Source organism: Triticum aestivum, chromosome 4A (assembly GCF_018294505.1).
Source record: "Triticum aestivum cultivar Chinese Spring chromosome 4A, IWGSC CS RefSeq v2.1, whole genome shotgun sequence".
Taxonomy (NCBI): domain Eukaryota; kingdom Viridiplantae; phylum Streptophyta; class Magnoliopsida; order Poales; family Poaceae; genus Triticum; species Triticum aestivum.
The window spans coordinates 362,144,780-362,216,868 of record NC_057803.1 but is presented as its reverse complement, the minus strand read 5'-3'; the positions used below and the strand labels follow the sequence as shown (position 1 = coordinate 362,216,868).

Sequence of the window (72,089 nt, the reverse complement as noted above, 5' to 3'; positions counted from 1 at the left end):
TTGATGATCGTTGGGCAGCATTACGCGCTTACAGGAAATCCAAGGGGCTTTGTTTCATTTGTGGTGAACGTTGGGCTCGGGAACATAAGTGCAAATAGGAAGTGCAATTGCATGTCGTGCAAGAAATGATGGATTATGTTCGGACTATGCCGTCTGGGTTCAGTGATACTGAAGAGGAAATCGATGGTGAAGCTAATGCTATCTGTTTGTCAGCTGCAGCAATGGGAGACACATCAGTTCCTGCAACTTCTACGATGAAATTGAAAGTTAAGATGCAGGGCCTGTCTTTGGTTTTCTTAGTTGACTCTGGAAGTACTCACTCTTTCGTTGACTGTACTGTTGCTTCCAAACTCCAAGGAATTTCTCAAATCCCAGTTCGTATGGTTAAGGTGGCTAATGGTGGTTTGATTCCTTGTACACAACAGTTACAACAAGGCTGTTGGAGCTATGCTGAACACACTTTCATGACCAATTTTAAGGTTTTTCCTTTGGGATCTTATGATGGCATTTTAGGACTTGATTGGTTAGCTGCTCACAATCCTATGCAAGTTGATTGGGCAGAACATTGGATATCTTTCCAGTTGAATGATACTTTGGTCATCTTGTTGGGACAGGATGCTGCTTCTCCATATTGTGCTATCATAGAAGTCTCTGCATTATCAATTTCTGAAAATCACAGAACAGCCTGACCTTCCTGTTGAGATTAAAGACTTATTGATTCAGTTTGCTCCTGTCTTTGAAGCTCCAAAAGGATTGCCCCCAAGAAGGAAATATGACCACACCATACCTCTCATTCCTGGTGCTCAACCAGTATCCTTTCGTCCATACAGACTTGCACCAGCTTTGAAGGACGAAATGGAGAAACAAGTATCTGAAATGTTGCAGTCTGGTATTATAAGACACAGCAATAGTGCCTTTTCCTCGCCCATGCTTTTAGTTCAGAAGAAAGATAAAACATGGAGACCAGTATTTGATTACAGGCACTTGAATGCAATCACTGTTAAAAGAAAGTTCCCTATCCCAGTTATTGATGAACTTTTGGATGAACTTGCAGGTTCTGGGTGGTTTTCTAAACTTGATTTGAGATCAGGATATCATCAGATTAGGTTAGCCCCTGGAGAAGAACATAAAACTGCATTCCAGACTCATTTTGGGCACTTTGAGTTTCCGGTCCTTTCCCAAGGATTGACTGGTGGACGTAACACTTTCATGTTTGCTATGAATGATACCTTATCACCCTGTTTGAGGAAAAATGCAATTGTTTTCTTTGATGACATCTTGGTCTTCAGTGCATCTTATGCTTTGCATCTGCAACACTTCGCAGAAGTGTTGAAACTATTAATGCAACACGAATGGCATGTCAAATTGTCTAAATGCTCTTTTGCTCAGACACAAATTTCTTACTTGGGACACATCATTAGTAAGCAAGGGGTTTCTACTGATCCAGCAAAAAATTTTGCTATCCAGGATTGGCCTGGTCCTGAAACTGCTAAAGAAGTTAGAGGTTTTCTGGGTTTGGCTGGCTACTATAGGAAATTTATTCGTCACTATGGCATTGTGAGCAAACCTTTAACCAATCTGTTGAAAAAAGGGGTGCCATTTCATTGGACAACAAATGAACAACAGGCTTTTCTAGTGCTTAAGTAGGCTTTAGTGTCAGCTCCTGTTTTGGCCCTACCTGACTTTTCATCCACCTTTGTGATCGAGACAGATGCGCTTACGCGCACACATGCAGTTTTAATTAATTAAATGAGCAGGCAACAAAGGCAATTACAAATCTTGGGGCAGGAGGTAGTGAGAGCAACTCAAATATACACTACTAGAGGGATCGTCAAGATGTAGGGGATGGAGGTGTCTCACTTGGTTTCAAAATAAGATGCACACAAGACAACCACATAAATATAGCAGTGCATAGTACTAACGAAATAGGGACATCTTTTTGCCAACATGTATAATTCGGAGTAGCAATAGCGAGCAAAGGAAGATGAGAGGGAGATGGAGAAGCTTAGTGATAGCTTCTCATACGGAGCAAACCCAGCGACCTCCCTGATCAAGTTCCCGATGAAATGCACCCTCTTGGTACCTTTTTGCAAACCAAAATGGTAACCAGTCAGAACGATGAGAATGAAAAACTTAAACAGGAGTAAACATCACAATAATATGAATTCTTACTACCACAAAGGATCTATTGCACTTGAGAATGAAGGAATTGTCACATATTCAACAAATTCAGAATCTAAACTGAATTTCATCTACCAAATAAACTAGAATGCCTCAAATCCAGTCTGCTAAGAGTATTTATTTATCTACACTACATAGTCAAAGAAATTTCAAAAGAAAGCCCATGTTGTGAAATCCAGGCAGCTATATGAAATATGCTGTTGGCACACAAGATTGACAATATCTACTTCAGAGTTCTGCAGAAACTCTGAAGCCGACATACTCAAGTCGAAAATAGTCTGGAAGTGCAGACAGAGATGTCAAATGTGAATCAAATCAAATCAGCCTTCCATACAGTAAAACAAACAAACAGCTATGTATTGTGATCTACTAGTATTAACAAACAGTGAAAATCTCACATCAATGATCTTAGAGGTGTATGTGATACAGTAAAACAAACAAAAAAACAACTTTGTGTTGTGATGTACTACTAGAAATATACTTGAAGCAAATAAAACTGACTTGTAACTAAGGATATTCCATGGATAGGAGAGATGCACCGAGTTAACATGATGGGAATGTAGTGAAATTTTGGACAAGAATGACAGTAGGTCAAAAGTGATATAGCGGAAATGTTTATGGATGGATATATTTTTCTCAGATCCGTATTGAGCAAGTGTAGGAGGTAGGAATTAAGCCAATGTACATAGATTGACACAATTTGCCAACATCTAGCATTATAAGAACATCAACATATTTTGGAGCATGACCATTATTCTTTTTGAGGATTACTGCAGCATTATAGAAACGGGATTACCTGGTGATAGATGGCATTGTTGCCAGAAGTAGAGCACATGCATAAATTATTGGAATTAAAGTCCTAGGTTTGTTCTTCCTCAGCCACATCAAGGATCCTAATGCAGCAAGGGAGAGGGTCATCACCTGCAGAAGTACAAAAGTAAGTCTTCTAAAATTAGGATAATATAAACAAGGAACCTGACATTATATTTTTCACACTATATAGTAGCATTACAAGATTGGCATTTGCTTCAAGTCCTTGGAATATGTACTCCCAAGTAAATTCAAGCCCTCGTGCCCCGATCGAGAGAGGTGTTAGCCGGTGCAGGACTGAATCAGCAAAAGCCCAGCCTGAAACCCCAAACATGTCCAATAGATCAATGGTAGTCAATATAAGGTTAAATTGCAGCTGGAAATAAATCAAAGTATTGCATCCGTGACAAGAATAACAAACAGGCTAAGCTGACAATATCAGGATGACAAGCTTCAACTTGTACTGTGATTTTTGGACAAACAGAACTGCATAACAGGGAAGATAACTAGTACAAACCATGAAAATTTGAGATGCCATTTACAACCTTTTAATAACTCATGGAATTTCGAAGATAAAAAAATCCTGCTGAATGGCATACAACCCTCGGCAACCAGTTTGCTCTCAAAACTGGTACATGGATTTTAGATAAAGTAAAAAGACTAGTTGAGTGGTCACTCCAAAGAACATATGAATTGTATAAGTCAAGTAGTTGGCAAGAGCACATTGATCAAACAACTAAAAAGTTTCTCAAGCAATGACAGACCAATAAATGGTGGATTGTTTGGGCATGTCAATCATGGTGCTAATAATCCACGACTAGTTACTCACCTTTACAAGTGCTGCTCCCAGATGAACAACAGCTGCTTTTACACTAGTGCCAATCGTGTCATACTCTGACCTGCAAAAGGTAGTATGGGAAACTTATTACTGCTTGTACACCAATGTTTAATGCAGCAGATCAATACCTCATTTATGGTTCTTATTTCGACGTGTCGCACATGATAGTATGTGAAAGTTATTAGTGGACTACACCCCTTAAACATTGGTACTTATCTTTTAACAATCACACACTAACAGCTTTCAGTTCTCTAATCTTGTGTGCTGTGAAATTTTCTTCCAATGTGCATCAGTGATATCAATTTTGATAAGTCGTGAACCAAACAGTTCAGAATCCTTTGACGAACATGGACTACATTGTGAGATTTTGTTGCAATGTGCATCGGTTGAAGATCAAACCTGGACGTCTCCAAGGCTGGTGCCGACGGCGAGGTAGGAGCCCTCGCGTGTCCAGTGCACGGCACAGACGTTGTCCCTCGGCCCCAGATCGCACAACTTGGTGACCTGGACGACGGTGCCATTAGCAATCTGACCTGAGTGTGATCCATGGATGCAACAAGAAGATGCAGGAAAGAAAGAAACGCACCTTGCTGCTGGATGCGGACCAGAGGTAGACGTAGGTGCCGAGGCCGACGGCGAGCATGTTCTGCGAGGACCAGTCGACGAGGTTCAGGTAGAAGTCGTCCTGCAGGGACGGCGCGTCCAGCACCTGCATGACGGCGACGACCACACACCAGTTAGTAGTAGATCGGAGATCGGAGAATTCGGTGCGCGCGAGGTGTTTGAGGGAATGGGCGGGCGGGCGGATCGAACCATGTGGGGCATCTTGGGGACCTTGCAGGGCGCCTTCTTGGGGGTGGGGGAGCCGGCACCGCCGGCGCAGTCCAGCTTCTCGACGAAGGGGGAGAAGGGCGCGGAGGAGCGATCCGTCTTGAAGCGGAAGAGGTTGTTGGAGCCTGCCTGTCGCCGCCGGGGGAGGCGTCGCCCCCGAAGAGCTCCGCGTGGAGGAGGCGTGAGTAGGCACTGCCGTCGTCCCTGGAGCCAGAGCCAGGGGAGGGGCGGTCGGCGAGCGCGAAGTTCATGGAAGCTTTGTGAAGGTAGGGTTTGGGGAAAGGGCAATGAGGATTGGTGCGACCGCGCTCTGGAAGGTAGGAGGTGGCAGCTGCGATCTGGAAGGGACGAGCGCGGATCCGACCGCGGCCGTGGGAGAGAAGGGGAGGGGAGGGGTTGTCGGCGATCGGGGTTGGGGGAGAGGTCGAAGGACGGCGGCGGCTGGGTGGTTGGGGTTCGAAAGATTGAGACAGAGGAGGAGCGAGGGTGGCGGCTGTGGGACGAGAGAGGGAGAGTGGATCAGGGAAGTTAGGGTTTGGGTGAGAGGGTGACGGGGTGAGGGCTGCCATTGGATCAAGAAGCATCCGACGGTGGTTGATGCATGACCCGCATGATATGCCTATGGACCAATCAGAGTGCACCAAATAATTTGAAGATTTTTTTACCATATAAATTGGTCATGACTGATTACATACAAATTTTTCATTTTATTTTTCAATGCTCAAAATGTGTTCTTTTGTGAAAGAACTATCAAATATTTGTTCAAATGATGTCATATTTTGCACAATTTTACATCTTAGATTATCAAACAACATTGACAAAGGGAGTTTTTATTTCTTTTGCATGAAAAAACAATTTTTCATTTTTTGGGTGCCCAAAATAAGTTTTTTTTGTGAAGGACTTGCCATATATATGTTGCAAAAGTGTACCAAATCAATTTTCTAAAATACTAGGCCATATATAATGCACAATTGACCAAATGGTTAGGTGTCAAAAGTTTCGATGCACCTCTCATGAAAAAGACAAATTTCCGCTGATTCAGCTAGAAACGGGTCAAATTTGAACTGCAGCTACCTCATAGTTTGCTATTTATTTTTTCCAAAAATCATTTCTAGGTACATAAGTATCTACTTAATCAGAGAAACACCAAAAAAATTCCAAGATTCAACCACTCGCTAAGAACCGCCGTTTTGACCGCATTTTGAAACGGGCATAAAAAATTCAAAAAAATCAAAAAATTGGGAAACCTTCGCATTGTGTCATTATATGTGGCCAAGTTCCTAGGAAAAATAACAAACTTGTAATACAGCAATTATTTTTAAAAAGTGTTCTCAGAAACGAGCTATCACGTGCGGAGATCAATGGCTTTAAAACCAAATGATCAATCTTATGGCCACATTCATGGCATAGTTTGTTCAAATGATCTCATATTGTGCACAAGGGTGCATATTGGAATGGCAAACAATGTTGCCTAAGGAAGTTTTCATTTTCTTTGGACGAAAAAACCATTTTCCATTTTCCGAGTGCCCAAAAGGAGGTTTTTTTGTGAAGGACCTCCCAAATAATTGTTGCAAAATTGGACCAAATCAATTTTTTAAAATACTAGGACATATTTAATGCACAATTGACAAAATGGTTGGGTGTAAAAAGTTTTGATCCACCTCTCGTGAAAAAGACAAATTTCCGCCGGTTTAGGTGGAAGCGGGTCAAATTTGAACTGCAACTGCCTCATAGTTTGCTATTTATTTTTTCCAAAAATCATTTCCAGGTACATAAGTATCTATTTAATCAGAGAAACACCAAAAAATTCCAAGATTCAACCACTAGCTAAGAACGGTCATTCCCGCCGTTTTGACCGCATTTTGAAACGGGCATAAAATATTAAAAAAAATCAAAAAATTGGGAAACCTTCGCATTTGTGTCATTATATGTGGCCAAGTTCCCAGGAAAAATAACAAACTTGTAATACGATAATTATTTTAAAAAAGTGTTCTCAGAAACGAGCTATCACGTGTGGAGATCAATGGCTTTCAAGCCAAATGATCAATCTTATGGCCACATTCATGGCATAGTTTGTTCAAATGATCTCATATTGTGCACAAGGGTGCATATTGGAATGGCAAACAATGTTGCCTAAGGAAGTTTTCATTTCCTTTGGATGAAAAATTAATTTTCCATTTTCCGAGTGCCCAAAAGGAGGTTTTTTTGTGAAGGACCTCCCAAATAATTGTTGCAAAATTGGAACAAATCAATTTCCTAAAATACTAGGCTATATATAATGCACAATTGACAAAATGGTTGGGTGTAAAAAGTTTTGATCTACCTCTCGTGAAAAAGACAAATTTCCGCCGATTCAGTTGGAAGCGGGTCAAATTTGAACTGCAGCTGCCTCATAGTTTGCTATTTATTTTTTCCAAAAATCATTTCTAGGTACATAAGTATCTATTTAATCAGAGAAACACCAAAAAAAATTCCAAGATTCAACCACTAGCTAGGAACGGTCATTCCCGTCATTTTGACGCATTTTGAAACGTGCATAAAAATTCAAAAAAAATCAAAAAATTGGGAAACCTTCGCATTGTGTCATTATATGTGGCCAAGTTCCCAGGAAAAATAACAAACTTGTAATACGGCAATTATTTTTAAAAAGTGTTCTCAGAAACGAGCTATCACGTGTGTAGATCAATGGCTTTCAAGCCAAATGATCAATCTTATGGCCACATTCATGGCATAGTTTGTTCAAATGATCTCATATTGTGCACAAGGGTGCATATTGGAATGGCAAACAATGTTGCCTAAGGAAGTTTTCATTTTCTTTGGACAAAAAATCCATTTTCCATTTTCCGAGTGCCCAAAATGAGGTTTTTTGTGAAGGACCTCCCAAATAATTGTTGCAAAATTGGACCAAATCAATTTTCTTAAATACTAGGACATATTTAATGCACAATTGACAAAATGGTTGGGTGTAAAAAGTTTTGATCCACCTCTCATGAAAAAGACAAATTTCCGCCGATTCAGGTGGAAGCGGGTCAAATTTGAACTGCAGCTGCCTCATAGTTTGCTATTTATTTTTTCCAAAAATCATTTCTAGTTACATAAGTACCTATTTAATCATAAATACATGGTTTGGTGGCAGTACGTCGAGGTTCGGACGGTGGCCGAGGGCCCCAACTCTAGAGCGCGTAAACTCGCATGCCCGCCGCGTGGTCACTGCGTGACCATGGCGTTGCCATGTGTTCTGGGCGGCCTAGGCATGTCTAGTGGGTTGGGCACTCCCCAGGTAGGTGCTTGGAAGAAAATTACAACATAAGATTCTCACGAGGAGACCGATCGAAGCTCAAACATGAATTAGCAGCCAAGTGTTTGATTAGCGATAAGGGAAATGTACATGGCTAATGGGCGTGAGTTTTGGCTGAAGATGATCAGTTACTAAGAAGACCGTCTTCACAAATTTTCAGCTCAAAAGGAGGAGCCTAGGTGGTACTTGCTTTGCAAAGTACCACACTGGACATAAATACGAATGTTGAAGCTGGGCTCAAAATAATGAATGGATTGAGCTGGCATTCGGTGGAGGATGGTTATTTGGGCATAGGAAAGCACTGTAGAAAATGGATACTATTTGGACATGCCAAAGTGGTACTTCCTTCACAAAGTGCTGCTCTGAACAAAATAGGAAAATGAATATTGTTGAATTATTTTTGAACTAGGCAAGGAAGGTTTTTGACATATTTGATGAAGATATGATCCAAACAATTTATGAGAATTTGTTGGGAATTTTTGGAATAACAGAAATATAGGTTGCTTCACAACCTAGGGCAAAAATTGACACATGGACATGACACATAGGCAAAACTGATGAGATGGCGCCTAGTCATCGCAACCCACCACAATTTACAAGGCAATGACCATCTATAATGGTCGTTAACAACTGGAAATAAGGCAGCGCACTAGCGCTGTTTGCTTTATGACCATTTCGTGTAAGGAAATTACGACCTTTCTGACCAAAATGGTCGCAATGGTTTAGGGTTTGGAGCCCCCCAAACAGCTTTTGACCAATTGGTCTCAAATGGTCATAGATCTATGACCAATTCTTCCAGGGTCACTGACAGAAGGTCACTAGTTGACATATTTCTTGTAGTGTCATCCGGACCTCATGGAGGACTTCGTGGAAAACCAAAACCCCTCCAGAATAAATCGGCCTTGTATGAAGGAGGATTGGTTCGGGTGGGTAATCGCGTCAGCAAGCAGGGTCACCCTATTGGCGTACCCTTTGGCCAGAATCCGGAATATCACATTAATCACTATGATTGGCCAAAACTGGCGGATGTCGGAGGCGCCCGAGACCTTGGGGATGAGGGTCATAATGCCATGGTTGAGACGCTGAAGATCCATAGCGCCCGAGTAGAATTCCTCAAACAGGGCCATGACCTCCGACTTGATGGTCGTCCAGAACGTCTTAAAGAACGTTACGGGCAAACCATCCGGTCCCGGAGCCGAGGAGGGGTTCATCCCTTTAACAGTCGCGAGAACCTCGTCCTCAGCAAAGGGGGCCACTAAAGCAGCATTGGCCGCATCAGAGACCAATTGAGCACCCGACCAAATGTCGGGGGCGAGACTAGCCCCACCCCGAGGGGTGGGGTAAATAGGGCTTTATAGAAGCCATCTACATGGGCACGGATGGCCGAGGGGCGAACGAGAGGCGTATCTCCATCCCAAAGGCAGTTGATGGAGTTTCGGCGCCGGCGGCCGTTCGCCACCGCCTGGAAATAGGCGGTGTTGGCATCACCCGAAGTACCCACCGCTGGGTACCACGCAAACGCCAGTAGGCCTCTTCATCAGTGTAGATGGTTGAGAGCTGGTCTTCAAGGTCATATCGCAACATCCACTCATCCGGGGAGATTCCGGACGTGTCAGCACAGGCGTCCAGAGCTTGGATAGCCAGCAGGAGGGCCTTTTTTCGCTCTCGGAGATCCCGGCCAAGGTTGGCACCCCAACCCTTCATGAATTGGCGGGCGATCTTGGCACAGAAGTGCCATGAGTCAACCGCAGACATGGCGCGATGAGGGGAAGAGCGGGCAGAGATCCAGCGAGCTGCGAACGCCACCCAGAAGCCGTCCTGGTTGAGCCAGAAGAGCTCAAACCGAAAACGCGGCGGGGTGGGGGGGCGCTCTTCGACGGTGGAGAGGAGGAGGGGGACATGGTCAGACCCGATCCGGGTAATCGCCCGAAGCGCGGCCAGGGGGCAACATAATTCCCATTCCGGGGAAACTAGGACGCGATCCAAGACGGGTCATGTCAGGTCAGCCTGACGGTTTGTCCAAGTGAACCTGGCACCCGTACGATCCAGCTCACAGAGACCTAGCTCCGCGATCCAGTCATTGAATAACTGCATTCGGGGGAGGTTAATCCGGTCATTATTCTTCTCATCCGGGGATCGGATGAGGTTAAAGTCTCCGCCCACAACAACTGGGAGGAGGGAGTTAGAGATCTTCAGATGAAGCTCCTCCAGGAAGGCCGGGGAGCGGCGATGGTCCGCTGGACCGTAGACAATCACGACCTGCCATTTGAAGTTGAGAGCCTGCTCGAAGATCTCCATACTAACGAAGAGTTCACCCCGGTCCATGCCACCAACCTCAAAGGTGGCATCCTTTACCCCTAACAGGATGCCGCCGGAGTGGCTGTGGTCCCACTAGAAGGGAGCCAATGCCAAGTGAAGAGGTGAGAACTAAGACACTCGAGCTCGTGGAGGGAGAACTCAGTGCGCATGGTTTCCTGGATGGCAATGATGTCGATGTGTTCGTCTCGCATGTATTTGAAGAGTTGGCGGTGGCGGCCATCATGGCCGAAGCCATGGATGTTCCAGAAAAGGGCCCGCATCTAAGCCCCCATAGGGGGGCTGCTTGATCCCAGGACACGGGAGGCGCTTTGAACGCGGAGAGCAGCAGTGCGAGAGCGGATGCGGCCCCGGATCACTCTATCGGCCACCGGAGGGACCAGACCCGCGGGGGTCGCGGTCGAATCCTCGGTAGGCCAGAGCAAGCGCGCCCGAGTCTCAGCCAGCTTGCCATCTAAGATCTCGCGAGCCCTAATGGCCACGATCTGTTCGAAGGGGGGACCAACCTCCCCTCTGAAAATGATGGCCGAGTCAGTGGCCACCTTGGCGAGGTGGCCAAGAGGGACGGCCTCAAGCGCGGAAAAGGAACAACTGGAAGAACTGGGGGGACAGGATCCACACCTGACTCGAGGTTCCGGACCGCCGCCCGAAGCTCCGCACGCTCAGCGATGGACAGAGCCGGGGAGTCAGCCGGATGGGTCGCATCGAGGCGGGCACTGCAGCAGGACGCCGTCACCGGCGTCGATGTGGAGCGGGGCCACCTGGCGTACGCCACCGTCGGTGGAGGGTGGGCGGAGGTCGGAGTGGTCACGACCACGGCCACTGTCGCGGTCGGGGAGGTAGGCGGAGCGATGTGAGCGTCGGGGGCCACCGGCAACGGGAGCGGGGCGACGAGCTCCAGGATGTCGCCAGCCGCAACGCCTGTGGGTGGGAGGGACGGAGCCGGCGCGCCGACGGGGGCGCACCCGCCGCCACCCGTGGGGACCGGGGAGGTCGAACCAGGGGGGCCGGGGGGTCTGGGACCGACGGCGAGGTGCAAAGGGCGGAGTCGGTGGAGGGGGAGCGCGGCGACGAAGGCGGCATGACGAGCAGGCCCACACTGGAGATGTCACTGGCCGACGCGGACGGAGGCGAAGGGGGCGTGACCGGCATGGAGGCCAGGTGGAGCGCCACCGCGAGGTCAGCGGCCGACACGTGGGTGCGCCCCGCCCCTAAGCCGCCACGGCCTGAAGGTGGGTTGACGGGCTCGCGGGATGGGGAGCGGGAGTGCTCAAACAAGTCCTCGTCATCCTCAGGGTCCTCGAGGTGTGAGTGGCGGGACCGGCGGTGGCGGGAGTCGTCGGCGTCGGCTGGGCCGCCCCCAAGTGGTTGTCGTCGATGAAGCGGGGGCGGCCGATGTGGTTCGGAGGCTCGGGGCAGATCTTGAGGTCGTAGTCGTCGTCGTTGAAGAAGACCCGAATCGTAGCGTGGAGCTTGGAGGAGTCCAGGCACTTCACCTTGACCCGGACCTCCTCCTCCTTGCGAATAGAGAGCTCATCGACCAGCACCACCTTGCCCAGGATCTTGGACATGCTACGAATGATTCGCTCAGACCGGGCCACGTCCGGCAGGCCGGCGATGAGGAGCCAAGCCGTGTCGAGGACAGCCACGGCCTTGGGATCCCACTTCGGCTCTGAGATGTTCACCACAATCCCGTTGAGGGCCAAGGTGATGTTGTCGCTGCGGGTACAGAAGCCCATGCTCACAGCGTCGGGGAAGATCACCGTGAAGGTGTTGGCAGCAGTGGAGGTCACTTGCCAATCCCACGTGCATCTGCACAAGTGGTTGAGCTCGGCCTCAATCAGCTCCGGGGTGGTGACGGCCTCGCCAACGACAGTCACGAGAGCCAGGAGCGAGGGGGAGGGAGGGGGAATCTCCGGGACCTCGATGTGGAAGAAGCCCATGTCCTCGATGACATGCCCGTACATCATGATCTCCTCCGTCACCGGGCGGTCCGTGTAGAGAATCACGGGGTGTCCGGCGTCCTTGCAGAGGTAGCACATCGAGGGTTGGGGCAGGCCACCTAGAAGTGCCCGGACAGGCCGCAGTTAAAGCACAACGGACCGTTCGAGGCAGGAGTGGAGCCCGGAGTTGGGGCTGCCGCGTCGGCAGAGGGAGCGGCTGCCGGGGTGGTCCCTTCTTCTTCTTCTTGGCGCCCCCAGTTCCCGTTTCCCCCATTGGGCGGCGGGTGGCCGGGGCGGCGGTGACGGCGGAGAGGGACTGTTGCCGGGGAGATGGAGACCGGTCCCGACGGCGAGACGGGGAGGGAGACCGCCGCCGGGAGGATTGCCGGGACCCCCTAGCCGGAGATCGGCCGCGCTCCCGCGAGTCAGCCCGAGGGGGCGAGCGGCGCGCCGGGGACCGGGAGTGGCGGTCGTCCCGGGCAGGGGACCGACGGGCGGAGCGGGGGGGGGGGGGAGCGGCGGGCGTCACGTGCCAGAGAGCGACGAGCTGGGCGGGAGTCAAGCTCCTGACGGAGGTCGGCCTCCCTCCGGAGAGCATCCTGCGATGGACGAGGAGGCGCACGGCGCTTGGGGTGGCCCGCCCCGTCACCCCACTCACAGGTCATGGTCGGTGAGGTAGGAGGGGAGGGCGAGTGGGAGCCGGCAGGGCCGACGAGCCGGGGGTGGCGGCGGGCAGGGCAGCGGCGGGAGGAACGGGGGGCGACGCGGGCGAGATTGGCTGGCGAGGAAACCCTAGAGGTGGCCAAATGGACCGTCTCATCGGGTCGAGGCCCACCCGGGGCGCGAGGCTGGGCCGCGGGGGGGGGGGAGAGGAGGCCCAGAGGCCCGGGCCAGCACAAGTCCAGCGGCTTGCGAGACCCGCGGCGGCCCAGTAGCCGAAGCCCGTGGGGAAGCGCTGGGCAGGCGGCCCACAGGGCGTCCCACCACGAGCGCGGCCCGGTAGGACCAGCCAGGGGAAACCAAGCGAGGGCGAGGGTTTCCCCAGGCGCCGTCGCGGAGGTCGCCGGCGGGGCATGGCGGGGGCGGCGGGGCCAGGACGGGGCGGGCAGGGCGCCGGGACGCAGAGGCACGGCGGCACCGAAGGCCGAGATGAACGGGCGAAAAGGAGACCACCTGTAGACCACCGACAAGAGCGCCATCGAGGGCGTCGCCGGGGCGCCGGCCGGAGCAGGGGAGGACGGAGCCGACACTAAGGATCTCCAGGAAGCGCGCGAGAGGCCGCGGTCAGCCCGATCGGCGACGCCCCACCCACCAGAGCGGCGACCCCGAGGGCGAGAGCCCGAGCCCAAGGACGCGCCTTTCGCACTCGCCACCCGTAGGCTGGCGCCGGCGCCAGGCGTCCCCGCGGGCAGCCGGACTCCCACCCCTGGGAGTCGAGCCACCGGCAGGAACAGACCGAGGCGGCCGAGCCGGAGCCTTGGGGGGGAGGGACGTGGTCGCGGCAGACGACGGGGCGCCCCACGGCAAGGTCGACCCAGACCACGCACGACGAGGCGGCGGGGGGAGTCGGCGGCGGAGCGGCCAGGGAGGGCGCCGGCGGGCGGATTGGGGCCGAGGAAGGGAATGGGAGCTGAGCCCGCGGCGGAGCCGCCGGGTCGCCCAGCGTGTCGCCAGAGCTTGAGGGATCCATCCCTAGGAGAGATTCGTCCTTAAGGCTGGTAAAGCACTAAGAGTGCACTGTTAAATAGCCATTGATGGAGATGTGTATGGTGTGTGATGCACACTGATATTTCCCTCGCCTACCTTCTTGTTCTGACGCACCTACCTTTCGTCTTCTCACCGACAGACTGAATCTGGTGCATCTCGACGCGACATTTTTGAGCTCCAAATCTTGTATCTCCTTGTGTGGAGTGTCACAAGAACGTGAGTAACCAGAACAAAACGTCATCTGAATATTGGACCAGTCATCCATCGTTGTGAATCACAGTAAATGTGGGTGGGCTAGTTGTGGGCCACTAGATCATAGAAAAACAGGGAAATGTGCAAGATGAAATACAAAATCACAATTAAGGGGTATTATTTGCAAAGGTCAGCCCCCACCTTTAGTGATGACCAACGCCACACTACATATACGACACTTGTCACATGATGAGATTTCTCCCCATATGGGTGAATTTGTGCTTTTTTCGTAAATTCATCTTTGGCACCAAATTACAAAAACAACAAGGAGAGAAATATGCTGATAAAATACAAAATCACAATTAAGGAGTGACATTTGCATCACCCCCACATCCTTTAGTGGTGACAAGTGATTCACTACCTATACGACAGTTGTCACATGGTTGGATTTATCCCCACATGGGTGGTTTGTGCTTTTTTTTCAGACAAAAATATCTCTTAAACTGAAAGTCAAAATTACAAATTGTTGTGTTCCTCATATTGAGATCTACGGAACTACTTCCTCTGTCCCATAATATAAGATCTTATTACATCCAACATATTGGACGTAATAAGATTTATATTATGGGATAAAGAGAGTAAATAGGAGGTTAATAGGTTCGAAAACTGTTTTTGCAAGCAAATTTGTGCTTCTAGCTAGTAGCACTTGTGCTTGTGTAAACTATGCTCCCGATACATACTAAAACAGAAAAAGACAAATTGTAGGACTCCCCCCCCCAGGTCGTCCGCTCGGGCGACTCGGGGGTCCTAGCGCCGCCTCCAACCTCCTGTCCTCTCGCCCCCTGCCGGATTTGGCCCGCGCGGTGGTAGGCGGCGGCAGGGCTTCCCTGCGCGCCATCTGCTGGCTTCACCCCGTCACCCCAGCCCCAAGGTCGCAGCTTCCGGTTCTTCCCCGACCCCTTCCTAGCAGCGACACCCTCCCCTGTTGCTCGCCCGCCGCGGTGCCTACCATGGCCGTCGGAGCTGACCTGGGCCTGTCTGCTCCGCAACTGGCTGCTACTACTGCTCCACCCGCCAGATCTGGTGTTGGTGGAGGCCCCGGTGGCGGCGGGTTGTTCGATCCAGCCACCTCGCGTCGGGACAGGGATGTGACCCTGCTCCCGCTCACGTCGTAGCATCTGCCCCTGTGTCGCCAGATCCCTGGCGGGTGCTGGCCAATTTTCCGGCCGAATCTGCATTGGGAGGCGATTGAGGCGCCTCCTCTTTCTCCGTGGTGCTTGATGGTGGCTGCAGAAGTGCTCCTGGTGGTGGTGGCGGCGGTGGGTGTGGTGCCTAGCTATGGATGGGATGTGCGTGGTGGGTGGATGTCGGGGCAGCGGCCCGAGACTTGGTGGACGGCGTCGACTTTGCGTCCAGCGGCGTCGGAGGGTGGTGTACTGTGACCTTGGCCACGCGGGCGGCGACGTTGTAGTGTTCGTGCGTCGTGGTGTGCTTGGCTCCCCACGGCCCTGTGAACCGATGCGTCAATGACCGCTGTCCTTTCTCAGTTCTGTGCCCTTCTCGTCAAATCCGGTCCCGTCGACCTCTTCGGCTTGAGAGTCGGGCGTTGCAGAGGGCGACCAAGGGAAACCCTTGGCTTGCGGCGGAGGGCACGATGTTGGCGACGCCTTTGGCGTCAGTTCCCTCCTTTGAGGCCTGGTCAAGGTCCCCTCCTACCTCCTACCCTCACACTCTGCTTTGGGTCAAAACTTTGTTCCCGTTGTGGACGACGACGTCGTTGCTCGTCGCTACCCTTCTTGGAGGCGTCATCTTGGGGGACACAGGTGTGAGGTGGGCACTCTGCTACTGGGATTGGGACAGCTGATGGCGTTTCATGCTCTTCTTCGTCTTCGCTGGCTATACGATCTTCTACGTCGGTCTTCGCCATACAGTGTCACGTTTCTGCTTACGCTTGTGTGACCTGCAACGCTTCGATCCCCTTCTCGTGCCAACTCAGTCATCGTCGTTCATCCAAGCTCATGGTGAGCGCTTTGCCTTCCGACGGTCCGACGCCCTTCGAGCCAGGGCGAGAGGGTAGTGGCCCTCTTCGGAGGCAGACAGATGGCATGGCGACCGTGCTTTGGTCCTATGTAGTGGGCTTTGAGGCTGCCCTCCGATGTTGGTGACTCCTTCAATTTTCTTGTGTTGCTTGCTTTACTGTCTGGTTGTACCGAAAAAGGGTTTCCCCCCGCTTTATATTATAAAGCACCCACCGAGTCACAAGTTCAACGATACAAAAGAAAGGAAGAAAAACCCATAAACGGCAAAGATACAAGATACTAAAGGAGCCACTAACAAGACTCGAATGCACCAAGCACAAGCTTGAACATCAAAGCCCTCGGCAAACAGGAGCCAACACACGCCGCAACTAAGCCGAGGTAGATCCCGCTGCAGGAGGATTGTTACGCTCCGTCATCCCCCTTGAGCCAAGCCATCCGGTCCGCCATCCGTCTCTACCTCCGAAGAGAGCCCCCTTCCCTCCAGTCCTGGATCGGAGGACACTACGCCGTCAACAGACAGAGTCACTCACCCCTAAGCTCGCATGACCAGGACCAACAGGTTGCCGGGAGGGGGCGACAAGCACGACTACTGCACCAAGCAGCCGCACCACCAAGCATCGCCAACGCCGCGCGCCGGCGCCAACTTCAACTGCAAGTGGCCGAGCACGGACACCACTGGCGATATCCGGCAGCCACCTCCCGTGCCGAAGCCTCGACCACCACTCCGCCGCTCCAAGGTGGTGTCTTCAAGAAGAAAAACGACGCCGGAGCGCCGTCACCACCCAATCCAAAGATTTGGGGCTTTCACCCGGGACAAGGAAGGGAGGGCGAGGGGGTATTGCGAAGCCGCCTTCAAGAAGGGGAACGACGCCGGAGCGCCGCCGGCATTATGGCCGCAGCGAACAGCCAAGGGGTTTCCCCCAATCCATCCCCCCGAGAGGAAGCACCATCGCCAGATCTGCACCAAGGGCAAACGGGGAAGCCCCAGGAGCCAGCCACACTCGCCGCCGATCCGCCGCCCACGCGGCCAGGAGCCGCGCTCCTCGCATTTGCATCAGCCACCCACCGAAGGGGGCCGACGCGCTCCACCGGTGGTCGCCGCCACCACGCCAGCACAACCGCGTGGAACAGAACACCACCGAGCCCATCTCACCGCCGCCAGGCACCGGCCCCGCCACCGCCGCCCGCCGCCGCGCCGTCACGCCCTCGGCCAGCGCCACGCCGCCGCCCGCTAACCCCGACCCGCGTCGGCCCTAGCGAGCAGGGGAAGGAAGGCCCCACGGCCGCCGAGGCTGACCGGGCTTTGCCCGTCAGCGCGAGCCAGCGGCGGCGAGGGAGGAGTCGAGGAGGAGGGGGGCCTGCAGCCGGCAGGGCTCAGCCTCCTGCCGGCTGCTATTGGTGCTTCTTGATCAGTTCACTTCCTGTCTGGTTGTAAGCTGCTCCAACACCATGTATCTTGCGCCGTTTTATTTTTTCTTAACTGCCCTTGTTAATTCAAAGTAAGACTAGGTTCGGGTCTACATACTACTAAACAGTGCTTCACAAACTACTCCCCGCGCGGTGGAGCACTAATTTGCTTTCACGGAATCACTAATGCACTTACGTGGAAGCACCAATTCACGCAGAAGCACACATGCGCTTCACGTGGAAGCACTACCGTTTTTCAAGCCGTGCTTCATGCTCCTGACAGACCAAAAACCAAAGAAACAGCCCCGCAAAAAAAACATTTGTCAACAAGACTAATGATTCTGGTTAAGTAATGGAAGGTTTCGATTTGCCAAAAAAAGAAACAGAAAAAAATAAAAAATAAAACATAAACCCATAAAACCATGGGAAAAACCTTCAGGTGCAGAAAGCGCCCAACGTGGGACATGTCGCCAAGAAAGTACATGACGCAAATCTCAATGGATCTGGTCGGTTCAGATTCCAGGTGCAGGTAAGCTCGGCAGCCAAATTGAGTTTCCGCCAAGAAAACCACTTGCTATACCACGAGCAAGCATGGGGAATTCCAAGCATGGTAGTTCCGAAGTTACCACACAATGAAGAGTATGACAAGATTATACAGACCTGAAGAAATAAACGCAAGCACGCCTGCATACTGATCCTGTGAAAATTTTGTTGCTGAGCTATTGTTTCTAAATTGCCTGCAAAATTGATTATTGCTTGACAAATGGAACTCCCATATCAGCCATTCTACTCCCAGAGAAGATGCATCCCCAGTTGGCTAAGAGAACACATGAACATGCAACAATAACAAAACTGAACAATGCAATTTGGGCAACTACTATTTCGAAGCTGGTTCTGTCAGCTGGCTCCCGTGTAACCGGAATAGCAAAGACGATTTTGACATCTGATGCTCTCTCTCAAGTGCCGCAACCACATCCTTCACCATGATGCTACGCGCCACTTTCATGTGTGCTGACCTTCTAACGCCACCTAATGAAAAAACACAACATACTCAGGGTTAAACAAGTGTACATGGCAGATACTCTCAGTTAGGCCTAGTCATGGAATATTTATTTCCTTTATTCAACTCCCAGAGGGTTGCTTCCCTTTGAAAGAGATTGGCATTGCTCTTCTATTTCTTTTACAGAGAAAATCACCACAAATGATCAACTAATCAATCCCAGAAGAAACAGATAAAACTCTTCCTAATTTAACAAGAATGAATTTTCTAATGAGAACAGCTAGGATAAAATAGGCATCGTTTTTATTTACAAGAAACAGACAACCAACGAGTTGAATATATACTCAAACGTAGGTTGTAGCAGTCTAAACCCACATCCCAACTGAACTAAAAGTACGATTCCTCAACAAAACCATACCCTTCACAATTAGGAGTACTACTCATACATTCTTTGGTTTATGGTCCTGGTCCTTGCATTGCAGCTCATCATTGGTTTGTGCTTTGGTGGCAGCTCGTGGTATTAGGTGCCTCTTCGTATGCCCACGCCATACTCATGGGAAAATGCAGGTCCTGCGGATACCACAATTCAACATCGATGTGATCTACCAATCCTGCCATGAACAGCTGTGCTTGTTGCAACAATGTGAGCTTCCCTGCACGACAAAGCAGTGCCAAGATTTTTTTTTTGGTGACTGTCCACGTCATGCTTAGAGTAATGAGCTCTCCCAGGTGGTTGCTGCACATTGGAGAGGCGAAAACAAGATGCAGGCACTCCTTGCAATACGGCCATGTCAGCACACCTCTTATCACGTTCCAGCCAGTAGTAGGTCGACAGTAGTCTGTTGCAGTTTGGGCCCCAGCTGACCGATCCTTCCACTCCCCTCCACTCGTTCCATGGCAAACGAACCTGCTGCCTCGGCCCAACATGCCATAGAGAAAGGAATTCTGGCCAATAAGTATAGTCCACAGCATCTCGAAGTTAGTTGCTTAGGAGTTGTCCCTCTGCCTCGCCCTGGTTTTGCCTGCCATCGTGTCGACCAATGAATGTGCTTCTACCAAATGGGGATCAATCCAGGACAACTTCATGTTGGTTCAAATGACGACCAAATCAATTCATGCTGCGAATCAACCAGTGGTGCTCCTAGAGTTGAAAGTTGGAAGTTGCCCATGCTTTTGTCTCGGTTTCCTTTTTTTCTTTTTCTTTTTTTTTTGCTTCAGCTATGTGTTGTGCTTTGCAGTGCGCTGGTGCAATATGATATGGACTCTTGTCTCCACGGCAAGCACTTGGGTGTTGGTGAATACCGTGCCGGGCGAACCCATCTCTCATCGCCACATGCTGCGGCAGGGCAGGGGTACCCCTTGTCCCCCATGTTGTCCGTCACGGCCATGGAGGTGCCCCCCCCCCTCCCGCCTTTCTATGTGGACGATGCCATTGTCTTCCTCAAGCCTGACAGTCCAGTAGTGCGAGAGCACCCCCATGGACACCACCCAGACGCACATGTGCCATTGAAACCAAGGTGAACTCGCTCCTCTTGAACTTCCTATGCATTGATATGAGACATGGCTACTACCTCAAACGGGGACCCTACGCATACCCAGGTACCAAGAATCGACCATGGAGAAGTGAGGAAAGAAGGCCAAGTCCTGGAGGAGGAGAAGCAAGAAGAACATGCCTGGAGCCCAGACTTCCGACCCCTAGAGGACGTGTCATGCCTGAAGAACATGCTAGCCGAAACCACGCCTGCGACAGCCGTCAGATGTCCGGCTAACAACCCGGACAGTCCGGCCTGAGCCTGGACGTCCAGACACCAACATGGACATCCGGCTTGCGTGCAGTTTGGCCAAAAGCCATGTATCCCTACCTCCCACCTACTCTATTTCGTCCCTAGACTATATAAACCAGCGCCCTCTCACTTTCTAGGGTTAGTAAAGCATATTAGAATTACTTGAGAGCTTTGCTCATCTACCCCTTCTCTTTGGAGATCAAGGCCTCCATTAGGAGAAGAATCTCAAGAGATAACCAAGACCTCCAAATCCATAGGATTGGGGAAGATCTATCTCTCAAGACCTCATTTCTCCTTAGAGATTTGGGAAAAACTTTACCTAGCTACTTGTTCTTTTTGTTGATTGTGGATCTAGTAGTGTCTCTTTGCTTGGATGCTTGGATAGCACATGTGTGATGTGAATCTAATTCATATAGTGATTTCCTCTCGTGTTTCGTGAGTTATTTGAGTTCTTCCTCTTGCTCTTCTCCAAATTGTGAAGAACGGGCACAAATTGGGACTTGGTCCTGCATCGTTTGGTATCATGAGCTTTGGTTGGACAATTTGGAGCCTCTCCCCTCACCCTTCTAGCCTAATTTTGTTTTGTTCTTACCGAATTTGAGAATCCCCACAAAAAAAGCCTCTTCAATTTCTTGCAATTTATCGGTTCTTGTGAGATTTTGTTGGTTTTGGTCCATGGATTTGATGTGCTACTAGTAGTTCTAGCCTCCCTTCGCATTGCCTTAGCCAATTTCCCTGATGTCCCCCCAAAAAATTCCGTTCATCCTCCCCAATTCAAGATCCAATTCCGCCTGAAGAACACCCGAGTTGACCTGCGCGGTCATCTAGCCACCAACCCAGACATCCGACCAAAGCCCGGAATCTGGCTAGCTACTCGGACGTCCGACCTCCCTTTGAAAACTGTTGAATTTTTCCTGGTTTTGACTTGTGCGATTTGAGTTGTTCTTTCGTTTCGTTCTCGTTACCAAGGTGATTTGGCTGCTCTAGGGACTATTTCACCATCTAAATCAACCATCATCTCCGCCGGCAACAATTGCGTAAATGACAACCACTACCCCCTTTGACAACACAACCGAAAGCAAGGTTGGTTCCCCTCCGACCTCGGGAAAGGTATCCATTCCGTCAACCATTATCTTCCCCTGCCATTGACTTGATAGCCCCACCAAATCTTTGTGACTACCTCATTACCTATCGAGACTAGCTATTTGTGCAAAACTTGTCTTGCATATTTTGTCAAGGCTCAGGGAAATTGGTAAAAGAAGATATATGTCATGCCCAATATGTGATTCCATCCGAGAGGAACTCGAAGGTCCCACCAAGGATAGAATCGCATATTGGGCGTGACAAGTTCTTATCAGAGCCTCGACCGACCATAGGAGCCCCCTTGATTGATCATAGTTTGGCCGTTGTCGAGTCTAGACGAAAAACTATTTTCAAAGTCTAGTTATACCGGAGAGTAGGGATTCTTTTTACTTCTTATCCCCTTCGTCGCTCTGGTGAGGATTTGTGACATAGGTGTTTTAATTTTAGTCCTCTTCCCCTTCAAAATTTTCTTTAGGATCACGCAGGTATTTTCGCGATCGTTGCGTTGTCAATCCTTCTCAACCGGTGCACTTCTCTTCAAGTTATTCCATCCTCTTCATCTTTTGCAAGATCAATTCTCAGCTTTCTCTCCGACATCTTTTCCCCGTCCCATGTTGTTTTTCTTTTCCCACCCGCCCGCCCTTTTCTTCACAGAGTCTGAAGTCTCATATGGAGCATCCATTTTATTCGTGATAAGCCTCTTCATTCTTTTCTCAATTGTATCAACCGATGAATTCTCGTCTAGTTCATCATTGTTTGCCTTGCTTTCTTTTCCAGTGGATTCAATTCAAGGTTCGATGTTGATCATATCCCTTTCACTTGTTAAACGCTTTATCATGTTGGAAGTTTTTATCCAAGGCTCTCTTATTATTCACCTCCCTCTATTTCTTCTCCGGGGTGCTTAAGATATCTCAGAAGATTCGTGTTTCCATCCTTAAGCCATTTAAATCTTCCCGGTGCATAATCTCTTTCGAAGCATTCGTTCCAACGGTAGTTCTTTTGAGTGGGCCCAAACCCACAGGTTTTTTCCCAGGATCTTACTTGACTTCTAATTCTCCTGGTGTTATTCTCAAATTCTTTTCAGTCAGATGCCTTCTCCAAGATCGCTTTCAAATTATTTTCATCTTTGGCTCAACCTTTATATTCTTCATTCTTCCGGAGTATATCAAAATTCTTCAAGGTGTTTCTCATCGTCATTCTAAGCTTTGAAGACCGAAGAAAATTTTCTCCTAAATCTTGGTATGTTCTCCTAAAAAATCATAGTTCAAGCTTGATGCTATCCCCTCAAATTGTTCCAACCGTGCGGAATTCTTTTCATATCCATCCGAAGCATTTCAGGAGTGCTTTCGTTTTGACTCTAGAGGCCATCATTTCATTCTTCATTCATCTCTAAATTCTTCCAGTGCATTATTTTGATGCATTAGTCAGCTCGTGATCTCTTCGTTATCTTGTATTTAAATTCCCTCAAGTATTTTCATTCGGTTTCTAATTCTTACCGGTGATTCGTTCTCGTTTCTTCAATCGTTTTCAAATCTTACGATGGTTCGTCCAAGATTCCTCTTCCTTTGTTATCCTATCAATTCATTTCGTTCTTCCCAAAATCCTACCGGTGGCTCGTTGAAGACTCTCCCAAGTTGCGCTATATCTCTCTTAATCCATTCTACGAGAATAAGTGGTATGCCAAAATCCACTATTAGTCATCAATTTAAGTTGATGAAGGATAAGCATGACATAATTCTTATTCTTGTTTCATGGAGGTGATCCAATTCCTTATTCCGGACTTTGTTCATGATATCAATTTCTCGGTTCTAAGTTGTTCGTCTTTTCTTTTCCAGAGTTCCAACTTTTCTCGGTTATCACGTCACGAAGCCCAATATAATCATCGCAAGGTTTCATCTTGTTTTTTTCAACCTTCACTTCCTTCCTACCATTTCTTTTCTAACCGGAGATCTTCATGGAGGTCCTACATGGTGGTTCATCAAAGATTTATTTCATTCTTGAAGTGTTGTTGGAGGAGCTCAAGTATTCTTCTTGCATTTCTAAGTGCAATTAATTCTCCATTGTCTTTGGAGGTGTTGTTTTGCATCTTTTACATCCTCTCAAGCAATCAAATTGTTTCTGTTAGTGGCCGGTTGTCACCTCATAATTTTGAGGTGTCTTCCATAAGCCCAGAACAAGCTTATTCTTTTCATTGTTGATTTTCCAACGAGTCCGTTCAAGCCTTCTTCGTAAGGATGCTTTCAAATCCACTTGTGGTAGAAGATGTTGGTTCTTCTCCGTTCATTCATTCCAGAGGCATCGTGTTGTTACACTTTTCCATGTTCTTTCCATCTCATCAAGTTTTGCTTCTCTTTTCAACCGGAGTGGTGTTTGAATTTGTTTTCTCTCGTTCCTTGTTTATCTCATTTCAACTGGAGTGATTGCATGTTCTTTCTTGTCCATTTGTAACCCCTTTCATATGCCTTCGCAACCGTCAAGGTTCTCATGGTGTTCCTTGTTCCTCTTTACTACCGGAGTGCTCTCAACTTCGTTCATCTCCGTTTTATTCTTTCTTTCAAGTTGTTCAACCTCTCAAAGTTCGTGGTTTCACTCGTTTGTCGAAGAAGCAACTTCGTTTACCTTTGCATCATCCTCTCTCTTCCATTTCGTTCCTAAGATCTCGGGACGAGATCTTCTGTTAGTGGGGGAGTGTTGTGACGCCCCGAGACCGATGCTCCAGTTGCCTTCCATTTATTTTCGTTGTCGCCGTGTGTTTCAATTGTTTGTTGCATTCATCATCGCATCATTCGCATTGCATCGACACTTCGTGTCGTCATTCTTTTAAAAACTTGCATCCGCTCATAGTTCCCGGCTCTCCCCGTTCTCTCCGTTGACCATTCTGAGACCAACCACACTCGCACGCGCCCGCGGCACATCTGGAATATTATTTTATAAGTGGGATAAAAATGTTCTCGGAATGGGGTGAAAGTTGGCGTGCGGTCTTGTTATATTGTAGGTAGACCGCCTGCCAAATTTCATCGCATTCGAAGTCTGTTTGATACCCCAACGGATAACTATAGCAGCACTATAGCTGGATAAAACGTCGAACGATTTTGGTGTTCCGAAATTCGTGCCAGGCTATCCTTCTTCACATCTCAGCACAAACCCTCTCTTTACCACAGTCATAACCCACCTAAAGCTCATCTTACCCCTTCCACCGGAACCGTCCGATCGTCATCGAAGAGTCCAAAAACCCCCTCTAACCCCAAAACCTAGCCTTCCCTTAAATGGAACCCTACTCATCTGCCTCGAAATCTATGCCCCTCCAACCACTAGCCGCCACCCACAGCCTCTCTCCCTCCACCACGCCAAGCAAATCGAGGCCGCCTGAGCCCATCCGGGCCCGGGTCACCACCGCTGCTCCCCGCGCATGGCGCCTGAGCTCCTCCGCCACCTCGCCGCGCGGCCACGCGCCTTGCCTGCCCCCACAGCTCCCTGTCACCGCGACCTCGCCACCGCTCGCCTGACCCCGCCACCACTGCCTCAACTCCGCCAGCGCCTGCCTCCGCCGCGCTGCTCCCCGCCGCCCAGACATTAAGCCTCTGCCTGCGCCCGAGCTCGCATCGCCGCCTCACCTCGGCGCCACCGCCGGCTAGATCCGGCACCAGGAGGCCGGATACGCCTCCCCAGCCTCCCTGCGCACCGCCTCGTCGCCGAGATCACGCGGCCGCCGGTGCCCCTGCATCGGTCACCTACTGCCCCTGGACCCGCCTGCCACCGCCGAGGACCGCCCAGTCTGCCCCGAGCCGGCCTGTCCACGCTGACCCGCCCGGCTCACTCCGGTCCGCCCCGAGCCACGTATAACTGCCCCGTTTTTTCTCTGTTCCACCCCGAGCTGGCCCACGGGCCGCAAGGTGAGCACCTCGCCTAAATCACGCCTAGTGCGCGATTTAGCTATCCCGCGCTCGCAGTAGAAACGCCCAAGTCCCTGGTTTTTTTTTCAACATCATATATGCATTTTGTGATGACCATAACGTTGTGCGTGTTTGTCCGATTGAAATGATTTATATATGCAAGTTGTTCTACTCTTCATGCTCTACATGTTAAGGTTCATGTTCATGTCATAATATTCGTTGCAAAACTGCATCCTGATGTTAACTGCTGAAAACTGTTAAAACATTCAAACTTGCCATGATGGTTGCCACTAATCCCTTGCTCATATGCATGTGATTCCTTCATGTGATTTGGTCTATGTTATGTGTACTTTGATGCCATGCCCTTGGTTGCCGTGTAGGGTTGTTGTAGTATGTCTCTTTCTTGCTCTAAAGTTGCCATCATGATAAAACTATCAATCTGTTGACAGAATGTTCCATTTCGTAAAAATCATAGTAATTAATCTATGCATCATATGAATTTGTGCCTATGGAGTAATTTGTAGAATGCCATGTCTACTACATGCCCATGTCTTTTTCATATATTAAAATTGCTATGCTTGCTGTTATGTGCTTCCCAAGACAGCATCATAATGTTACTGTTTTGCATTCCCAGTTTTTCACTAAGTCCCAATATGTAACAGAACATTGCATTTTGCATGGAGCATTGTAAATTAACCATGATGCTTATGAACCTGAATCTTAAAGATGAATTCAAGTATCTTATCTCTACTTTAAGTGCATATCAAGTTTGTGGCCATCTTTTCCTGTAGCATCATATTCTGTTGCTTGCAATATGCCTGGTTGCTGTTTTGGCAGATTGTTGTTATAACTTGCCTTGTGTATATGTGTTGAACTGTTGCTCCGTTTTAATCATGTCCTATATGGAACTTGCTTAGAATCGCATGTAGTTTCATCATGTCATGTCGCAATCTTGATTTGAGTGTTTGTGGTTGATGTTTGCATGCATTTTTTGCATCAATGCCATGTTAACTTGTTTAGCTCATATCTTCTACTCCGTAGCTCCGAATTAAATGATCCACATATGTAACTTGACTAGAAAAACGTGTGTATCATCATGGTGCACTTTAACTTGTTGTTTAACAACTTTAACATTGTGTTTAATTCAGATCAGTAGCAAATTTAAAATTTGCATATGGGGATTTTCCGGAATTGTTATGTGTTGTTTCCGGCCTCATTTAAACTTGATTTGATGTGGAGTTCTTTTATGCATCTGCCATGAGTAACAACATTTAACCTTGACATGCATCATACTTGGTTGTGCATCGTGCCATATTTATGCTTGTGTGTTTACCTTGTTGCTTGCTTCTTTCCGGTTGTGTTTCTTCTCGATAGTTCCCGGTTTCGTTACGATTGTGAGGATGCGTTCGACCATGTTGGCTCGTCTACTTCGTGGACTCAATCTTCTTCCGAGCGGCATTTCAGGCAAGATGACCATTACATTGGGTATCACTTTTATCTTTGCTTTGCTAGTTGTCTTGATGCTATCGCTATGTCGCGCTACCTAGCACTTCTTTGTCAAGCCTCCCAAATTGCCATGATAAGCCTCTAACCTTTCCTCCATCACAGCAAACCGTTGTTTGGCTATGTTACCGCTTTGCTCAGCCCCTCTTATAGTGTTGCTAGTTGCAGGTGCAGTGCAGGTTGTTCCATGTTGGGACAAGGATATCATGGGACATCACAATATCTCTTATTTACTTAATGCATCTATATACTTGGTAAAGGGTGGAAGGCTCGGCCTTTTGCCTGGTGTTTTGTTCCACTCTTGCAGCCCTAGTTTCCGTCATACCAGTGTTATGTTCCTTGATGAGTGCTCCTAACACATGTGGGTATATGGGGACCCCCTGACCAATCGCTTAGGAAAGAACTCTTCCAGCAAGGCCCAACATTGGTTTTAAAATTTGCCAACATAATAATACTGAATTAATTAATTAACTCATAGGGCGTCATGAACTCGAGGATTCTTTGTTCCACATAATACAGGGGGGCAGTGCTGATGGTGCTTGTCCAAACTGAGCGATGTATGCCGCCCCCTGGGCAACCAGGATCTCAGCCAACCCAGCGTCTTGCCCGTCCGGTGTGCCCTGAGAACCCTAAGAACGAGATACGCGCGGCTCCTATCCGAATTTGTCGGTACACCGGGAGGTCTTGCTGGTTTAGTTTTACCTTTGATGAGAGGCATGTCCACCGCAATTCCTTATCATAAGCATCGTGTTCTCCATGGTGCGAGGATGTTCCATCGAATGCGCGTGGGAATTTATAATGGACCACTTGGAGCACCCCTGCAAGGTTAAATCTTTTCGAAAGCTGTGCCCACAGTTATGTGGCGACTTGGAAATTTATAATATCCGGTTGTAGAGAACTTGACACTAAACCCGAAATAAAATACACCAACCGCGTGTGTAACCGTGAACGTCTCTTTTCGAGGGAGTTCAGAAGAGAACACGGTGGGGTTATGATTGACTCATAAGTAGTTCAGAATCACTTATTGATCATTACTAGTTTGCGACCGTTATGCATAGTTACTCTTCTTACTCTTGTACTCGTAAGTTAGCCACCATACAATGCTTAGTGCTTGCTGCAACCTCACCACTTAATCATTCCATACCCTTTAAGCTTTGCTAGTCTTGATATCCATGATAATGAGATTGCCGAGTCCTCGTGGCTCACAGATTACTACAACAACAGTTGCAGGTACAGGTAATGCGATGATCTAACGTGAGAGTGATGCTTGCTTGTTTTGGAGTTCTTCTTCTGCTTCTTCTTTGTCGATCTAGGGATAGGTCCTGGTCGGCAACCTGGGCTAGCAGGGTGCCATTCGTGTCTTTTTCATTTGTTTTCATCTGTAGTCGGATGTTGCTCTTTTGTATGGTGTTTGCTATGATGTATCCATGTGGCAAGTGTATGTCTTGTATGATCCCCATTTGTGTTGTACATGGTACGATGTAATGATATCCACCTTGCAAAGCGTCTTCGATGTGCGCATTTATCCTTGGTGGGACCTTCGAGTTCCTCTTGCATATTTCGTCAAGGCTCAGGGAAATTGGTAAAAGAAGATATAGCAAAAAAAGAGTGAAAGAAAAAGATACAAGCTTATAATCAAAGAGTTGAGCATCATACATATTTGTGACAAGCATACTTGGGATAGGAAAAAGATACGCTTGATCTTGTAGTTTGGTGCACAAGTGCGAATCTAGCCCACGAGAGCAATCAAACTAGCGCCTCTCCAAGTGTTGCGCAACACGAGCTTAGTCATTGCTAGGCAAAACTTGAATGCTCATTCCTTGTTTGCACAAGACCTTGCTCTATCTATCCTCTTTGATCTACTTGTATCATATTTGCATTTTGGATCTTGCTCAACATTTTCAACATCTTGATTCACTATTGCATGATATTGTGTCACCATTGCACCTTCGGAGTCTCATTGGTGCAGTGCACCCAATGGTCATCCCCATGGATTCTACACCAACACGCACCAAGTGGACCGATGACAAGAGCCCGTGCACGTGCCATTGAAGATAAGGTTAAGTCACTCCTTGAACTACCATTTCCTACATGTGAGGCATGGCTACTACCTAAAAGGAAGTCCTATGCCTACTCGGGTACCAAGGAAACAATCATGAAGAAGCTCAGAGCAAAGGCCAAGCTAGACAGAATCAGAGCAGAAGAAGTACCAAGTGGAGCTGCTGAGAAACTACAGTGACCGGACATCCGATGAATCCACCAGACATCCGTACCACACAAAGAGGGTCGGCGAGGAGCATCCAAGGTCAGGACGTGCTCCAGCGACCGAACATCCTGTGCATAACGGAAATCCGGCGAAGGAGCTATGGAAGCTGGGCCAGCCTGACTGGACATCCGGTGCTACCTCGAGTGACCGGACATCAGGTAGCTGCCTACATGCAAAACGAGCCAAGTGGCCTTGTATCTCTCTCTCCCACCTACCCTATCTCACCTAGCACTATATATATTTATATCCTAACTCCTAGTTAGGGTTAGCAAAGCATAATAGACTAAATCAAGAGAGCTTTGCTCATTTACCCCCTCCCCATTGAAGAACAAGGCCTTCTTTGGAGAAGAATCCCAAATGATTATAAAGACCTCCCATCCTCTTGTGGATTGGAGAAGACTACCCCCATCAAGACCTCATCTCTTCTTGGATTTGGAATGAATTTACCATTGCTACTCTTTTCACTTTGTTGTTCATGTACCTTTGTGGATCGCTTGTGTGTTTGCCTTGATAGTGGATGTGTAATTGGATCTTGATTGAGTGATTCCCCCTTGTGTTCTTGAGTGTCCTCTTGATCCACTCTAACAGACATCCGGTCCACTACCGGGCATCCAGCACTTCAACAAAAAATCCACCAAATCTTCCACAATTCCGTTTCCATTTCGTTTGCGGTTCTTTGAGCTTGCGGTTTTCGTTTCCTAAGGTGTTTCAGCTACATAAGGATGGCTACATTATCACCACCACCACCATTCTTCACCGCCAATGAATTCTTCAACGACAACGACCAATACACCCTTTGACACCTCAACCGGAAGCAAGGTTGGTTACCTCTCCGACCACGACGAAGGTATCCATTCCGTCACCACTTATCTTCCCTTGCCGTTGCATTGATAGCCCCGAGCCTTTTGCGTACCATACCCACTGAGACTAGGGATTTGAGTATTGTCGGGCCACATTACTTGTGCACTAAAGTGATATGCCATCTTCCATATCTTGGTATCTTCTTGTGTGTCATAAGTTACTCCCGTGCATATCTTACATACTTATCTTGCATATTAGCTCAAGCATCAAGCATAGTGGTAAAGGAAGCATATAAAAAAACAAACTTCTAAGCAAAAGAGAAAGACACCGAGAGCTTATAAGCAATAATAGCTTTGAGCATCTCACATACATTACCTTGTGTTATTATCTTGGTATTATACATACTTACAATGACATATTTGGGATAGAAAGACGACAAGTTTGCTCCTATATGTTCATGCACAAGTGCGTATCTAGCCCATTAGACCAATCGAGCTAGCGTCTCTCTTGCATTTGTGCAACACGAGCTTGGCCATGGAAAATCATTTTTGCTCATTCCTTGGTTGCACAAACCCATCTATCTATCCATGTGTGTGTTCTGTGTTCAACACCTACTATTGATCTATTTGCATCACATTTGAAATTTGTGAATCTTCTTCAACATTTTCAATATCTTGCTAACTATTGCATGATTTTGTGCCACTTATCCTCACCAAGCCACTAAGCTTTATTGGGTATGAGTATTAAGATATGGTACCAATTTCACTATCTTCACATTTCACATTGAGCGATATGAGATACATTCTCAACTTTGGGAAGAGATAATTTTGGTATTGTCTTCTCATTTTCTTACACTTGCTCAAGTCTTGTGATGGATAGGCAAGGTACTTCATCTCCGGTCTTTGATGACCAAGACACGAACGACTACGTCACTGAGCTACACCACTTTGGATTTCAACGCGTTATGAATGATGCAAATGACGCCTTGAATGCTCGCATCGAGAACCTCGCCAACAACATCCGACAATCCAAAGCTTGGAACAGGGACTATCTCAACGCCAAGATGGCTACGCAAATGGATGAACTTCGAACAATGATAGCCAGCCGCAAGTCTTCATCATCTTCGACTTCATAAAGGAGAAGACGCTCAAGTAGCCATTCTTCGAACCTTTCATCCGACGCAAGTACACTACGACACTGTCCCATCTTCAGAGGCGACCGCCAAGAGCCTCAAGCGTCAATACCTATCCAAGGCAATGGATTGCGAGACCGCATTCTCGAGCATGAACGACGTCATCGTGAAGAGGAAGATCGCCTTCAAGCGCCAAATACATCAGGATGACGAACGACCTCAAGTACAATAAGACCGACATCGACAACTTGATGAACATGATGTCTGGCAAGAAGAAGAACGCCGTGTGGAGCAAGCAAATGGAGCGCACCGAGCTCTCCTTGAAGCTCAATATAACCTCCAATAGCGCAATAGAAGGGTAAGAGAAGAGGGACAAGAAGAAGCTCGACGTGAGGAAGGACATGAATTGAGGCACATGGCTATTCCACCTCGTCGTCCTCATGACGCAAATCTTGGAGAGCATGAAAACATTCAACATCCTCCACGTCACAAGCAACGCCAACCTTGCAACAATCTTGGACATGAACATCGCTTTGGCAAGCTAAAGTTTTACAATGCCAAAGTTCTCTGGAGGCACCGACCCTGAAGAATACCTCACATGGGCACTCAAAGTGGACAAAATCTTCCACCTACACAACTATGATGAAGCACAGAAGATCGCAATGCCCTCTAATGAGTTCAATGAATACGCCCTCATTTGGTGGGAGCAAGTCATTGACCAAAGAAGAGAACAAGGCGAACCCGCTATCACCACTTGGGATGCCATGAAGCAAGTTATGAGAGCAAGATTTGTGCCTACACACTATACTCGGGATATCTTAAAAAAACTCCAAATTCTCAAACAAGGCATAAAATCCGTGGAATAATACTATAAGGAGATGGAGACTGCAATGATGAGAGCAAATGTCAAGAAAGTCGAGGAGCAAACAATTGCAAGATTCTTGAATGGCCTCAATCACTCAACAAGTACCGACTTTCAACCATACTCCAACCTCCTCAAGCTAGTACACCAAGCTACAAAAGCGGAGCGCCAAGTGCAAGATGATATCAAGTACTCCAAGTACTAGTCATACACTTCCAGACCCTTCGACTCAACTACCCAAGCATCTCCAAGTGCGGCGCCTTACACTCAAGATACACCCACTAGTAGTGGTCTTTCAAGCTCCAAGTCGCCGACGATATCATGAAGTCGTCCTCCTACTGAAAGCACCTACAAGCCACACGCTTCTACATCTACAACTCCTCCAACGGACCCCAATGCCATGACAAGTCAAATTCAATGTTTCACTTGCAAAGGACGAGGCCACAAGACCTTTGAATGTCCTACAAGAAGAACCATGATCATGACCATGGATGGCGAGTATGACTCCATGAGTGAAGAGGAATTTGAAGCATTGAAACATCTGGCTATGCACCACCAAGTGAATGAAGCGAAAGATGCTCAAGTTTATTGTGACAATGATACGAGCGTGGCTTTCGTTGTCTCCAAGATTTTAACACTTCAACAACAAAATGATGTCGGCCAACGTTGTCACATTTTCCACACCAAAGCGGGCATTCAAGGACAATCCATCAAAGTAGATGGAGGAAGTTGCCACAACTTGGCAAGCAAAGAGCTTTGTTTCGAGTTACACCTCATCAAGAAAAAGCACCCTCACCCATAAAAGTCCAATGGTTGAGCGACTCAGGGACTATCCCAGTGGAACACACCGTGGAAGTCCCGTTCAAGATAGACGCCTATGAAGACACATTGGAGTGTGACGTTGTCCCCATATCCGTGTCACCTTCTCTTGGGTCGTCCTTGGCAATATGACCGCGGAGTGATACATAGTGGACGCACGAACCATTATAGCTTCAAGTGGAAGGGCAAGGAGTACATGCTTCATCCTATGTCGCCAAGCCAAGTCATCGCCGACAAACAACAAGCTTTGAACCATCATTGATTATCTAGTGAGGAAGAGAGCCACCATAAAGTGAGTTAGCGCCACAAGCCAGATAAGAGTGCCCCCATGATGACTGATCAAAAAGACTTGGTGCTATTAGCCACGAAAAGAGATTTGAGGGATGCGGGTGAAAACCCATCAAATGTTCTTCACTTTGTACTCTAGTACAAAGATGAGATCATTCAAACTAATACTTCAATATCTTCCTCTTGCTTTAACCCATGTTTTGCAGCAATTTGAGGACGCCTTTCCATTCAAGTTACCACCAAGACTATCTCCTCTACGAGGTATCGAACACCGCATTGACCTCATCCCCGGCGCCCCTACCGAACCGACCTCCTTACCACGTCAGCCCCGAGGAGACCAAAGAAATCGAACGATAAGTTCAACACCTCTTCATGAATGGGTATGTACACAAGAGCCTTGGTCCTTGTGCGGTTTCGTGATAATTATGCCTAAGAAGAATGGAACTTGGCAAATGTGTTCTGATTGTCGCCCATAAACACCTTTAGATCTCGACACCCCATACCACGTCTTGATGATCTGCTACATGAATTGAGTGGTGCTACTATATTCTCTAAAATTGATCTTAAAAGTGGCCATCACCAATTCCGTATGCACATAGGAGATGAATGGAAAACCGCTTTCAAAATCAAATTTGGTCTATATGAGTGATTAGTCATGCCTTTTGGCTTATCCAATGCTCCTAGTAGCTTTATGCGATTGATGAATCGTGTGCATAGAAAATTCATAGGTACGGTGTTGTTGTACAACTTCTTGACGAACTAGTCAACGTCGCATTCTTCTCCAAGCTTGATTTGCGAGTCGGCTACCATAGTGTGAGACCGAAGGATGAAGAGAAGACGGTATTCAAGAACACAGTGTCCATTTCCACTTTCTGAGTGATGCCATATGGCCTCACCAATGCGCCGACCACTTTTCAATGCCTCATGAACACAATCTGCACTGCTTACATCTGTAAGTTTGTCATCATCTTCCTCGGCAATATTTTAGTTTACAGTGCTAACATCCAGGATCATGAGAAGCACCTTACGCATAGTTCTCGAGCTCCTGAGGCGTCGTCAACTTTTCGCCAAGATGAGCAAGTGCTCTTTTGCGCAACCTTGCATCAAGTATCTCGGGCATGTAATTTCCAAGGACGACGTGGCGACTGACACAAGCAAGACGAGCGCGATGAAGGCTTGGTTGGTGCCCAAGATCTCCATTAGACTACACGGGTTCCATGGCCTCACCAGCTACTACAGGAAATCTGTGCTGCACTACAGCATCATCGCTAAGCCATTGACGCGGCTGCTCACAGAGTGCTTCCCTTGGAACGACAATGCGCGGGCGACTTTCAACCTCTTGAAGATGGCGATGATCACCGGACAATGCTATGAGTGCAACTCACACGGTGTTGGCCAAATCGTGTTGTTTATTTGTAGCTTAGGTTTTCAGCCTTCCTGTTGTGACATCCCGACTTAATAGGAATGACAAACTACTCATGTCAATAAGGTGCACCTTCCATCCGAAAGGAACCTCAAAGTTAAGCGTGCTTGGCTTGGAGTAATTTGAGGATGGGTGACCGACTGGGAAGTTGATCACAGGTGCGCACGAGTGAGGACAATGATCTGTGGGGTCAGTCTAGATCCCAGGCGCAACAGCCAGGAACTGGTGGGTGAACCGATGGGTTTGGCCAGGGCGTTACAATTGGTATTAGAGTCAACCCTCACGGTAACACCGGCGTCTGCGGGTCAGTGATGCGTATATGGGGCACATGTGGATGTTGGTGCGTATATGGGGCACATGTGGATGTTGGCACTGGCGCGCACAGACATGCCAAGAGAGAACGGGTCTGCTAAGCCGACGAGGACATCGGTTCCTTTGAGGGGGGGTGTATGTGATATCCTAGCTTAATAGGAATCATAGACTACTCAGATCAATAAGGTGCACCTTATTTTTTGAGAGCCCATCCGAAAGGAACCTCAAAGTTAAGCATGCTTGGCTTGGAGCAATTTGAGGATGGGTAACTGACCGGGAAGTTACATACCGGATGCTCACGAATGAGGACAAAGCGCGCAAGAAAGACTAGTGTTGGACTTTAGGACCAGACTAAATTCCAGATGCAACGGCCGCGAACTAGTGGGTGAACCGGTGGGTTTGGCTGGGGTGTTGCTCCTATGTAGTTCTTTCCTCTTCTCTTATTTATTTTTAGTATCTTCTCTTGTTTGTTTTTGCTTGGTCTGTTGGCTGGTTCTAATCGTTTGCTTACATTGACATTTCTTCTAATATGAAATGATGCATGTCTCGCGAGTGTTCGAGAAAAATAATGCGGTATGATGCCAGCCAAACCTTCTCTTCCTCCAGGGGGCGTTGAAGAAAAAAGAATTGTTCGCAACAACCTAGCCACATTAGAGGCACACTCATAACCATGGCGCTATCATGGGAAATAACCACTGATGGCAGTGACCTGTTTGACTAGACCGTCCAGTTGGTCAGTAACCACATTTATGTGAATGGTCAAAGTCTACATCTACTCCCCAAGCTGTGCCATGGTCATATTGTTTGTGCCATCAGAAGCCATGACACGTCCTGGTAAGGTAGAGACGTTTCATTGGGGGAGACAAAAAAAAGTGGGTGGGGCTGCTGGCAATAGAGGTTAATAGGAGATATAGGGTCAGGACAGGGTAGGGGGTAGGTATACAGAACGAAGGAGAAGGAGATTGTGCAGGAGACAATCAGGAAAGGCAGGAGCATACCAGAGAATATGGTGCGGATAAGGTTGATTGATCGACTGCTTACATTTGGAAAAGAATGACATCCCTCTTTTATAGACGAATCAACTAACCTAATCCTATAAGATAACAACTCTAATAGATAAGATAGACACTTCCTAATTTAACCAATAGGTCCTTACTAATCTAGTATACCTAATAACAGTTAGGTACTCTCTCCGTCCGGAAATACTTGTCATCAAAATGAATAGAAGGGAATGTATCTAGATGTATATTAGTTCTAGATACATCCCTTTTTATCCATTTTGATGACAAGTATTTTCGAACGGAGGGAGTACCTGATAGGACTCGGGACTAGTAATACCACTAGCAAGACTTCTCAATTAGAACTGACTCACTAGCAAACACCAGGACCAAGCATTGAAAAATAGCCAAAGGATCACGAGCTTACCAGGACCAAGCATTGAAAAATAGCCTCGCTTTTCAATTTCCTGCTGTTCTCTTGAGCCCTTTCCAGCTTTTGGTGAAAGCTTGTGAGGCGACATGGTACCTGGCAGTGAGTCAGAAGAACCATCGCCTCCTTCACCTCTCAGTTTATTTTTTTCAGCTAGCAATTGCCACTTTGAAAGCATGTCATCTCCCCCTGCTGCAACTCGCACAGCAGCATTTGCAGCTGTTGTTCTCATTTTATCATCTTCCTCCTTGTAAGTCTAAAATGCATGTAAGATCATACACATCTCAAGTACATAATATCTATGTACAGAATAATCATCCGAGACCTGAAAGTGGAAGAACTAACCTTAGCATGCTTTGATGTTCCACGGCTCTCAGCCTTGTCCTTTTCTGAAGAAACAACTGAATTGTCATCTCCCTGCAGTTACGAATTTGGTCAAACAACACCTTAACAGTCCCATACTATCAGAAATTATACAATGGATGCCTGATTCTTTCCATGTAACGACTTATTGACTAATTAAACTGAAAGTCTGCAGTGCACACACAAATTGTACTGCCATATTTCTGTATAACTGCTACAGATGTCCCACGTTAACTGATGCAACAAACATTGGATAGATCTGACATTGATGAGGAACAATAGATGAGAGAAAAACACATGCCAGATCTGTTTGGGTACTTCTAGACACTTCCACTCTAGTGTAGTATTTCTTTTCTTTTCTATCCTACCTACTGTTTTCTAGAGTCTTCTAGTTGTGAGTAGCTATGAGTAGAATGGTGAAACTTAAATAATGTTTTCTAGAGTATTCCAGCGATAAGTAGAAGTATGTGAAGGCTTCCCAAAGCCCTATAAATAGAGGTCCTCACCTCTACTTTGAACGGAGACTATGTACCCACTACCTATAATAGAACTTGTTGATCTTATCTAAGATCTTGGAGTAGATCTTGTGCTCTGGGAGTTCTGGATTGAACTCTTGCTGCCATATCGGCCTACATTCGCCTCTAGAGAGATATCTAGCGCAGCACGTTGAAGTTGTTCCTTCAACACTTGTGTTGTACAAATTGTAGCAGCAAGGTGGAGTTGCTCCTCCACAACCTTTGTGCTGCTTCAGGTGGCATCAGAACCTCATTGACCCATACTAGTTCTTGCTGTCCTCTTCGAGAGCAGCCTGCAGCAAGCAATGGAGCAATTGGAGAAGAGCAACAAATCAAAGAGCTGCGTGAAAATCTTAATCGGAGATTTGACCAGCTAGTTGAGATGATAAGAAAGGATGTCCCCCCTGCTACCAATGAAGGAGATTCATCTAAAGAAGAAGAAGATGCTCATCAAAGAAGGAGAGGTAATCTTGGAGCAAGACCACCACAACAATATGTTGTTCAACGTGCTTCAAGAAGGCCAATTTTATGTTGAAGCTTCTAAAGGTGAAGAATATGATGATGCCCTTGAAGAACTAGATCTCTACGCATATCGGAGAGTACCCAACCCTACATATGCTAGAGATACATACAAGGTGAAAGCTGAGATCCCAACTTTTAATGGAAATGTTGATATTGAAGGGTCATGGAGGTTATGAAGTGGAGACTTTCTTTGAGGTCATGGAGGTTCCGGAAGATCGTAGAGTTCCTTTGGTCACATACAAGCTGAAAGGAGGAGCCGGTGCATGGTGGCATCGCGTTCAAGAAGAGCGCAGGCTGAGAGGAGAACCTCGCGTGAGAACTTGGCGGCAAATGAAAAGTCTCTTGAAAGGGAGATTTTTGCCCGCTAATTATGACCAGATCCTATTTATCCAATTTCAAAATTGTGCTCAAGGAAATAGGACTGTTTCAGATTACACGGAGGAGTTTCTAAGGCTACAAGTGAGCTGCAACCTTGCTGAAACTGAAGATCAACAAGTTGCAAGGTACATCAATGGTCTCAACGATGCTATTCAAGATCGATTGATGATGCAACAAATCTGGTCCATTGATCAAGCACAAGCTCTAGCCTTAAAGGCCGAGAGGTCTGTGAGGACAAGAAAGGCAACTAAGGCTCCATATCATCCATATCCTCATGCCGAAGGCTCGTCTAGGAGTCAGCATAATAGTGGAAGAAAAGATCGCTCCACCGACGACCCATCCAGAAGCAAACTAGAGGCAAGGGTAAGTCCAATGAAGGCCCAAAATGCTATAAATGTGGTGAAGAGGGACACATATCCAGCGGTTGCCCACTAAGGAAATTTGTTAACACAACTATACATGATGGTGAAGGCGATGAGGAAGAATACGAATCTGAAGATGTAGAGGGATAAGAGGTTTGACAAGAAGAAAGTGAAGAGGTGGTATGTGTGATTCAGCGTCTCCTATGTTCCACCCCCCAACCTGACAACACACAACGGAAGAAAATATTTGAGAGCAAATGCACGGTGAATGGCAGTGTATGCAAATTAGTGATTGATAGTTGCAGTTGCTACTTGGAAGGTTTGTTTTAAATTGTCAACGAACAAATAAATTTTTTACGGGATTTTATTATGCGTTAGTAAATAGTAAGATGAAGAAAAATGCGATATACTAGCTACAATAGCGCCTAAGGGCCCAAAAATTTCTCAAATAGGAATTCTAGGATTCCGTTCTTTTATCACATTGGGATGTTTTGAATTCTTGAATAAACCAATTCAAGAACAATTGGATGCCGACAAAATCATCAAAGAGTGGCATTCTTTATTCCGATTCAACAGTGCCAATAGCTTCTGGATGTTGGCTACTTATCTCCCAGAAGTTGGTGAACCATTTAAAGCTTCATACTCATGATCATCCAAACCCCTACACTATTGGGTGGATCAAGAAAGGAGTGAATATGAGGATCACCAAACAATGCAACCTGCCACTTTCTTTGGGCAAGCATTGTCGCTCAAATGTGTTGTGTGATGTGGTTGACATGGATGCTAGCCATTTTCTTCTTGGGAGACCTTGGCAATTTGATGTGGATACTACACACAAGGGCAAGGAAAATTCTTACTCTTTCATTAGGAACAAGAGAAAGATCATTATTCTACCAAACAAAATTGACGGTAATATCTCTAAGGACGAGGGGAAAAGTATGCTAACTATCTTCCACACCTCTAATGAGTTTATGGAAGACTTGAAGGAGGCAGATTTGTGTGCTGCACGTACTGTAAAAGGAGAAGAGCACCCGGCTGTTGAAATTCCAGCAAAGGTACGTGGCTTATTAGCAGAATTTCATAACATACTTGGGGAGCACAAGACCTACCGCCGATGAGAGGGATTCAACATAGAATCGACTTAATTCCGGGAGCAAGTCTTCCTAATCTTCCACACTATCGAATGAGCCCAAAAGAGCATGATATATTGAAGGAGAAAGTGGAGGAATTGCTGAAGAGGGGGCACATTTGAGAAAGTATTAGCCCATGTGCTGTACCAGCCCTACTCGCGCCAAAGAAAGATGGGTCTTGGCGCATGTGTACGGATAGTAGAGCCATTAACAAGATCACCGTAAGGTATAGATTCCCTATTTCCCGTCTGGATGATATGTTGGATCAGCTTAGTGGAGCAAGAGTGTTCACAAAGCTGGATTGTGGATATCATCAAATCCGTATCAGACCCGAGGATGAATGGAAAACACCCTTCAAGACAAAAGAAGGGTCGTTTGAATGGCTAGTCATTCCATTTGGGCTCTCAAATGCACCAAGTACCTTTATGCACTTGATGAATCAAGTCCTTCGACCCTTCTTATCCCACTTTGTTGTGGTCTATTTCGATGACATCTTGATCTATAGCAAAGATGAGGATCAACACTTTGATCACATTCAAAAGGTGCTAGAAGTACTAAGGGAAAATGAGCTCTACGTCAACTTAAAGAAACGTGTTTTCCTGCAAACACAAATTCTTTTCCTAGGACTCATCATAGCATGTGACGGTATTCGTGTTGATGATTCTAAGATTGAAGCAATCCAAGAATGGCCAACTTTGAAGACCATTTCTGAGGTAAGAAGTTTTCATGGCCTTGCAACTTTCTATAGGCGATTTGTGAAGAATTTCAGCACTATCATGGCACCAATTACTGAATGCCTGAAGAAAGGAAGGTTTCAATGGATAGAAGCGGCTAAAGCTAGTTTCAATGAGATTAAGCAAAAACACAAACTCCTGTCTTGGTGCTACCTGATTTCAGCAAGACTTTTGAGCTGGAGTGTGATGCAAGTGGAGTAGGTATTGGAGCTGTCCTATCTCAAGAAAGGAAGCCCATTGCTTTCTTTAGTGAGAAGTTAAGTGAAGCTAGGCAGAAATGGAGTACCTATCAGCAAGAATTGTATGCCGTTTTCAAAGCGTCAAAAACTTGGGAAGTCTATTTGCTGCCTAAAGAGTTCATTGTTTATAGTGACCATCAATCTTTGAAGCATTTTAGAAATCAAAAGCATGTTGACCGCATGCTAGCAAGATGGGCAGCATATCTGGAGAGGTTTAACTATCTCATCGTGCATAAATCTGGAACAACTAACCGAGTGGCCGATGCTTTGAGTCACTGTGCAAGCCTCTTGACTTCTTTTGAGGCTGAACTTCCAGGCATGGATCAAATACAGGAGTTGTATGAGGATGACAAAGACTTTGGCCATGTTTGGGTAAAGCACACAAGGGGCCAACCATTAGGTGATGACTATTTGGTGCAGGATGGCTATCTCTTCAAAAATGATTGTTTGTGCATCCCAAGGAGTTCTCAGCATGATAAACTAATTAGAGAACTCCATTCAAGTGATCTTAGTGGCCATGTTGGACGGGGCAAGACTATCGCTAACCTGGAAGCTCGCTACTTTTGGCCACAACTAAAGATAGATGCTGGAAAGTTTGTTCAGCAATGCCCCATATGTCAAACCTGCAAAGGCCAAGTCGAGAACACGGGGTTATACATGCCTTTGCCTGTTCCTATTGCTCCATGGGAGGACAACTCTATGGACTTCGTCTTGGGCTTGCCAAGAACAAGACGAGGAAGTGATGTTGTATTTGTGGTCGTGGATAGATTCTCTAAGATGGCTCATTTCATCCCATGCCGCAAGACAACGGATGCTCATCATGTCGCAAACCTATTCTTTCAAGAAGTGGTCAAACTTCATGGAGTTCCAAGGTCCATTATCTCGAACCGTGTTAGCAAGTTTCTTGCTGCATTTTGGCTCACTTTGTGGAAACAATTCAACACTGAATTAAAATTTTCTAGCACTGCTCATCCACAAACAGAAGTGGTGAACAAGTTTTTGGATAATCTAATTCGTTGCATTTGTGGAGAAAGAAAGGAGCAATGCGATTTGGCTTTATCTCTTGCAGAGTTCTCCTACAATAACTCAAAGCATAGATCCACAGGAAGGAGTCCTTTTTCCATTGTCTACACTAAAGTTCCAAAGTTATTTGAAGAGATTCGTGGTGCTTTGGAAGCACAAAATCAGAAATATAAACAACTTGCTGATTGCAAAAGGAGGCCAAAATCATTCCAAGTTGGTGATAAGGTGATGGTCTACCTCCAAAAAGAGTCTGCCTATAGGTGTTAAGGGGAAGCTTAGGCAGCGAAGGTATGGGCCCTTCTCTATCATGAGGAAGATAAATAATAATGCTTATGTGATAGATCTTCCAAGCGACACAGGCATATCCAACACTTTCAATGTTGCGGACTTGACTATCTACCATCCAGAAGAAGCGCTCTATGACGATAACTCGAGGGCGAGTTCCAAACAACCAGGGGAGAATGATGAGGAACAATAGATGAGAGAAAAGGAAGAAGAGAGAAAAACATATGCCAAATCTGTTTGGGTACTTCTAGATACTTCCACTCTAGTGTAGTATTTCTTTTCTTTTCTATCCTACCTACTGTTTTCTAGAGCCTTCTAGTTGCGAGTAGCTATGAGTAGAATGGTGAAACTTAAATAATGTTTCTAGAGTATTCGAGCTATAAGTAGAAGTATGTGAAGGCTTCCCAAAGCCCTATAAATAGAGGTCCTCACCTCTACCTTGAACGGAGACTATGTACCCACTACCTATAATAGAACTTTTTGTTCTTATCTAAGATCTTGGAGTAGATCTTGTGCTCTAGGAGTTCTGGATTGAACTCTTGCTGCCATATCGGCCTACATTCGCTTCTAGAGAGATATCTAGCGCATCACGTTGAAGTTGTTCCTTCAACACTTGTGCTGTACACTTTGTAGCAGCAAGGTGGAGTTGCTCCTCCACAACCTTTGTGCTGCTTCAGACATCTAACTCACTGATGTTCCTATCTAATAAAAAACTAATAATAACTGAGATTGAATTGGTGAACCAGTCACACATGCACTCTCAAACCTAACACGTGCCTTTCTTCAGATAGTCCATATTAGTTCCAAATTTGATTTTCTATCGAGCTTCGCAAACATTCAACATTACCAACATCTAAAGTATGTGCTATAAACAAGATATAACATATATGATATTGGCAATTAATGTGTTAATAAGCATGTAAGACAATTGTTAAAGATCACAAATAAATTCCATGCAGAAAATACTAAAATCCACTTCATAAAAAATCCTTCATACAAAAGCATACTTCTATGAATGTATACGTAAATATAAAATTAAATGCAAGCAGAAACATCTTGCAGAACTAACATCACTCTGTTTCCTGATTCTGTTGGCATCTGCCGCCAGCTTCCTGTCCCACTGTTCTCTAGCTTCCCGGTTCACCCTCAGTATATGACTCCGAACATCCGAAGATAAAGGATAATAATGATGTCTTGATTTTTCAACATCAACCCTCTTCAAAAATAAATAAATAAATAAATACACAGATTACATTTTCCGTATGAATGTCAATGAGACCACAGACCAGCAAATTGAACCTGTTTTGAAAGCCTTATTGTATTGCTTATGAATCCTCGTAACCGCTCCTCAACGCACTGGAGAAAGCTTAAGTTAGATTAGGCATAAGCAAAATCTGGGAAGGGCCTTGCTATATAATCTCTCACCATCGATAGACAACGCTCTACGTCACATCCTATGCTCTTCAGATTATATTTTCTCACTGCGAAAACAATAACATTAGAGAATAGAACACGGAGTTCCTCTATCAATTTAACAACACTTGAATGATAAAGGTATTAACTGATCTCTGCTAATTTCTTTGTCAGAGGCCCCTTCTGTAGAATGAGCCTTTCTTCTTCTAGTTGTACAACTTTACGAGCAGCTTCTGAAACTCGACTCTCTTCCTTAGGAGCAGAGAAAAGTTGCTCCTCCTCTTCCTGGCAAAAGTAACAGTTACAGCATTAAAATTCATTTGATAATGGGTACTAGAAGGTATGCACAAAGCAACACAAAAGAACAAAAGCACATTAAAGAATGTTAGTATGTATACCCTCAGATTAACACCACTAACTGCAGTAACATCATTCAGCTGGTCAATGCTTTGATCATGGAAGCCTCCAGATCCCTTCTGCTTTTTGCTGGCACAATATAAAAAGGCCTCAGGAACCAAGAGCGAGTACATTAAATTGAGTAATAATGGGAATTGAAAAAACAATTACCCAGATGGTGGAGGAGATGAGCCAATTGCTTCCAAAGGTTTCTTCTGCCCAGCAGATGGCTTCTTTTGAGGTGTTTTGGAAGCTGCTCCAGAAGGAGGTGCTTGAGTACTAGGTTGAATCTAATCAAGCAGCAATAATCGTACCATTTCAGCAAAGAGAAAGAATTAGTCAAATTGCTAAGAAATAAACAGAAAACAGACAGCAATGTGTTCATTTTGTGTGCACGCAAATAAAGGAAAATTACACTTCTGCAACCGGATCTCACAGGGTGTTATCTGTTAGGAATATGCAACTCGGTATTCCCATGAGGCCATAGGCCAGTACATATATGCACATACAGGCGTGCTAAAATATGCAGAAAACCCCGTATATAACGGGGATATCAGGGTGTTATTTGTTAGGAATATGCAACTTGGTATTCCCATGAGGCCATAGGCCAGTATATATATGCACATACAGGCGTGGTGAAATATGCAGAAAACCCCAGATATAACGGGAATATTAACCCCCCCCCCCTTCACCGCTCAAACTCATGGTGGATCTATAACACTGAGTTTGGAGATTTGGAGATGTAAAAACGATGCTGTGTTCTAATCTCGACCTGAAAGAAAAAACTGTTAGCTGTAGATCGGAAGGCACATATACTATAGAGCAATCACCTGATCCTCCACACATAACCACATGAAAGAAGCATCAACACCAATATGCTTGGTGAGCTCATGCTTCATATGGTCACAGGATATTAATAGCACTTGTACTATCGGACATAAAAAGTTGTTGGCGTAGTGACAGAAACAAAAAAATCCACGAGCAACCATCGTAGCCAAGTCACCTTTGATGTCAAAAGGGCCATACCTCGCAACTCAACCTCTGCACACGAACAGGAAACTGCAGTTGGTTTCTTTGTCTTCTAGGCAATGAGAGAACCAAGAAGAACATAGTAAGCACAAAGTGACTGGCGATCCGCAGGATCACTAGCCGAAGTAGCATCCGAACAGGCATGAAGCTGTAACGAACTTGAGCGTGGAAGTACAGCAAATATGGTCCCATGAAGATATCTAGAACCTAAAGTGGATGACTATAGTGAACGGAGGTGGGAGCAGAGACGAACCAACGCAGGATATAAGGGATATCCAAATGAGTGATAGCTGGATAGACAAACCCAACAAGATGACGATAGCGCACTGGATCAGGCAAAGACTCACATCACCATCAGAAGCTCGGAGGTGGACAGTGAGCTTGATCAGAGTCTCAACTCAACGGTATGCTCATCAGTAAGAGCAGCACGAGCAAGAAGATCCTGAATGTACTTCTCTTGCGATAGAAAGAACCCATCTCAGATAAAAGAAATCTCAATCCCAAGGAAGTAGCGAAGATGACCAACATCAGACATAAGAAACTGCTCACTAAGACGAGCCTTCACAAAGAAAATGTACTCAGAATCATCTCCAGTGATGATTATGTTATCTACACATAGAAGTGTTTGACCGCGTGACTGAAGGTGGGCCAAGAACACGGGATCATGATCACTTTACCAAAAAAACAGCAATAGTGACCACTTAGGAGAGGCACCCAAACCAAGCACAAGAGGCTTTGCCATATAGAGCGTGACGAAGACAGCATACCATGCCATCAGGAACAGAATACCCAAGTGGTGTCTGCATGTAGATTGTTAGCTATATTCTACCATGTATATTTACCACCTGTATGAGGTGTTTTCCTGCATATTTTACCACCTGTACATGTGTGTGTCTATATATATATTGGCCATTGGCCCCCAAGAAATACAAGTTGCATATTCCTAACATGGTATTAGAACCTTCGGGTATTTTTTCGCAGACGCAAGTCGTGCTCTCGATCCAATCTCTCGCGCCACCATCATCCTCTCGACCAGTTGTTGATTCCCCTCGATCTCTATTTCCGTCGGATCCCGTCGATCTAAAGGTTGCAGCTGCCCTAGTCAACACAGCCCTCGTGCGGATCAACTCAGCCGCCAGCTTCTGCTCTCCGCTTCCGGAAGTAGACCCACCATCGAGCCACCCTGCCTCTGATTTCCTGCTGTCGGCCCTTGGATCCTGCTCCGACTTGATTCAGCAACCTCCCATCCAGATTGGGTGCCCGCGTTGCTGCTGGAGCTGCCCTGCCTCTGATTTCCTGCCGTCGGCCCTTGGATCCTGCTTCGACTTGATTCAGCAACCTCCCATCCAGATTGGGTGCCCGCGTTGCTGCTGGAGCCGCGCTGCCTTCGATCTCCTACTTCCGGCCGGTTCACCTCCAGATCGAGCCTCCATCTGCTGCCTGACCAAGCCTGCCCGCAACAACGGTGGCCCTCGCCAGCTGCCTAGACGAAGCCACCCGCCCCGCTTTGGCCTCCTGCATCCATTCATGACAAGCCGGCCAACGCATGCCTGCCTCCTGTGATGATTCTCGCAGACCACTGTTCGTACACTTGTTGTGGCCTCTGTTCACCACTGGTTTGTATCTCAGCTTGATGTTAAGAATGCCTTTCTTAATGGTGAGCCGCATGAGGAGGTATACATGCAGCCACCACCTGGGTATACTGTTCCTGGTGGCATGGTCTGTCGTCTTCGTCGCTCTCTCTATGGCCTTAAGCAAGCCCCTCGCGCCTGGTTTGAGCGTTTTGCCTCTATGGTGACTGCCGCTGGTTTTTCAGCGAGTGATCATGTCCGGCGTTGTTTGTCCACCTTTCAGCTTGTGGTCGGACTCTTCTCTATGTCAATGACATGATCATCACTGGCGACGAGTATAATGCCTTTGTGAAGGCCCGTCTTAGTTAGCAGTTTCTTATGTCTGATCTTGGCCCTCTTTGCTACTTTCTTGGGATCAAGGTCTCTTCTACCTCTGATGGCTTTTTTATTTCCAAGGAAAAGTATATCCAAGATCTTCTTACTCGTGCTACTCTTACTGATGAGCGCATTGTTGAGACTCCCATGGAGCTCAATGTTCACCTAAGTGATACCGTTGGTGACCCCTTGTATGATCCGACGCGTTATCATCATCTTGTTGGGAGTCTTGTCTATCTAGTTGTCACTCGTCCGGATATTTCTTATCTGGTCCATATTCCGAGTCAGTTTGTCTCTGTTCCCACTTTGGTTCACTATAGTCACCTCCTTCGTATTCTCCAATATCTTCGGGGCTTGATCTCTCACCGTCTATTCTTTCCTCGCTCCAGTTCCTTACAACTTCAAGCATATTTGGATGCTACGTGGGCTAGTGATCCCTCAAATCGCCATTCACTTCCTGCTTATTGTGTTTTTCTTGATGGTTCTCTCATTGCCTGGAAGACGAAGAAACAAACTACAGTTTCTCGTTCAAGTGCAAAGGCTGAGTTGTGGGCTATGGCTCTTTTGACGACGGAGGTGACTTGGTTACGGTGGTTACTTCAGGACTTTGGTGTTTCTGCCATTACACCTACTCTACTATTGTCTGACAGTACATGTGCATTGCACGTGACCGTATGAAGCATGAGCTCACCAAGCATATTGGTGTTGATGCTTTCTATGTGCGCGCTGGCATGCAGGATCAGGTTGTTGCTCTTCTATGTGCCTTCCGAGTTACAGTTGGCAGATTTCTTTACGAAGGCTCAGACTAGAGCGCGGCATGGCTTCTATCTCTCCAAACTCAGTGTTGTTTATCCACCGGGAGTTTGAGGGGGGTGTTAGAGTTATATTCTAGCCTGTATATTTACCCCGTTGTATTGGAGGTTTTCCTGCATATTTTACCACATGTACATGTATATGTATATTGGCCATTGGCCCTTAGGGAATGCAAGTTGCATATTCCTAACATAGACCTCCTCACACAACTCACCATTAAGAAAAGCACTAACTTGTTTGTGCTACACTGCAAAAGCACAAAAGACGATGTGTGGTATGGTTCACTCCAGTTATACACTACATTTCTTAGGTTCTGGATTGAAGATGAATATCATAGCTAGAGGCCTATAACTCTTATTGTCTGCAAGGTGCATCATCAAGGTCTATAGACCGGCCAAACCCTGGTAGGCTAAGAATATTTAAGTGGAAAAGGTTTGCCCAAGCTCTTACACGACTTAAATGAATTTTGGCACAAATGGAGGTCAACAAACACACAGGTAACAAATGAGCAACCGATTTCTTTTATGGCTATGACATATACACTCAAGGGCACAACAAGTACTAAATCTGGACTTCATTGCAAAAATGGTGTGTGGGAGGGGGGCAATTGACCTGATAACTAGTATGGCCTGTCTCTCTTTGCTCATGACATAATGAGAAAAAAGAAGTCCTTTCTATTTGTTGTCTTGAGGGGAAATTTCTGGAATACTCACTCACTTGCTAGATGCAGCCTACAGGTACAAATAGATGTACACAAGGGTGGGCTATTGGGCCTTTGAAGATGGGAGATAGATATCTATCATTCCCATCTTGTTACAGGATAAATTACATTCCTTAACTCCTAAACCCTTCGATTAGACAATCTTCTACTTGCTTCCCTGAACTTACATGATTTAATTCTATTATACCCTCATCTAACTTCTCTTTAGTAATGATGAAGCACCAATCTCCACATGCTTCGTTCTATCATGTTGGACTGGGTTGTTGGCTATGTTGATAGCCGATTGACATGGCCAAGTACTCTGCTTCGGCTATCGATCTAGACACAACAGATTGCTTCTTGCTCCTCCATGCCACAAGGTTCCCTCCAATAAAAACATAATATAAAAATTGCAGTGGGGTTTTTGTTAGGAAGAATTAGTATTGGTCTAGGAGTCCTTATTAGACTATGTCTACTTTCCTTGCACCTCAAGTCTTGTGTAATATATGCCCCTTGGGCCTTGGAATAGAGATAAATTGATTCCTAACATGGTATTAGAGCTATAGGTTACTTTTTTAGCACGGGCAACTCATGTTGATCCAATTTTGCGCCGCCACCAATCTCCTCTCGGCCGGACGTTGCATCCCCCACGATGTCGCCGTCTTCCTCTGGCCGGCTCGCGCTGCCTTCCCTCCCCCTTCACGCGCCCTATCCAGATCGGGAGATTGGGCCGCCCCGGTCAAACGCTGCGTCAAGATCGGGCTGCTTCGGCACCCTCCAGAGATCAGGCCGACTCGGTCAACGCCGTCGCGCTAGATACCATCGCCCTGAAGATTGACGCCGCCCCGGTCAACGTCACACTGCTGAATCCCGTGCAGGTTTCCAGAGCTCGCCCGTGCTCCCACGGGCTGATCTCCAAGTCTGCCTCTCCAAGAGGGTTCTGCTCCATGTGCAAGCCTGCCCGTACAGCTTTAGCAGCATGCGTGTTGCTCCCTGCATGCAGCTGGAGGTTTGGGGTGCCTCCTGCCGCCCGCATGTGCTTCTCCAATCGGCTCGTGGCTGCTCATGTTTCTAGTATGCATGCTCCGTGCTAGCTGGATCGCATCTGGGTCAACGCCGCTGCTCTGTTCCTGCCCGTCCGTGTGCGCGCTACTGCGTGCAGGCTGCTGTGCTAGCTACTGCTTTGCTACTGCGTTCGCTCCTGCCTGCTAGCTGCTGTCTTACGCTTCATGCACTTTTCTTTAGGTGTCGCGTGCTCTTTCGCTAGTTTTCTTTTCTTCCGCTGCGTCCACCAAATCTGTTGATATTGTGTGTTTCTTATGCCATGCGAGCCCAACATATCTTTGTCCGTCAACCTTTTTCTGGTCATTGTCCTCTCAATAGAATTTTCATGGCCTTTCTTAGCATTGTTGGTTCTAAGCCCATTCTCTTGCTGCCGAGCTTCTTTCGACATCGGTTTTCATGGGCCATGATTCTTTAAGCAATGCTTCATTCTCTTGATGCGCCATCTTCTTTTGACAACCCATCTTCTCTTGATACTTCTCTTGTATCTTCTATTGATGCGGTGTCTTCCTCTGATGTGCCATCTCTTTGTTATCCCCTTTGGCGACTCGACAGGTTTTGAAGACTCTTCATGCTACGACGACACTCGCAAGATCCGGATTTGGATTATCATTTTTTTACACTTCTTCAAATGCAATGCTATTGCATACGCTTTGCATTTGAGGGGGGTGTTAGGAAGAATTAGTATTGGTCTAGGAGTCCTTATTAGACTGTTTACTTTCCTTGCACCTCAAGTCTTGTGTGTGTGTGTGTGTGTGTGTGTGTGTGTGTGTGTGTGTGTGTGTATATACTAATATACTAATAAAAGACTTAGTTGGTGATGATGGTGTGTCTGCCATCCGTCATTTCTGACCATTAGATCTGCATCTAACGGCTGTGAGGTAAGTTGTGGCATTTTTGCAACAATAGCCCACTTCTCTGCTCCAATTTGCAGAAAACCCCGTATTATCTTGAAAGCAACCACATCCCTCCCTCACCTTATCAAAACAGCCGGAGAAATATATTTTGAGTGAAATGTAATATATTCTTAGTGGTATATGTATATCAGAACAAGAGTATTTTCTTCCAAGTTTGTGAACAAGTACTATTCTACTTTGGATCCACGGGCACATTGCTAATGTGTGTGTGTGTATGCATATGCCCCTTGGGCCTTGGAATAGAGACAAGTTGCTTTCCTAACAGTTTTCACCATACTGTTTGCTATTACACAATATCCAGAAGTTGGATTTTCTATCAAGGCAATTAGCCCAATCAGCATCACAATATCCCTCTACATTCAAATGTCCATTGCTTGAACCATAGACCTCTTCCAGGACTCCCTTCTAGATAGCACAAAATTCTATGTGTTGCCTCTAAATGCCCACTTCTTCGGTCATGCATGTAGCATCTCACCACACACAACATAAGATATGTCAGGTATCGTGTGGAACAAATAGATGAGTCGACCAACAAGCCGCCGGTAGCTCCCTCTATCAACCGGATCTCCTGAGTGAGCACACAGCTGGTGGTTTTACTCAATAGGGTTGAAGCAGCTCGATGCTCAAGCATACCAGTCTCACTGAGAAGATCCAATACATATTTCATTGCGAGAACTATTCCTTAGGAGATCTCGCAATCTGAATACCCAAAAAATACTTGAGTTGACCCAAATCCTTAACCTTAAATTCTTTGCTCAACAGCACCTTCAGTTGACTTGTCTCCACACTATCATCTCATGTGGTAGCAATAGCATCCACATAAACTGCAAGGATGGTAATATAACTCTTGAAATGCCTATAAAACATTGTATGATCTCCATTACATTGTTTGTAACCACAAACTTGGTGACTGCTTGAGACCATACAAAGACCTATTCGCACACCTTTCCCTAATGTTCGGGCTACTAAAGCCAGGTGGAATCTCCATATGAATCTCTTCTTAAAGATCTCCATGCAAGAATGCATTCTTGACATCCAATTGATGCAATGGCCAACCAAAGTTAGCAGCACAAGAAATAAGAGTTCTTATTGTACTCATCTTTGCAACGGGTGCAAAGGTCTCATCATAGTCGATCCCATAGGTTTGACTGTAACCCATTGCCACCAGTCAAGCCTTGTACTGTTCTAGTTTCCCTTCATGGGTTTGCTTCACGGTATACAGCCATTTGCATGTAACTAGATTTTTTTCCTGCTGGAAGAGAGAAAATATCCCATGTCTTCTTCTCAAGGATGCTTTGCAATCCCTTGGGATTGCCACAGATTGTAATTAAGCAATGAAGGCTCTATACCCAGGCGACAATGAGTCATATGTTCACCGCCACCGAATCGCCTTCGGGAGTTCACTGCCGTCGGAACCCATGCTCCGGGAAGGATTTTACGGCACACCAACTTCGCCAAGCACAAGTTCAACGCTGCCAAGGAGCGCTGGCTACTGATACCAATTGACAGGACTAGACTATGGATCTGTCAAGGAAATTCAGAATAACAACACAAATCACATAGAAGTAACTCGCTTCAAGAGGTTGTATTGCTCAATCTAGAAGAACAGTAGCTAGGGTTTACAGCCAGCCGAAATACAGCGGCCTTGGGGACAACCCCTTACACAAGATATGGATCTCACCGATCCCAAATGGAGTCTAAATAGCGAGTGAAAGTAGCTGGAAGATCCCAAATGGAGTCCAAATACCGATCCCAAATGGAGTCTAAATAGCGAGTAAAGCAAATAAAGCAAAGGAGAGCTTTGTCGGAAAGTAAACAGCACATCTTCTCAAGCACGAGCCATCGGATGGAAGATCAGTGGCTCAAAGGATCTGGTCGTTCTGAAATGGTACGTCGAACAAGAGCCGCTGGATCTTCATCGGATGGTAGAGGACGTGTTATGGTCCTGCTAGAAGGAGGGCGCGAGAGGGCCGGCCGGGGGCCTTTTGCCCACGGCCGAGCAAGATGGAAGGGATTTCCTTCTTAATTCTTGCTTGATTAGATTGATACATCTCCTCCCCTTATATAGAGAGGTTTACTGGACTCCCAAGCAAGCGACCCTTATCTCTAATTAACCCTAAGACCAACGGGCTATACCGCCAGCCCAAGCCCATTAGGCCCATTATGTACTCTAACACTACACCCCACCTGAACATGCAGCTTGTCCTCGAGCTGCAACCTAACCAACTTAACCATGACTCGACGCAACACAAACCTAACACCTAAAAACAAGCCTTTTACATCTCGGCTTGTTTTATTACTCTCAACCTAAAATGGACTAGGACGCTTTATTTTCGACCCCTGAACATAAAGTGGACACCATCCGCACGTCGGACATGCACGTGTACAGCCACCTGGATCACATGGACACCATCTGAACAAAAGGAATGCATGTGTATGGCCACCTGGAAGTGGTCGCAAGAGCGACCAGCAAAGGCGCCCTCGCGGCGGCCGGCGGAATGCAGTGGTGCTATGCGATGTGCCCCTGTCGGTGACACCCTGCCTTCTTCCCACCAGACGGCTGTTGGTCTGCACTGCACAGAGAAGAGTGGAGGGCTTGCGATGGAGAATGACGAGGAGGGGTGCGCCCCCCCAACCGCCGATGTCGCAGACTTTGAGGTCGCTATCCGCGGGAAAAACAGCATGCCCAAGCCGGAAGCGTGGCGGGTAGTGACCCAAGCCGGAAGCGGTGACAGCGACGGCGGGAACTTGATCTGCTGGATGAGGACGCCCTGGGGAAGCGGTAATGGCGACGACGGAAACTTGATCTGGTGGATCGAGACTCCCGCCGGCGCGGTCGATGCAGGGCCGGAGCTGACCGGCGATGGCTGCTGCAGCGGAGCCGAGCGCGACGAAGGCCGCCAAGAACGGCGGCTGCCACTGTAGCCAGGGCGTGGCGGTGGATGGCAGCTGCAGCGGCCCGGCGAGCGCGGCGGGGACGCCCTAGGGCAGCGGCAGCGGCTGCTGCGGCGGAGCATCGGGCGCGGCGGAGGCCGCCAGGAGCGGCGGCTGCCACTGCAACCAGGGTGGGGCGGTGGATGGCAGCTGCAGCGGCTGCGGCTGCGGCAGCTGCAGCAGCCCGGCGAGCGCGGCGGAGGCCGCCTGATGCAGCGGCTGCCACGGCAGCCACAGCGGCGCGGTGGCGGCGATGGGCGGCGCAGCCGGGTGCGGCCCATAGGACCTGGCCAAGAACAAGCGGATCTCCTGGACCGCCTGGGTTAGGTCCCGCAGCGCCCCGGACACCTCCTCTGGGGTGAGGACGGCGGGGGCGGGCGCGATGGAGGATCCCGGCAGCGGAAGAGACGGGTTGGGCGGCGGTGAAGAAATGATCAAACCGAAGCTAGCTGATACCAAATTGTTATGGTCCTGCTAGAAGGAGGGCGCGAGAGGACCGGCCGGGGGCCTTTTGCCCACGGTCGGGCAAGATGGAAGGGATTTCCTTCTTAATTCTTACTTGATTAGATTGATACATCTCCTCCCCTTATATATAGAGGTTTACTTGACTCCCAAGCAAGCGACCCTTATCTCTAATTAACTCTAAGACTAACGGGCTATACCGCCAGCCCAGGCCCATTAGGCCCATTACATACTCTAACAGGACGGATCCGGCAACGGCAATAGACGCGGAACAGTGGAAATGTTCAGTTCTTCAGTTCAGATAGGGTTGGAGCCTGACACGTACCTTTCTGGAGGCTTCCTGGCCTAGCTCATGGTTTTTTCCTCAAGGCTATAGGAAAATTAGTTCAATCATCTACCGACACATGGCTCACTCCCAGATGAGTCAAGCTTCAATAGGCACTGAAGTTCGTTATTGTTGAAACTGCTGCCCTTGCAATAGGACTTCGCCAACTGCTGGAGCATGTTGTTCATGTTGCAATTGTCTCCATGTATGCACTCTTAAATTTTCTTCCTCGTTAGGCTTTCTCCATCTCTTCTCACTCATAGGTTATCTCCTCGTGTATACCATCAAATTTACATCTTTGGGCTTTCTCCATCTCACTTCACTCATAGAGCATGAAATTGAACTAACCACAACTCTCAATGGTTCATCTTCCTTAGTCCCAATGGTTAATTCTCCACCACTCGACTTAGCATCACCCGTGCTGGGAGAGTGTAAGTCAAACAACAAGCTGAGATCTGCCTTCTCTCCACAGAACGGCTCAGGCACCCTAAATGTCACATCCATGCTCACAAATGTTCGCCATTCACTGGGACTCTTCAATAATTGGTTGAACTAGATATTGCATGTCACTTCAAAATAAGGTTGTTTCATTTAGAATTCAGCAAGTTTCTTCAAGATGAGTATCCAATAAAGATACACTTCACAGCACGTGGGTCCAATTTTCCGACTGAAGGTCTCTGCTCTCTAACAAAGCAGGTGCATCCAAACACCTTTGGTGAAACAATGAACTCATTCTTGCCAAAAGTCATCCCGAGCAATATTTTGGTGGTGTTTGGTTGGGCTTACTTTTGGCTTTGGCATTTCCGCTTATAAAGCCAAAAAAACAGCTATTTATGGGCTTTTTGCTTTGGCTTTTGGCTTGTGACTCAATATTGTTTATATGTGACGACCAATCACGCGCTCGGACTCATAAGGTAACTTCATCATGTATTCACTTATTACGAAGTGGTTGAGACCATTTAAGTTATTCAATGGCACTACCCAGCCCCTCCATTTGTCAGGCATATAAGTCGGCATATTGATATAGAATGAGCATTAAGGTGACAGCAAGCTAGTGCACTAGAGATGATCGCAAAGCCTTTGTGCAACAACTATGTTAGTATCACAGTACTATGAAGGATCATACTTTGTTTGACAGGATCGAATCTTGACTTCAACAAGCCAACATAGTTTATGTAGTAAAATATAAATTGCATACTCAAATATTTAAGTTTATAGTACAAACTGTAAATTTTGAACCAAATTTATGAGATTAGATGCATTTATTCACAGTATTCAATTAAGTGGATATAGTGCAGCCTACTGCTATAATAAAATACATATATTTGTATCAAGTAATACCAAATTTTACATGCTGTTATAGTTTATCCTGAGAATCGTGGCCTACTGATTCTAAGAGATGGACCATGTACTGCCGTGATATTACATTCCAATCCATATTGCGGTCCATGACATCCAGCTCTGATAGTACAAAACTACAGCAATCATGATACTGACAATCTTGTACTACTACTGTAATAAAGTTTTTCTAGCTTCGTTGGTTGTTGGCTGATTTTGGTGTTCCATGTGATGCACACACATCTATTCTATGTGATAGCATTATTGCTATATACAGATTGCAAACAACCCACTCAAGCATGAATAACCAGCGTATTGGTATCGAGGCATCATTCCCAAGTTCCCACTGCCAGCAGGCAAGGATCAATCTTCAATATGTCCCATTGGAGCCTCAAGTTGCAAAATTCTTCACAAAGGCTCAAAGTAGGATCAACATAGGAAAGAAGGGGTATTAGTTGAATAAACCTGTTGTATAACTTGTATAGGCCCATATAACTTGGTGTATACCCCAATTCAATGCAATATATAAAATGATTGGCACTGTAACATTAAAGTGCAACAAGTACACAATAAACATACATCCGAAGAACAATATACTGGTGCATACCTGCATGTTAAGTTCTGCTGGAGTTCCATAAGATGGATGAGGTTGACTTGAGCTTGTTGTTGTCAAAGATTTAGGAGTGGCCAACGTAGATGATTGATTTTCCAAAACACCACCAACCTTTGAAGATAGAAGGCCTGGGTTGACTTGTTTCGCATTCAAGGCGGCAAAAGAGCTCTGTGCAGATTCAGAGGGTTGGTTAGCATTGTCTTTGTTCATATGTACTGTTGGAGTGAAAGAATTAGTTTTCTGCTCCTTGTTTGGTTGTTGCTGTGAAGGTTGATTATTTTGCAATGCTGGCCGTGTGGCCACACTGCCAAGAACACTGGCAACACCTCTCTGGACTGATTGTCCTCTTTGACTGGAATCTGTCATCTGCGGTCTAAGTGGTGCAATTGGACCTCCAACTGACTGTGGAAATTGACGAGAATGAATATTATTTGCCCCTAAGGCTGGCAAAAATGTCTGTGGACGCTGCACATGATCCTGGGTTGCTTGCAGTGGGATTGAGTGGATATTAGGTGGACGGCTATGTAGCATCTGCAACCCTTTCCTATCTGACATGTTACCAGTTTCATTAGGCTTTTGTAAGTTGCCTTCTGAAGCTGCATAACCCATGTTATTCTGCATTTGGCCTGATGAGGACAGTCGAAATTGAGGCGGTCTTGGACTCTCATTTTGCTGACCTGGGACTTGATTCCGTTGTGCCTGAGCAGCCTGCAGCCAAACAAGATGAAAATAACTATCAAAGGAAAAAGAATATGTTTATAAGAGTAAGAATAACAATATAGGGACTGCTTAAAGATATATAGATTGACCTAACTTAAGTAAAATGAAGTGGAATCAGGTTATGTTTCAAATGGACCACGATAATATGGAAAAGCTTTGTTACCTGCATTTGATATTGTGAAGCAGCTTGCTTGAGCAACTTATCACCAACAATAGTCCTAATAACCTTTAAAAAATGTTCCTTGCTGACCTCATTTTTCTATCAGAAACAAATTAAACTTCAATAAAGTAATAAAAATAATTAGGTAATCTGTTATGCAATGACAATAATTCTTGAACCAGTTGTTTATCTAATTCAAGATGACTGAGTAACAAATACCAACCCGTAACTTTGCAAAAATGGACTGAACTTGTATATCCCTGTCTTTGTCAAGGTAGCGTCTCAAAATCGGGATTAGCATATGAAATGTAACAACAGGAGGTTTTCCCACCATAGCTGGACTACTATTGGTTTGGTTTGTGCCTGGTGGTTGTTGACTCTTTATTTGTTGCATAGGCTGCTGCTGACCAACAGTGCTTTGTTGAGCATTGTTTCCTGGCTCTCGCTTAACCTTTAGCTGGAAACATTCAATTTGAGTATTAGAGTGAAGTTGTTTGTTATCAGCACCTATGGGAACTGCTTCAGGTCCGGACGACTGCTCTTTTTTGCAATATAAATGTTTTTCTTCCTGCTGTTGGCTCTCCTGGTTTCCACTGTCATTCTTTACTGAACCTTGCCACTGTCCATGACTGTTGTTTACTACTGGGTTGCTTTTCTGAGGTAATGTACCTGCAATTTTGCGTCAAATTAGTAAGCTTCTTCACTCCAGTTCAAATACAGTGACAGAGTAAAACTGTAAATACAGCTAAGTTATTGGACGACAATTCAGTAAATTAAAATGGAAGTGCTTCTAGAGCACCACTGTTGATGCTGACTCTTGTTCAAGTTCTTCATAGCAAACATGAAAAATAAATACTCCAAGAAAAATACCACCATGCATTGTTATTAACTGAGTAACTCCTAACTGATTTTAAACTTCAAAAAATATTTGTTTGAAAATCTCACTGCTAGTAAAAGACCAGTGCATGGGCAGGCATCGACAATACTACATTATATCCAAGTTTTGTATCTAGCCTTCCATACGGAGAAAATGCTCCATTTTTGGCATTAAAATGATGCAAAAAGCTAGGGAACTGCCACTTCAGTCATATGTAGGGTGTATCTAAGAAACACCCAGAAAATTTTAAATTATGCAACTATATTTGCTCCAACTAGGATTATTCAGATAAAACTATGCACAAACTTATCAACCCATACCTAGTTTCTTAGTTTGCTCAAAAAGGTTATGTCTCATGCAAGATACAATTTTCTTCTCTCTCTTCACCCTCTCTCCACACTATTTCAAATCTTGGGTGGCATAGGTTTACATACAGCTGAAGTAACGCATTGTGGAGGCCCAAGATGTTGTACACTTGTTTAAATTCTATTACAGCGAAAGGACGACACAAAATACTATTAAAACTACCACCGCGTCGCAATTCCTGAATTAAGTTGCAACTCATGTCCGTCCAAGAAACACATGCAGCTCAGTAAACATTATTGGCCAACATACCCCTATCTAGTGCTCCTTTGACTCATAGGATAGGAAAATTGGAGGATCGCTACGCCCTGCCCATTTGAATCCTATGGAATTGCAAAACAAAGGAAATGGCACAAGTGTGTGTTTGATGGAAGCATAGGGACTTCTCCAAGAGCTCAGACTTCATGCAAAACTCCCTACTCAATAGACTGGGAAAATTATATAGGAATGATTCCTAAGGATTGCATTCTACAAATCAAACAACACATATAGGAAAAATTCTAATCCTATGAAAATCCTGTAAAAATCCTATGAATCAAAGCAGCCCCTATTGTATTTGAATAATTATCGAGGAACATCGAATGGTACGTTGGTATCCTAATGCTCACTGAATACATTTCTCTCAATCCAGACCTACTTAGGAGAACACCATTCTAATTTGACAACATAGTAATTAATTGACTTGTAATATGCTAGAGTATATTCATGCACTAACATTAGTACATAACCATTTCTCTACAATACTCCCTACGTTCACAAATATAATATGTTGTAGCTTTTTTGTGAATCGGATGTATGTAGAACAATGTTAGTGTGTTTGTTCACTCATTTCAGTTCGTATGTAGTCCATATTAAAATATCTAAAACCTCTTATATTTGTGAAGGGAAGGAGTAACAAGGTAAGTTGTCAAATTGAATAACAACTCTTCATTAGTATATGCATGCAGTCAAGGAGACTTCATAACAGACCACCCATATCTCCAGTAATTCAAAATTTTACTTCATAAGTTTTGTTTCCTCGATGGCATAGATAAGCTTCAAGTACAAACCCTAGTCTCAGCTCAATGCCGGTTCCTAAAAATAAGGCAGCCCTCCTGCCGGATCCTAAAAATAAGGCAGCGCTCCTGCCGGTTCCTCCATAAAAAGAGTCTCAGCTCAACAAAATTCGTCTTCTATTGATTCCAAACATTCCCTCGTAGAGGAGAGTCGGTCCATTGATGACTGGTTCATTTGTCCCAAAGCCACGTGTTGGGGTACTCTAAACCTAAAACTGCAAACCGGCAATAGCAACTTAGGAGCTGCATTCCGCATTATGTTTCTAGATTCCATTATTCATCAAAATTGTAATGCAAGAACCGCGTATTCTGATACCGGGTTCTTGGTTAATCGGGGCGGGCCCAAATTCGATTCTAGAACAGGGAATCGGACTTACCAGCGGCGTGATCCAGCGGCTGGAAGGAGAAGGCAGCGGCGGCACTGCTGCTGCTGCTGGCGCTGCCCTCCACCTCGCGGTTCAGCGCCGCCGTGAAGGCCTCGACGTCGGCGCCCGAGTGCATGCTCTCATCCTGCGCAACCCCAACAACAAGAAACCGCCATTGACCCTTCCTTTCCCCAAATAACTCGATAGAAATGGCAGGAAGGTGGGAGGAGTTCGGTGTTGGGCCAGGCACCTCTTCGTCGTCCTCGAGGAGCTTCATGATGGGATCCATGGCGAGCAGCTCGGACTGGTGAGCGAAGTCCGCCTCTCTCGTCGCCGCCTCGCCTCGCGGCCGTCCCTTGGCGGCCTCAATCTATATCTCTACTTGCAACTTATAATACTCCGTCCACCCTCAAAAAAATTTAATACTCCCTCCGTCTAAAAAAAATGTGGCAGCGATTTTTTTTTTCAAATTAGTCCCTACCTTTCTCCGGACATAATCCACGCTCCTTCCTTGCCGCCCTATCCTTCCTCGCTTTGTTCTTCCCAAATGGCAACGCCGCACGCCGACGACGGCCGCCTTCCTCCCTCCTCCGTCCCACGCCCCACGCCACCTTGCTCACCCCACCCACCCCCACCGTCCCCCTCCCGCCGCCGATGCCTTGCTTCCCCACGTTACTGCCTCGTTTCCCCGTCGACCATCTGACGGTTGGATTTTTGTCGCCGCCTCGTTCTGCCTGCCCGTCGTCGACCACCTCCTGCCCGACCGGCCGTCGTCGACCTCCTCCCTTTCCATCGTTGCCCTGCCCCACCCCTCTCACATCATCTTCTGCACACTGTAATCGGCAGCCACATTTGCCGAGCTCCTACGCCATCAAGTCGACGCCACAGTCCACACCAAGAAATTGGTCTTGGCAAAAATTGGTCTTCTCCAAACGTGCGCCGACGCTCGACTCCCACCACTTCGCCGACCACAACTTCATCGTTGGCATCAGCGGCCCTGTTTGCGCGGGATAAATATGTACAGTTGCATCTTGGTTATGAATCTTGTGATGGCTTTTCATCCGGCGAGAATTTGCATCTGAATTAGATAAAGATAGAGAGACACTGAATATGAAATCTAAATTTGGAGGAAGGTGATGTCTGCATTTGACGAAGACGGAAAGGGGCTGGATTTGCTTGTGTGTTAGCGTCAGTGTATATTTTAGTTGTAGGCTCTGGGTTGGTCTAGGATGGTGTTGTTGATCTTTATCCTAAAATGTGTTCTTAGGCGGAGTAAAATAGTTTGTCATTTTAAATGGTCCTCGGATCCAGGTTATTTCCTTTATAGATTAACTGGAGCAAGGAAGTGTTAACCTAGTGGTACATGTTCCTTAGCCAATCATTCTTTGCTGATTTTCATCAGAAGAGCAACCCCCTTTATTAATTTTCTCAAAATAAGTAGGTTTCTTTGCTATTAATATGCACTTATCCCTTTCTCCAATTAACTACATGACATGCTTCAGTTAACACTTCCTTGCTTCAATTAACCTGATTATTTACTCTAGTCCAGATTTAGCTTCAGTTCAGTTTGGTTAACCAGGTTACTGAATCATGGAGTACATTGTGTACCCAATAGTTATGGAATGCAGAGAATTCGGCAATGCAATCCATTACCGCATTCTTAGCAGTTGTCTGAGAGTGATTTGCCTCATTGTCATATCATCATAAGAAAAAGGGAAAACATATTCTTATGTTCTTGAATGAAACTTGACTAAATCTAGTGAACTCTGGTAGGTTTAGCTTGTTTTAGGAACTTTGGCAGGTTTGGTGGGTTTGACTGAATCTAGTGAACTTTGGTAGGTTTAGCTTTTCGAGGACCTAAATTTGTCTCAACATCATAACATAAGAATTTTGACAGGTTTGGCAAATTCTTATTTTTAATCACGCAATACTGTCAAAACTGAAAATGAATTGAATATTCTAGGATCATTTGACTGAATAATTCAAGAAGTTAGCACAATTCCGATTTAATTCAAATAAATCCAATTAATTCAAATAACATGAAATTATTATAATTAATTCAAATTAATCCAAATAATTCAAATAAATTCCAACGAGGAGTTGATATATAAGGATTAGATAAGGCATACATAAGGACATTATATAAGGTCCTCTTTGTCCCCTCTTGACACAAGACATATGCAAGGATTACACAATTCATATTCCAATATTCCTTCTCCTTCCCTTTCCAATTCTTTTCCACTCTATTGCCCTTCTTCTGTAATGGCCTTGGTCTTGGCAATTAGCTTAGTCGTGCAAGATACACCGATTATTTCCCTTCCATCATTCTGATGACGATCCTTGTGCAAATGTGGCATCATGTATTTGTTTTCTCCTGTCTTTCATAAACCATAGCCGATTGCAATGTGACAAAGTTAACAGCTTGTGGGCCACATAGTTATCAAACTCCTCTTCCACACCTTGTACCAATTCCTAGATATTTGTAGGTGATCTGCAGTTGGTTAATGACTGGAGAGAGTTGTGGAATCAAAGGTCTATAACATTAAACTTGGGGTTGTTTGGCGGTTGCTATGGTAATTGAATGTCGAGATTTGTTTCTTTTACAGCTTCTATAAAAGTTGTGTCATTAGGAAGGACATGTGGTTTTGCATTATCCTGTTGGATGAAGATTGTTGTTCCCTCGTCATTGTCGGGCCATTTGTCTTGAATTGATGGGATAAATTTGTTGATGAGATAATCTCTGCACAAAGGTCTGGTTACTTTCACTTATTTCAGCTCTTTCGTTCCTCTTGCTTTGTTATGACTTGTTCGAACTGCCTCAGTCTCTTCAACAAATGCCCAAGCACCAATCTTTCCATCAAATATCAGCCCCCAATCGTCGTTTGTATTGAGACTTGGCCACAACAGTTAAGAACATTACCTTCCCAATGTTATTAGTATTCTACACGGTGCGCTCGGGTTCTGGTTCTTGGGAAACATAGTAGAAAACAAAAAAACACGCCTACGATCACCCAAGATCAATATGAAGATGCATAGCGGGTTGGGATCACGACTAAAAGGATTGATATGGTTGACTAGAGGGGATGAATAAGCAACTTCCAATTTTTAGCTTTACTTAACAAATTAGGGTTAGCAACAAATAGGTTGTCTAGATATGCAACTAGGTGGGCAACCTATATGATGCTAGCAACACAAGTAAGGCAAGCACAAAGTAAAGGTGAGAGATAACCACAAGTGGAGACGGTGGAGACGAGGATGTGTTACCGAAGTTCCTACCCTTTGAAAGGAAGTATGTCTCCGTTGGAGCGGTGTGGAGGTACAATGCTCCCCAAGAAGCCACTAGGGGCACCGTATTCTCCTCGCGCCATCACAAAATGCGAGATGTCGTGATTCCACTAGTGGTGCCCTTGAAGGTGGCAACCAGACCTTTATAAACAAGGTTGGGGCTCTCTCCACAACATAATTGGAGGCTCCCAATAACACCATGAAGCTTCACCACAATGGGATGTGGCTCCGAGATGACCTCAACCGTCTAGGGTGTTCAAACACCCAAGAGTAGCAAGATCCACAAGGGATTAGTAGGGGAAACAAATTTCTCTTGGTGGAAGTGCATATCTAGGCCTTCTCAAGCAATCCCTAGAGAATCAAGAAGTTTGATTGGCTAGGGAGAGAGATCGGGCAAGAATGAGCTTGAGAGCAACAAAGGAGCTTGGGGCGGAAGAGGTAGTCAACTAAAAGAAAGATGACTCCCTTTTATAGTGGGAAGAAGGATCCAACCGTTATGCTCCCACAACCCGTGCATAAAACGGTAGTACCGCTTGGATGAGCGGTACTTCCACTGGCACGGAAGTGCCGGTCACCTAGTTCAACTTGAGCAGATCAGGGGAATGCTAGTGCTGCCTGAGCGGTACTACCGCGCCCTCCAGCAGTACTACCGCGTGGAATTGAATAGCAACTGATACTCGCGGTAGTAGTGAAGGAAATATGCCCTAGAGGCAATAATAAATTTATTATTTATTTCCTTATATCATGATAAATGTTTATTATTCATGCTAGAATTGTATTAACCGGAAACATAATACTTGTGTGAATACATAGACAAACAGAGTGTCACTAGTATGCCTCTGTTGGGGAACGTAGCAGAATTTTAAAATTTTCTACGCATCATCAAGATCAATCTATGGAGTCATCTAGCAACGAGGGAGAGGGGAGTGCATCTACATACCCTTGTAGATCGCGAGCAGAAGCGTTCAAGAGAACGGGGTTGATGGAGTCATACTCGTCATGATCCAAATCACCGATGACCGAGCACCGAACGGATGGCACCTCCGCGTTCAACACACGTACGGTTGGGAAGACGTCTCCTCCTTCTTGATCCAGCAAGGGAAGGAGAGGTTGATGGAGATCCAGCAGCACGACGGCGTGGTGATGGAAGCAGCGGTGATCTCGGCAGGGCTTCGCCAAGCTCCAACGAGAGAGAGAGAGGTGTTACGAGGGGAGAGGGAGGCGCCAGGGACTTGGGTACAGCTGCCCTCCCTCCCCCCCCCACTATATATAGGGCCCCTAGGGGGGCGACGGCCAAGGGGAACTTGCCCCCCAAGCCAAGTGGGGCGCCCCCCACCCCTAGGGTTTCCAACCCTAGGCGCAGGGGAGGCCCATGGGGGGCGCACCAGCCCACCAGGGGCTGGTTCCCCTCCCACTTCAGCCCAATGGGGCCCTCCGGGATAGGTGGCCCCACCCGATGGACCCCCGGGACCCTTCCGGTGGTCCCGGTACAATATCGATTACCCCGAAACTTTCCTGATGGCCGAAACTGGACTTCTTATATATAAATATTCACCTCCGGACCATTCCGGAACTCCTCGTGATGTCCGGGATCTCATCCGGGACTCCGAACAACTTTTGGGTTACCGCATACTAATATCTCTACAACCCTAGCGTCACCGAACCTTAAGTGTGTAGACCCTACGGGTTCGGGAGACACACAGACATGACCGAGATGACTCTCCGGTCAATAACCAACAGCGGGATCTGGATACCCATGTTGGCTCCCACATGTTCCACGATGATCTCATCGGATGAACCACGATGTCGAGGATTCAATCAATCCCGTATTCAATTCCCTTTGTTAATCGGTATGTTACTTGCCCGAGATTCGATCGTCGGTATCCCAATACCTCGTTCAATCTCGTTACCGGCAAGTCACTTTACTCGTACCGTAATGCATGATCCCGTGACCAAACACTTGGTCACATTGAGCTCATTATGATGATGCATTACCGAGTGGGCCCAGAGATACCTCTCCGTCATACGGAGTGCCAAATCCCAGTCTCGATCCGTGTCAACCCAACAGATACTTTCGGGGATACCTGTAGTATACCTTTATAGTCACCCAGTTACGTTGTGACGTTTGGTACACCCAAAGCACTCCTACGGCATCCGGGAGTTACACGATCTCATGGTCTAAGGAAATGATACTTGACATTGGAAAAGCTCTAGCAAACGAACTACACGATCTTGTGCTATGCTTAGGATTGGGTCTTGTCCATCACATCATTCTCCTAATGATGTGATCCCGTTATCAATGACATCCAATGTCCATAGTCAGGAAACCATGACTATCTATTGATCAACGAGCTAGTTAACTAGAGGCTCACTAGGGACATGTTGTGGTCTATGTATTCACACATGTATTACGATTTCTGGATAACACAATTATAGCATGAACAATAGACAATTACCATGAACAAGGAAATATAATAATAACCATTTTATTATTGCCTCTAGGGCATATTTCCAACAGTCTCCCACTTGCACTAGAGTCAATAATCTAGTTACATTGTGATGAATCGAACACCCATAGAGTTCTGGTGTTGATCATGTTTTGCTCGCGGAAGGGATTTAGTCAACGGATCTGCGACATTCAGATCCGTATGTACTTTGCAAATATCTATGTCTCCATCTTGAACATTTTCACGAATGGAGTTGAAGCGACGCTTGATGTGCCTGGTCTTCTTGTGAAACCTGGGCTCCTTGGCAAGGGCAATAGCTCCAGTGTTGTCACAGAAGAGAATGATCGGCCCCGACGCATTGGGTATGACTCCTAGGTCGGTGATGAACTTCTTCATCCAGATTGCTTCATGCGCTGCCTCTGAGGCTGCCATGTACTCCGCTTCACATGTAGATCCTGCCACGACGCTTTGCTTGCAACTGCACCAGCTAACTGCCCCACCATTCAAAATATACACGTATCCGGTTTGTGACTTAGAGTCATCCAGATCTGTGTCGAAGCTAGCGTCGACGTAACCCTTTACGACGAGATCCTCGTCACCTCCATATACGAGAAACATATCCTTAGTCCTTTTCAGGTACTTCAGGATGTTCTTGACTACTGTCCAGTGTTCCATGCCGGGATTACTTTGGTACCTTCCTATCAAACTTACGGCAAGGTTTACATCAGGTCTGGTACACAACATGGCATACATGATAGACCCTATAGCTGAGGCATAGGGGACGACACTCATCTTTTCTCTATCTTCTCCCGTGGTCGGACATTGAGCTGAGCTCAATTTCACACCTTGCAACACAGGCAAGAAGCCCTTCTTGGACTGATCCATATTGAACTTCTTCAATATCTTATCAAGGTATGTGCTTTGTGAAAGACCTATGAGGCGTCTCGATCTATCTCTATAGATCTTGATGCCTGATATGTAAGCAGCTTCTCCAAGGTCCTTCATCGAAAAACACTTATTCAAGTAGGCCTTAATATTGTCCAAAAGTTATATATCATTTCCCATCAAAAGTATGTCATCCACATATAATATGAGAAATGCTACAGAGCTCCCACTCACTTTCTTGTAAACGCAGGCTTCTCCATAAGTCTGCATAAACCCAAACGCTTTGATCATTTCATTAAAGCGAATGTTCCAACTCCGAGATGCTTGCACCAGCCCATAGATGGAGCGCTGGAGCTTGCATACCTTTTTAACATTCTTAGGATCGACAAAACCTTCCGGCTGCATCATATACAATTCTTCCTTAAGAAAGCCGTTAAGGAATGTCGTTTTGACGTCCATTTTCCATATCTCATAATCAAGTATGCGGCAATTGCTAACATGATTCGGACGGACTTCAGCTTCGCTATGGGTGAGAAGGTCTCATCGTAGTCAACCCCTTGAACTTGTCGATAACCCTTAGCGACAAGTCGAGCCTTATAGATGGTAACATTACCATCCGCGTCCGTCTTCTTCTTAAAGATCCATTTATTCTCTATCGCTCGTCGATCATCGGGCAAGTCTGTCAAAGTCCATACTTTGTTTTCATACATGGATCCTGTCTCGGATTGCATGGCTTCAAGCCATTTGTTGGAATCTGGGCCCGCCATTGCTTCTTCATAGTTCGAAGGTTCACCGTTGTCTAACAACATGATTTCCAGGACAGGGTTGCCATACCATTCTGGTGTGGAACGTGTCCTTCTGGACCTTCGAAGTTCAGTAGCAACTTGATCCGAAGTACCTTGATCATTATCATTAACTTCCTCTCTAGTCGGTGCAGGCACTATAGGAACATCTTCCTGAGCTGCGCTACTTTCCGGTTCAAGAGGCAGTACTTCATCGAGTTCTACTTTCCTCCCACTTACTTCTCTCGAGAGAAACTCTTTCTCTAGAAAGGACCCGTTCTTTGCAACAAAGATCTTGCCTTCGGATCTAAGGTAGAAGGTATACCCAATGGTTTCCTTAGGGTATCCTATGAAGACGCATTTTTCCGACTTGGGTTCGAGCTTTTCAGGTTGAAGTTTCTTGACATAAGCATCGCATCCCCAAACTTTTAGAAACGATAGCTTATGTTTCTTCCCAAACCATAATTCATACGGTGTCGTCTCAACGGATTTAGACGGTGCCCTATTTAAAGTGAATGTAGCTGTCTCTAGAGCGTATCCCCAAAATGATAGCGGTAAATCAGTGAGTGACATCATAGATCGCACCATATCCAATAGAGTGCGATTACGACGTGCGGACACACCGTTACGCTGAGGTGTTCCAGGCGGCGTGAGTTGTGAACCGATTCCACATGTCCTTAAGTGTGTACCAAATTCGTGACTTAAATATTCTCCTCCACGATCTGATCATAAGAATTTTATCTTTCGGTCACGTTGATTCTCTACCTCATTCTAAAATTCCTTGAACTTTTCAAAGGTCTCAGACTTGTGTTTCATTAAATAGACATACCCATATCTACTTAAGTCATCAGTGAGAGTGAGAACATAACGATAGCCACCGCGAGCCTCAACGCTCATTGGACCGCACACATCAGTATGTATAATTTCCAATAAGTTGGTTGCTCGATCCATTGTTCCGGAGAACGGAGTCTTGGTCATTTTACCCATGAGGCATGGTTCGCACGTGCCAAATGATTCGAAATCAAGAGACTCCAAAAGTCCATCTGTATGGAGCATCTTCATGCGTTTGACACCGATGTGACCAAGGCGGCAGTGCCACAGATATGTGGGACTATCATTATCAATCTTACATCTTTTGGTATTCACACTATGAATATGTGTAACATCACGTTCGAGATTCATTAAGAATAAACCATTGACCAGCGGAGCATGACCATAAAACATATCTCTCATATAAATAGAACAACCATTATTCTCGGATTTAAATGAGTAGCCATCTCGTATTAAACGAGATCCAGATACAATGTTCATGATCAAAGCTGGCACTAAATAACAATTATTGAGGTTTAAAACTAATCACGTAGGTAAATGTAGAGGTAGCGTGCCGACGGCGATCACATCGACCTTGGAACCATTCCCGACGCGCATCGTCACCTCGTCCTTCACCAGTCTCCGCTTATTCCGCAGCTCCTGTTTTGAGTTACAAATGTGAGCAACCGCACCGGTATCAAATACCCAGGAGCTACTACGAGTACTGGTAAGGTACACATCAATTACATGTATATCACATATACCTTTAGTGTTGTCGGCCTTCTTGTCCGCTAAGTATTTGGGGCAGTTCTGCTTCCAGTGTCCCTTTCCCTTGCAACAAAAACACTCAGTCTCAGGTTTGGGTCCATTCTTTGACTTCTTCCCGGCAACTGGTTTACCGGGCGCGGCAACTCCCTTGCCGTCCTTCTTGAAGTTCTTCTTACCCTTGCCTTTAGTGGTTTTATTGACCATCAACACTTGATGTTCCTTTTTGATTTCCACCTCCGCTGATTTCAGCATTGAAAATACTTCAGGAATAGTTTTCACCATCCCCTGCATATTGTAGTTCATCACAAAGCTCTTGTAGCTAGGTGGGAGCGACTGAAGGATTCTATCAATGACTGCCTTGTCCGGGAGGTTAATGTCCAGCTAGGACAAGCGATTGTGCAACCCAGATATTTTGAGTATGTGCTCACTGACAGAACTGTTTTTCTCCATCTTACAACTGTAGAACTTGTCGGAGACTTCATATCTCTCGACCCGAGCATGAGCTTGGAAAACCATTTTCAGCTCTTCGAACATCTCATATGCTCCGTGTCGCTCAAAACGCTTTTGGAGCCCCGGTTCTAAGCTGTAAAGCATGCCGCACTGAACGAGGGAGTAATCATCAGCACGTGACTGCCAAGCGTTCATAACGTCTTGGTTCTCTGGGGTGGGTGCATCACCTAGCGGTGCTTCTAGGACATATGCTTTCCTGGCAGCTATGAGGATGATCCTCAGGTTCCAGACCCAGTCCGTATAGTTGCTGCCATCATCATTCAGCTTGGTTTTCTCTAGGAACGCGTTGAAGTTGAGGTTGACATGAGCATTGGCCATTTGATCTACAAGACATTTTGCAAAGGTTTTTAGACTAAGTTCATCTAATCAAATTATTTAATGAACTCCCACTCAGACAGACATCCCTCTAGTCATCTAAGTGATACATGATCCGAGTCAACTAGGTCGTGTCCGATCATCACGTGAGACGGACTAGTCATCATCGGTGAACATCTTCATGTTGATCGTATATTCTATATGACTCATGTTCGACCTTTCGGTCTTCCGTGTTCCGAGGCCATGTATGTACATGCTAGGCTCGTCAAGTCAACCTAAGTGTTTTGCATGTGTAAATCTGGCTTACACCCATTGTATGTGAACGTTAGAATCTATCACACCCGATCATCACGTGGTGCTTCGAGACAACGAACTTTCGCAACGGCGCACAGTTAGGGGGAACACTTTCTTGAAATTATGTGAGGGATCATCTTATTTACTACCGTTGTTCTAAGCAAATAAGAAGCAAAAAAACATGATAAACATCACATGCAATCAAATAGTGACATGATATGGCCAATATCATTTGCTCCTTTTGATATCCATCTTCGGGGCACCATGATCATCATCGTCACCGGCATGACACCATGATCTCCATCATCATGATCTCCATCATCATGTCTTCATGAAGTTGTCTCGTCATCTATTACTTCTACTACTATGGCTAACGGTTTAGCAATAAAGTAAAGTAATTACATGACGTTTATGTTGACACGCAAGTCATAAATAAATTAAGACAACTCCTATGGCTCCTGCTGATTGTCATACTCATCGACATGCAAGTCGTGATTCCTATTACAAGAACATGATCAATCTCATACATCACATATATCATTCATCACATCCTTTTGGCCATATCACATCACACGGCACATGCTGCAAAAACAAGTTAGACGTCCTCTAATTGTTGTTGCAAGTTTTTACGTGGCTGCTATAGGTTTCTAGCAAGAACGTTTCTTACCTACGCCAAGACCACAACGTGATATGCCAATTTCTATTTACCCTTCATAAGGACCCTTTTCATCGAATCCGATCCGACTAAAGTGGGAGAGACAGACACCCGCCAGCCACCTTATGCAACTAGTGCATGTCAGTCGGTGGAACCAGTCTCACGTAAGCGTACGTGTAAGGTCGGTCCGGGCCGCTTCATCCCACGATGCCGCCGAATCAAGATAAGACTAGTAACGACAAGTAAATTGACAAAATCAACGCCCACAACAACTTGTGTTCTACTCGTGCATAGAAACTACGCATAGACCTAGCTCATGATGCCACTGTTGAAGAACGTAGCAGAATTTTAAAATTTTCTACGCATCACCAAGATCAATCTATGGAGTCATCTAGCAACGAGGGAGAGGGGAGTGCATCTACATACCCTTGTAGATCACGAGCGGAAGCGTTCAAGAGAACGGGGTTGATGGACTCGTACTCGTCGTGATCCAAATCATCGATGACCGAGCGCCGAACGGACGGCACCTCCGTGTTCAACACACGTACGGTTGGGAAGACATCTCCTCCTTCTTGATCCAGCAAGGGAAGGAGAGGTTGATGGAGATCTAGCAGCACAACGATGTGGTGATGGAAGCAGCGGTGATCTCGGCAAGGCTTCGCCAAGCTCCAACGAGAGAGAGAGAGGTGTTACGAGGGGAGAGGGAGGCGCCAGGGACTTGGGTACGGCTGCCCTCCCTCCCCCACTATATATAGGGCCCCTAAGGGGGGCGCCGGCCCTAGGAGATGGGATCTCCAAGGGGGGGCGCCGGCCAAGGGGAACTTGCCCCCCAAGCCAAGTGGGGCGCCCCCACCCCTAGGGTTTCCAACCCTAGGCGCAGGGGGAGGCCCATGGGGGGTGCACCAGCCCAACAGGGGCTGGTTCCCCTCCCACTTCAGCCCATGGGGCCCTCCGGGATAGGTGGCCCCACACGGTGGACCCCCAGGACCCTTCCGGTGGTCCCGGTACAATACCGATTACCCCCGAAACTTTCCCGATGGCCGAAACTGAACTTCCTATATATAAATCTTCACCTCCTGACCATTCCGGAACTCCTCGTGACATCCGGGATCTCATCCGGGACTCCGAACAACTTTTGGGTTACCGCATACTAATATCTCTACAACCCTAGCGTCACCGAACCTTAAGTGTGTAGACCCTACGGGTTCAGGAGACACACAGACATGACCGAGACGACTCTCCGGTCAATAACCAACATCGGGATCTGGATACCCATGTTGGCTCCCACATGTTTCACGATGATCTCATCAGATGAACCTCGATGTCGAGGATTCAATCAATCCCGTATTCAATTCCCTTTGTCAATCGGTACGTTACTTACCCGAGATTCGATCGTCGGTATCCCAATACCTCGTTCAATCTCATTACCGGCAAGTCACTTTACTCGTACCGTAATGCATGATCCCGTGACCAAACACTTGGTCACATTGAGCTCATTATGATGATGCATCACCGAGTGGGCCCAGAGATACCTCTCCGTCATACGGAGTGACAAATCCCAGTCTCGATCCGTGTCAACCCAACAGATACTTTTGGGGATACCTGTAGTATACCTTTATAGTCACCCAATTACATTGTGATGTTTGGTACACCCAAAGCACTCCTACGGCATCCGGGAGTTACACGATCTCATGGTCTGAGGAAATGATACTTGACATTGGAAAAGCTCTAGCAAACGAACTACACGATCTTGTGCTATGCTTAGGATTGGGTCTTGTCCATCACATCATTCTCCTAATGATGTGATCCCGTTATCAATGACATCCAATGTCCATAGTCAGGAAACCATGACTATCTATTGATCAACGAGCTAGTTAACTAGAGGCTCACTAGGGACATGTTGTGGTCTATGTATTCACGTATGTATTACGATTTCCGGATAACACAATTATAGCATGAACAATAGACAATTACCATGAACAAGGAAATATAATAATAACCATTTTATTATTGCCTCTAGGGCATATTTCCAACAGCCTCTACTTGACTAGCTCGTTGATCAAAGATGGTTATGTTTCCTAGCCATAGACATGAGTTGTCATTTGATTAACGGGATCACATCATTAGGAGAATGATGTGATTG

At 46.4% G+C, this 72,089-nt stretch overlaps 1 protein-coding gene across 1 annotated transcript; it reads right to left on the bottom strand.

The window, feature by feature from the left end:
• Positions 1–18,109: 18,109 nt before the first annotated feature.
• On the bottom strand, positions 18,110–59,614 carry LOC123086110 (transcription initiation factor TFIID subunit 4b). The gene is made up of 14 exons (XM_044507825.1): positions 59,446–59,614; positions 59,208–59,340; positions 56,759–57,204; positions 56,539–56,634; positions 55,650–56,363; positions 43,688–43,806; positions 43,519–43,606; positions 43,270–43,405; positions 43,133–43,188; positions 43,007–43,063; positions 42,777–42,923; positions 36,502–36,573; positions 36,154–36,412; positions 18,110–18,591 (listed from the first exon to the last, which is right to left on the bottom strand). Exons 1-14 carry the CDS (start codon positions 59,482–59,484, stop codon positions 18,440–18,442), a joined length of 2,514 nt encoding a protein of 837 aa, XP_044363760.1. The 5' UTR covers positions 59,485–59,614; the 3' UTR covers positions 18,110–18,439.
• Between the last annotated feature and the right edge of the window lie 12,475 nt (positions 59,615–72,089).

What these genes read in the sequence shown, in the direction of transcription:
- LOC123086110 (XM_044507825.1), bottom strand. Translation starts at nt 59,484, where the DNA reads ATGGATCCCATCATGAAGCTCCTCGAGGACGACGAAGAG. An exon ending in TCCTCGAGGACGACGAAGAG is followed by an intron (nt 59,341 to 59,445) that starts GTGCCTGGCCCA and finishes GGGGTTGCGCAG; the next exon opens with GATGAGAGCATGCACTCGGG. An exon ending in TAGAGCGTTGTCTATCGATG is followed by an intron (nt 43,064 to 43,132) that starts GTGAGAGATTAT and finishes AGCTTTCTCCAG; the next exon opens with TGCGTTGAGGAGCGGTTACG.